Source organism: Cornus florida, unplaced genomic scaffold (assembly GCF_030987335.1).
Source record: "Cornus florida cultivar Cherokee Brave unplaced genomic scaffold, ASM3098733v1 CherokeeBrave_3.0.0_Hap2_Chr06, whole genome shotgun sequence".
Classification (NCBI taxonomy): Eukaryota; Viridiplantae; Streptophyta; class Magnoliopsida; order Cornales; family Cornaceae; genus Cornus; species Cornus florida.
Window position 1 is genome coordinate 68,458,640 of NW_026775576.1, and position 72,089 is coordinate 68,530,728.

Here is a 72,089-nt window from a genome sequence, read left to right on the forward strand (position 1 = left end):
TCTGTTTATTGGTTTTCAGAGGCTTGGTAGAGAGAACTTGCTCGTAGGGTTTAACCCGCGATTTATTTTTCAGGTTGTAGAAGGTCAAGTCTCAAGGTTGAGGATCCGCAGCTGGAGGACTTATCCATTCCTTCTATTTACGTAAAAGTAGGATATTAGTTTTGTTTCAGTTGATATTAGTACTTATTTGGTTGAAATTCTAAATAGTAACTTTTGGTTAAGGGGTCCTTGAGTTACGGGATTCCCGAGTTGTAACCATTTGGAAGTTATTAATGGATTTACTATTAATTGGATTTCTTCAGCGTTTTATTTTATTCTTTATTTCATTTTGTAATCCGTGCTTGTTTAAATACTTTAATTGGTAAAATATCCCCTGATTTTGTGCGCGGACTTGATCAACCCGTGTTCCGAAATTAGGGGGTATTACAGTTGGTATCAGAGCACTCCAGGTTCAAGTGTCCCTAGGGTGTCTTTCGTTATGTGAATTCCGCTTTGTGTACTCTTTTCTTTAGAGCTTAAGTTTAGGATACATTGTATTCCTTTACGGTCCGTTAAAATCGTACTGATGGCTGTCGTTCTATGTTAACAGCATGGTTAACACTGGAAGAGGACAGAATCTGAACCGTCGACAGAGGAGAGCTGCACGTAGGCAGCAAGAACACCTGCAACGTCAGCAAATGGAGGAAGAGCAGCAACGACTTGGGTTTCAGGATGAGAGTCAGCTTCAGGAGGAGCAAGAGGAAGTTCAGGCTCCGGCTCAGGGCAGGGATCCAGAGTATCCTCCTCACATCAATGACCTCATTGCTCGGGCTATAGAAGCTGGGGTAGCAGCTGTACTTTGGAATCAGCCTCAGGTATAGCCGGCACCGTTACCAGCACCGGTTGTTCAGACTGATACTTGGGAGAAGGCCAGGAGTTCTTTCACAAAAGGGAGTCCACCTGAGTTCACGGGCTCCACGGATGCGAGAGCAGCTCACCAGTGGAAACAGGACATTGAGCGACATCTTCGCTTGGTTCAGTGCACGGAGGTTCAGAAGCAGATGCTTGCTACCTTCAAGCTAGTTGGGGATGCACTGCAGTGGTGGGAGTCAGTTACCACCATAGAGGAGAGGATGGCATTGACTTATGATGAGTTCAGTGCACGCTTTGAAGAAAAGTATTTCCCTTATGCAGTTAGGGCAGCCATGAAGACTGAATTTCTTAATCTGCAGCAAGGGAACATGACAGTGGCGGAGTATGAATAGCAGTTCACACGCTTATCTCTCTTTGCACCGGAGGAGGTGGATACAGAGGAGAAGAAGCGCAACAGTTTTGTCAAGGGACTGATGTGGTCTATCAAGAGAGCTATTACTGGTAGTCCAGCCTACACTACTTATGCTCAAGTGGTGGACGCAGCTTTGCAGCTTTATCAGCTGAATGAGGATTTCAGACAGACTAGGGCTGAGAAGCGGGGTGGCAAAGATTTTGCTAACCAGCCAGCTGCGAAAGTGAATGATAATGGGAACCGACAGAATGACAAGGGCAGATTCCAGGGCCAACAGCCTTGGAAGAAGCACAAGGGTAATTCAGAAGTTCAGAGAGAGGGAGTTTCCACTCAGCAGACTGGAGCACCTCAGACTGGACTGGGACAGCTACAGGGTAATCACCAGGAGGGGCAGTCAAGTATATTTAGGGGTCATTGCTATAAGTGTGGGGATTATGGGCATTCAGCCAAACGGTGTCCTGGGTTGGCTCAGAAACAGCATGGGCAACAGGGACAGTGGCAACCATTACCTACTCCACAGATTCCACGTGTGCAGGCTCAGACATTGTCGGCCTTACCAGCACCACCGCCACCACAGGGACAGCCTATACAGCAGTTGCATCAGGGTATGGTGTACAATGCCACACCTTGCAATGCATGGGTACCTCAGAAGAATTGAGGTATGTTTTTTTTTTATTATTATTATTTTTATTATTTCAAGGTAGATGTAGAAATGACTTAGTAGATATAAGTGCATCATGTTCATTAGTATCTGGATGGTTTTGGCTTATGATGGTGATATATATTTATACATATATATACAAATCATTGACTGTTAGTATATTACACCACTAAGTGTTTAAGTAATTTACACAATTGTGAGCATTTTATTATAGATATTTACATATTAAATATCTTACATGGCAAACAGTGGAATAAGGGAAAATGAAAGTTTGGGACAAATAATCAAAATTTCATTTCATAGATTCGTGAATTCCGAGGACGAAATTCCTTTTATTAGGGAGGAAGAATGTAATACCCCGATATTGTAAAAAGGATTTATTAATTAAATTAATTTATATTATATTATTATTATTATTTTTAAGTGATTTGTTTTATTTAATTAGGTGCTTGATAGTTGTGATTTGTTTTATTTAATTAAGTGCGTAGGTAAATTGTATTGTTTTAATTAAATTATATATTTTGTAATTTTATTTGTTAAATTTATACGGTGTTTGATTTGTGGAATGCTAGTTAGTGAAGTGTTTATTTGATTTGCGTGATTTTATGTTGGTGTAACTTTATTGTTAATTATTGGTAGCTATTAAATTTAATTTCATTATTTTAGGTATTTAAGTTATTTGTATTGGGATTAAAGGAAGTTGGACCAACGGATGTGGTATTGGGCTTGAAGGAAGCCTTGTTGGGTTAATTGGTAAAGGCCCGTGGTTGTGAGGATATTTAATAATTATCTTTGCATAATTATACCTATATAATTACATGTGTATATTAATTCATTATTAAATCATGTGGAGGGGTATATATGTCAATATAATTATATATTGATATATATAGGTATATATAATTTATTTAACTAATGGTTATATATGGAAGGTAATATATATATGTTTATAGTAAAATATATGTATGTATATATATTATTTAAAAGATAAATATTATTTATTTTATATGATAATCCTAATGGGAAAAGGATTTAGTTTTTGTATGTATATAAATAGACACATAAGACTTTAGGGTTAGGAGTTTTTCCACGTTAGAAAAATAAGAGAATTAGAGAGAGAAGAAGAAGGGCTAACGAAGAGGAGGCCGGATCAAAGAACGTAAGAGGAGACCGGATTTGGAAAAGAAAAGGCGAGTTCCTCTCTACTTCTCCTCTTAGAACTCATAAACTTATCACCTTGATTATCGAAATTATAATTTTATTTTATTAAATTAAATTACTATTCAGATTGGAGGAGCATATTTATTCTTTACAAAATTATAGAATTAAACATGTGAATATATGTATGCATTGTTCTGATAATTTAGATCTTGTAGGTGAGGTTAGGTTAATTAAATTTTATTTTTCTAAAATTTTTATATTTTGCGTTAACCTTGTGTAGCACGATTAATTAAATTAAATGGATTTTAATCTAATTGTATATGTTCATTTATGCCCAAAATAATAAATAGAGCTTTTGGGATTTTTCTGAGATTTTCTGAACAATTTCTGAAATTAATTTATATTTTTAATGTTAATTTAGAAATTGTTATATATATATATATATATATATATATATATATATATATGTTAAATTGTTTAACAAACACACTGGAGGCGGCTAGTATTTGCGCATCAATAGGATTTTTATCCAGTGTGGTCGCGTACGTAGGAAAAGGGTGCACTCGTTGATCTAGGCCATAGGATTAATTTAATTTAGTTGGATTGATCTGGTGTGATGCGGTCCATTGTAAGTTGATACACATGCGGCGTCAATGGTTAGATGTAGTTGATTAAGGGAGAGGATCCAGTGCATCGCGGCTTACCAAGAGCACCAAACAACAACCAATTAGGAGCTGCCAACACGCGCCGAGAGTGGCTCAGGCGCGTGAGGGCGCGTGCAGGCGCGTGGACGCGCCTGCCGGTAAGGGGAAGCGCGTGGAGGCGCGTGGGAGTAGTCTAGGGGTATGTGGCGGCGCGTGAAGGCGCGTGGGGATGCGTGTGAGGTCCTGGAAAGTTGCTTGAGACTTCGGTGAAGTTCCAGTATTTATCTTAAGCTTGTTAGGGTTAAAATTAATCATTAGAGGGTGTGTTCTTGATATTTTGAGAGCCTCAGAGTGTTACTAAGATACCTAGTAGCATTTAGTGGTATAAATATAATTAATTAAATATTTTTGGAATGAAAGGAGGTGTATATATGTGTATATATATATGTAGATATGATTTTAAATAGTCAACGATTGGTATGGAATGTATGATACACACACATATATATATTATAAAATATATGTGTATATATATATTATTTAAGATTATTAAATATTATAAATCTTGTTTGGTATGACTTGATTCGTGTATGGTATGGTTGATTTAAAATCGTAATAAATACACGGTTATTAAATTAAGGACATGCTTATTATATGCATGTGAAGTCTATGTATAATTATACCTAGAGTTAAGTTTAAAGTTAATACATGGTTGAATTGTAGGCATGGATGAGTTGCCAAAGGCTTTGATATACTGCCTTATTGGTTATGAATAAATTTCATATATGGGAAGCATGGTTGAATTGCTAATTAATTGTAACAGTAAATATATTGAAGGAAGCATGGTTGAATTGCTAGTATATAAATAAATATATTTATAGATGGTATGGTTGATTTGCCGGTGCATATTTAAATTGCTATATGTGTAGATGACTAAATTACTGTTTAGGATGGAGTTAAGGTGAGTGGGGTTTACTTTATGAGAAAATTATAAAAGGGGGGGCTTGGTCTAGGTATGACTAATAATTAATTATTGGTAAGTGGTTTTGACAATTTAATGCCCTATTAACTGGTAGGATTCTTACACTATATATATAAGTATTTATATATATTTGTAGCATCGTATATTAAAGTTAAAGCTTAATTAGGGATGGTTTTGGTAAAGATGATCTGTTTATTGGTTTTCAGAGGCTTGGTAGAGAGAACTTGCTCGTAGGGTTTAACCCGCGATTTATTTTTCAGGTTGTAGAAGGTCAAGTCTCAAGGTTGAGGATCCGCAACTGGAGGACTTGTCCATTCCTTCTATTTACGTAAAAGTAGGATATTAGTTTTGTTTCAGTTGATATTAGTACTTATTTGGTTGAAATTCTAAATAGTAACTTTTGGTTAAGGGGTCCTTGAGTTACAGGATTCCCGAGTTGTAACCATTTGGAAGTTATTAATGGATTTACTATTAATTGGATTTCTTCAGCGTTTTATTTTATTCTTTATTTCATTTTGTAATCCGTGCTTGTTTAAATACTTTAATTGGTAAAATATCCCCTGATTTTGTGCGCGGACTTGATCAACCCGTGTTCCGAAATTAGGGGGTATTACACAAATTCACAGATTCAATAATGAATTTCACCAAATGCCCAACTTCAAATTGAAATAGAAAGAACTTTTGTTCAAACTTTAAATGAAATTTTCTTCAATTTCAATTCCAATTAATCAATACGATATTCCAAAATATAACATTACAGTATATTTATTGGTAAATTTACTTATACTAGAGAAGTATATTAATTTACTTATACAAAGAACAACAAGATGTTTCTTAGGAAAAGACTATAATATCATACTGTTGTTACAAAATTGAAAGATACATGTATTGTTTTTCTTTCAAAGAAATACCTAAATAAAAACAAATTTTTAGTAAAATATACAGGTATTAGTTTTTTTTTTCAAAGGTTTTTATTTTTATTTTGATAATTACTGTAGGTGGTAATTGTAAAATTAAATATAGAAACTAAAAATAGGGTAAGAGTGGTTTGTATTAAAAGGAAATGCTATAGATGGATTTGAAAAATGATCGTTAGATTTAATCTAACGGTCTATATAAAAAGTGTGGATTAATTTTCTTACTCCACGAGGAGTAAGAGATCAGAACTCATATATATATCCAAAACAATAGAATGAGAATGAAGATTATGGATTGTTTTTATTTTATTTTTAAATCCCAGCGAATAATGTATACTCAGTTTGTACAGTTTGTAGTAATGCATATTTCTTTGTCAAAACCAAGTTGTAGAAATGCATATTTCTTTGTCAAAACCAAGCTGCAACACAATCCCAAACAAAATTAGGACCGCAACTTCACAGTATCACGTTGTCAAAACATCTCACATATTAATGACATCACTTTTTGACGAATTAAAATGGTCCTAGCAATTATTTGCCAGAAACTTTACACGGAAAGCAGGACTCGAACAACTTGAGCAAAGAAATGGGAATTGTTTGGAGGCTCATACATTAATGTTGGTTTTGGGATTGTTATTTTACACTAAAACGATTTATATGTGTGTGTGTGTGTGTCAGTGTGTGTAAATTATTGGCATATTTTTGCCCAACCATATATGTTATATTTGTCCCTTGGTGCCCCAATATCTCGAGCATAATGGAGCAGAATTGGTACCTTTTCTTTCCATGGAAGATTTCATGGACAAAAAATTAGAATGCAATCCAATGAATAAAAAGGTTCATAATAAAAAAAAATTTTAAAAAGAAGGAGACAATAAATGCACTATACTGTGATGCCGGGTTAAGAATCCTTTAAGCTAGGATGCAATTTGGGTTGAGCAACTTGAGTCGAGCCCGATTTTTTTGTAAGTTTGAGCATTTATTTTTATAATTAGAGTTGGATCTGGTTAAAAAATCTCAATTCGAATTTAATTAGGATTGGCTTTGGGTTGAGGTGCTAGCAACCCAAGCCAATTCAAATTCTAATATTATTTTCATATATATTTTATATTTTAAATACATGATATATAATATTTGAACTATGATTAACTTTTTTCTTTTCAACTTCATTTGTTAAATCTTAACTTATTGTATGTTAACATTTAGGATAATTAATTTTTTAAGAATTTGTTTGTAATTTATTAAAAATTTATAAAATGTCTTTAAACATTTTTTTTTTATTTTTTAAAAAAGAGTAATTTAATCTAAAACTAATTTAAGATCATTTAAATTTTCGGTGTGAATATTAGTCATATGAGTAATCCGATTTAACCGAGATTTTTAACTCGGAATTTAAGCCCAAATTGTAAACTCGAATTTAAAAATAGAATGATGAGTTAGGCTCGAATTGAGTAGTTAATGTTGCAGATTAGATTAAAATTAGACTTGAATTTAGCATTTGATATGATGTGTTGGACTCAAGTTATAACTCAAACTTGTCCGAGTGCAACCCTTATAACTCATTCATTTGAATGCATATAACTAAATAAGTCAAGAGGCATCTTTATTGATCATTAAATTTAATCAAAAGATTTATTAAATGATTTATTTAACTTTTTACAAATAAGACATTGTTTCCGTTTATACAAATTTCTTCCACAAATACGTTACACTTCATTAATTGTCTGCTTATAACATCGCCAAAAAAAAAAAAAAAAGTTCATGCAATATCCTCCACTTAAAACATAAACCACTACTTTTTTGAGGCCTAATTCGTCGTAGTTTTAGGTAGTATCAATTTTGAGATATCAGCTTGTGACCATTATTAAATTTGTTATTATTTGTGGATATTTTATAAGTTAAACTCAAGTCTATATGTGAATGCATAGACGTCTATGTAAAATAAAAACTCAAAATCATTAGAGACAAGGGACGCGAGAACCAATCCGAGGTTGAACCCAGCTGCTTTTCTAGAAAAGAAGCTGCCTCCTCCAGCAAGATAGGGCGACGCCAAAAAGCCGCATAGCGCACGTGTAGTAGTCAAAGGATTCACCCCAATTAGAAAGACTGGAAGTGACTAGTGCCTAATCATAAATAAGAAGAAGGGGCCGGGTTCACTGGATAAAGTATATACTAAAACAGGGCAAGTCTTCAATAGATCAGAGAGATGTTTGACATCGAGGGGTGTTCGAGAGTTCATCTTATGATTTCACTCTCTTCTTTTCAACAGCTAATGCAAGAGCAGCTGGCGTCCACTTTCGCGGCAAGTGATCTTTGAGTCAAAATTTTTGTTCACCTTTTTCGACTATCGTATACCGCTCTGTGAATGGTTTTGCTGTGATGCAGAGACAATTGATTACATGGGTTCAATGAATCGTGGTCTCTTTCGCCGATTTCGCTCTCTATCTACACTCTCTGTACAATTTCAAGAGACCCAACGAACCAATCTTATCCAATGCAACAAGAGGATTCAAGAGTTCGCCAAAATTGGCCGCATTGACGACGCCCGACAACTGTTCGATGAAATGATTCAAAGAGACTCCGTCACTTGGAACTCTATGATTACTGGGTATTCTCAAAATGGTCGAGTGGGCGATGCTCGAGTGCTATTTGACGCTTTTGCAGGAAAAAATGTGAGGACTTGGACTACAATGTTAACCGGGTATGCGAAACACGGACGAATTGTGGAGGCTCGTGATGTGTTTGAGTCAATGCCGGAACGAAATATTGTTTCTTGGAACGCTATGATCAGTGGGTATGTTCAAAATGGTGACTTGCGGACTGCCCGGCAGTTGTTTGATGAGATGCTGGAGAGAAATGTTTCATCTTGGAATTCGATGATTACCGGGTATTGTCATTGTTGTAGGATAGGTGAAGCTCGGGAGCTTTTTGATCAGATGGTAGAGAGAAATTCTGTGTCTTGGATGGCTATGATATCTGGGTATGTTCAGGTTAACTATTATCGAGACGCATGGGAATTGTTTGTGAAAATGCATAGAAGTAAGGTGAGACCAGACCAGTCGATCTTTGTTGTTACCTTATCGGCCATTATGGGTTTGGATGATTTGAAACTGATTGATAGTTTAAGAACAATTGCGATTAAGACGAACTACGAAGGTGATGTGGTTGTGGGCGCGGCAATATTGAATGCTTATACCAGAAATGGGTGTTTGGATTTTGCAAGGCAGTATTTCGATGCAATGCCAGAACGGAACGAGTACTCTTGGACCACTATGATTTCGGCCTTTTCACAATGTGGGAAATTGGATGATGCAATTGCAGTGTATAAGTGTGTTCCTGAACAGAGTGTCAGTACACGGACAGCAATGATGAGTGCCTATGCTCAGAATGGAAGCATTAGAGAAGCTAGGCATGTATTCAATGAGATTCCGAACCCAAATGTTATTACGTGGAATGCCATGGTTGCTGGATATGCTCAAAATGGAATGGTTGAGGAAGCAAAAGATTTATTTTTGCAAATGCCTGTAAGGAATTCTGCTTCTTGGGCTGCCATGATTGCAGGGTTTGTGCAAAATGGACGAAGCAAAGAAGCTTTGGAACTGTTAGCAGAGCTTCATAGATCAGGATGTGTTCCTAGTCATTCTAGCTTCACAAGTGCTCTCTTTGCAAGTGCTAGCATTGGAGCTATTGAGATTGGTAGACAAATACACTCTCTCTCTATTAAAGCAGGGTGCCAATTTAATTCATATGTTGGAAACGCATTGATATCCATGTATGCTAAATGCAAGAACATAGAAGATGTTTCTCAGGTGTTTGGTACGATAGGAGTGAGAGATTCAGTATCTTGGAACTCGTTCATCACTGGGTTTTCCGAGAATCACATGTTAGATGAGGCCCGCAGCACCTTTGAAAGTATGCCTAAACGTGATCCTGTGTCGTGGACTGCCATTATATCAGCTTATGTCCATGCAGGACAGAGAGAAGCCGCCTTGCAATTGTTCCTTGACATGTTATCCTGTGGAATGAGACCAAATGAATTAACATTTACTATTATTCTGAGTGCTTGTGCAAGTCTAGGTGCAAACAAGCTTGGGGAACAGATACATGCTTCTGTTTATAAATTTGGATTTGACTTGTGTGTCTCTGTTGGTAATGCGCTGGTAACAATGTACTTCAAATTTGGGTATGAAGATGGCTTTTCAATTTTTGAGGAGATGGCTGAACGGGATAAAGTCACATGGAATGCAGTTTTAGCTGGTTGTGCACAAAATGGGTTAGGTGATGAAGCTGTCAAGATTTTTGAAAAAATGAAGGCTGAGGGTCTAGTTCCTGATCATATTAGTTTTCTTGGGCTTCTATGTGCTTGTAGCCATTCAGGATTGGTGCATGAAGGATGGGGCTATTTCAATTCCATGACCCACGATTATGGGATTATGCCGTTAATTCAGCACTATACTTGTATGGTTGATCTTCTCGGGCGGGCTGGGCGCCTTTCCGAAGCAGTCTCTCTTATCGAGAACATGCCTGTAGAGCCAGATTTTGTGATCTGGGAAGCTCTTCTTGCTGCTTGTAGAATCCATCATAATATGAAACTTGGGCAGAGAGTTGCAGAAAGGCTTTTTCAAATGGGTTCGCAGAAATCTGGGCCTTATGTTTTATTATCAAATATATATGCTTCTCGAGGCATGTGGGACAAAGTAGGTGAAATACGGAAACTGATGTTAGATCGACAAGTGACTAAAGAACCAGGAATTAGCTGGATACAGATCAAGAGTAAACTGCACTATTTTCTCACGGAGGATAAGAATCATGATCAGGTTGAGGAGATTTATTCAGAATTAAAGAAGTTCTATGGATGGTTTAAAGAAAGAGGTTATATGCCAGACACAAACTTTGTTTTCTTTGATGTGGAGGAAGAGCAAAAGGAGAATGAGATACTCTACCACAGTGAGAAGCTTGCTGTTGTTTTTGGGACCCTGAGCACACCAAATGGATCACCAATCCGGATTATGAAGAACCTTCGGATTTGTGGTGACTGTCACACATTCATGAAATTCATGTCCAAGGTTACACAGCGTAAGATTATTATTCGTGATGGGCATAGATTCCACCATTTTCGAGATGGTTCATGTTCTTGTAGAGACTACTGGTGAAATACCTATTGGTTAGCTTGAAGAGATGAGCGGGAACCTTCCATTTTAACTGAATGGATCAGGAAACTATGTTTCCAAATTAAAAAGGCAAGAGCATGTTTCCAAGGCCAACTTGGGCTGCCCTTTTGAATTGGATATTGATGGTCATGCTTTCAGTGTTCTTGATTGATGAGACCAGCAACAGTTGCAGACCTTACGCAGCATGCCTCTAACTCTGATAGTGACAGGAAAAGATAAAATGTAGCAGATCTAGACATTTGGAGGAAAGTTTTTCTTATTCCAAAATTGAATATTCTATATATCAGGTAATGGTCAGAAGAGGCCGCAATTCTTGAATGCCACAAGGCAAGAATGGCATTTCAAATATAAGGCCTGCCACTGAGTTTTGGTAATCACCTTGCTTCTTAGCTTTTTCATCTCTGATTTCTTTGGAAACAAGTTCCTTTGCAAACCTACTGGATGAAAAGGCAGATGGCAACAAACTACTGTGTGCAAGCAAATATACTACACCCATGAGACAATCCTGAAAAAAATTTCTTGATTTGGAGGAGTAGTAGAGATGAGAACCTGATCGTTCTGCATTAAACTTCTGCAAGTATGAAGGATGTTGTAATAGGTAATCTGCCACCTCAATCAGCTTTTGGTGGCTGTGATGAGGCATTATATAGTCATTAAGGTGTTCCTTTTAGCTGGAGGCATGTCTTAAAGAGGTTGAGTATAACTTTTTGTTAGAAACATACTTAAAAAATTAGTTATTGATAAAGCAAATATGCATTTCTGTTCTTTATTGATATAGAAAGATATACTGTAAAAAAAATAGGCGTTACTTTGTAATCCCTTTCTGCTGTTCTAGCAAAATTAGTAAACATTGGATATCCTTGTATGTGTATGGTGATTGTAATCCCAATGCACTAGTACCTCAATAATAGGCCTTTTGGATTACGTGATGTAAACATAAAACATTACATTCCAGAATATTATATATTCTTGTTCATTCCTCTTTAATCTCCACAAGACGGAGTACATAAATATTAATTTGAAACCTAATATAATAGTTAGTCTTCAGGAATTGATAACTTTTTTCCTTTGTCGCAGAGTTACGTGCCACCCTAATGTGCAATATATGTCTTCAGTGTTTTCAGTTATGCTGGAAATTTCCTTGAATGCATCAGCATTTTGTTAAAAGATTAATGTGCAGGTCTTCCATGTATTTTTCGTGTCAATGCATCACTGTAAATTTATTCATAGCTTCTATAAGTCTTGCACCATTTCTTTTTTTTTTTCTTTCTTTTTTAAATAAAAAGATCTTTTCATGCATTTGGCTTCATTCATTCACTCTTCTCTTTAAATTTAGTGAAACTGCATATTAAATAATTTAAACTAATTTGTTTATGTGATGTTGTGGCCAGAATTTTGTTTCAGCCCGGGCTGGTTTCGACCTGTTTTTTGCTTGCTGGTCTTCGGCCCTGTTTAGGGCTCTCCTGTAGCCCAGTATATAAGGGCATTTAGGATTTGGAGTTGAAGAATGAGAGAAACTTGAAAACTGCAAGAAAGAGAGTGAGACAGAGTGGGGGCTGAAACTTGTGATCTCCTGATTTTCGCATAGTGAATTCTTTCGCCATGGACTTAGGCTTGCTTTAAGCCGAACCACAGAAATCTTTGTGTCTTGTGTGGTGCTTGTTTTTTTTGTGTTTCGTGATTGCTTTTTTGTTTGCGGCAGTTTCTTGTTACAGTTTCTTTTCTTCTTGACTTCTTTATGGCACAGGGGACATAAGCAGCATTTTGGGGGGAAAAAGAACTAACATGTTCGCATCCAGAAATAAATTTCTCGTGCAATTTTAACGAGGGCAATCCTTGTAGAGTTCAGGTTGAGATGTTATTCAGGTATTATATTTAATGTCCATAAGGAGATATTATCATACATTCTTGCTCTTATATTGTGGAAAATGCCTCTTGCTCTGTGTAACTGCTCCTGGATTATAAACCAAGGTTTATAAGAGTTTTGACAATTTGAGAATTTGTGGCTATTGATGTCTTTTAAGGTGGTTTAAGTTTTCAATCCTCTCTCGCTAAAAGAATAAAATAAAATAAAAATTACTTCAATTCATTTGGAGATCCTCTATGATTCCATTCATGCAATGTTTGTTAACAAAGGTCTGTGTTTTCCTTTTATTTAAGTTTTCTTTCCTTTAAATTTACACTTAAAAAGCACAACTCAAAACAACACAACTGTGTCCCAACTAGATTTTTCATATAGCAGAAGTGATAATTTTCATGAAGAGAATTTTTAATAATGTGGAAAAACCTTATGGTGTGTCGTACCAACAAAGAAGAGGCATTTGACATGCTAGCCCATTAATTCTGGACATGAGTATGAGTACAAATGTGTGTTTTTGCATTAACGAATTTTTATGTCATTAATGCATCTGTTTACGTTAAAAAAACATTGAGTATTGCCGTTGACAGTCTAGTGAAAAGATATGCTGACCATAGTATAAAGTGTTGCCGTTGACAATCAAGTGAAAAGATATGCTGACCATAGTACAAAAAAATGGCATGTATCTTTAAGCATCATCATTATCATCATTTTAGCCTTTATTTCAAACGAATGGGGTCGGCTGTTTCTCTTAACATGAGCAAATCATTAATTGTCATGGCTTGTGAAAATCATGACCTGCTATAGGTTCCTTAGCAAAATGGTAAAACATCTACTTTTCTGCACAATTTTTGTTCAAGTTGGACTTGTTTATAAGTGCCAATGATGATATACACATATTGAGTATGGATATTGTTGTAGACTTGTCGTCAACAATATTTCACAAGCTAATGGTGCATATTTGCATATTTTGGAACAACCATTCTAAACATCTACCTTAAAAAGTTCCCTGTTGATTTTAGTCCCTTTTTTTTTCCTTGCTTATTCTTTTCAATGTCAAATACAAAGAAAAGTAAACAAAAACAAAAACAAATCAGGACGAGCACACAATCCATGTTGACTTATCATTGATGTTTTCCTCCAGATCCCCTTTTTAAGATCAGATACATTACCTTCTCTCTCTCCCCTTCAGATCCCGTACATTGTAAAAGTTGAGGCACATTGTGTAATATAAACCCTAATTTCTTTATAAAATCTTTCTTATTATCATACATTGTAAGATTTGAGCTTACCGTAACTCATTTTGTTTTTTTCTTGTTGATTTTTTACGAGTGAACTAAATCTCGAGTCAGAGCTTCAGCTCTAGGCTTCCAACTTTCTTCAGCATGCAAGAAACAAGAAAATCTACTGAATACTATATATGAATCATTTCCAGTATGCAAATAGTTCCATTGTGTGTATAAATCATAATTTTTTCTTTAAATAAATAAGATATGATTCCTGTATTATTTTATTTATATTTTTGATTGGCAGTGGTGATTTTTGAATGGCAATATCTGAATATATTTTTGGCTTCCCATGGATAAGTCAACAATTGATGTAGAACAGAAACCCCAGTATGAAATGGAATTTGATTCAGTTGAAGATGCTTATAAATTTTATAGTGAGCATGGGCACTGCAAGAAAAACGGTTATTAACAACCTAATACTTACAAGGCACATACTTATATGTTGTTAAATACTTACTTTTTACAACAAATTATTTTTATTTTAATCTACAACATTTTCAAAACCTTGTTAATTTTACATTTTGTTATAAAAATAAAAAACACTGAGCATTTAACAAAAAGATACGGTAAAAAAAGTAGGAAAAAATAATGTTTTATACACGGTTATTTATTATTTGTTAATATTCACTAAATTTTAGCGCCCAAAATTCCCACTCTTTATATTTTGGTCTCCAATTTCCTGCGCACGAACTCACGATCCTCTCTCTCTCTCTCCTCGCTGCTGGGCATTTATTTTCCCTTGAAACCCTAATCATTGCAAACTCATAGAACCGATTTTCCCTTCAAACCCAAATCATTGCAAACTCATAGATCCATCCTCTCTATTAACCCATCGATTTTCCCTTCGCATCCATGGCCTGAACAATCCTCTATCATCTCTCTGTTAACCCTTTGGAATGATATTCGACGGTCACTGGAGTTGCAGTGAAATGGAATCAGCAAATTGAACCTCAAATAAGATCCAGATCATTTAGGTTGTAAAGGTCAGTGTTGGTGTTTAATGGAGATTGTGGCTTTTGTTGTGTTTCTGTGGTTTTTCTCTTATGTGCCTTGTGTGGGCTGTTTGAGCTGAGTTGCTTGTTATGGTTGTCTTTATGTATTGCTTTGTCTTGGGAACCTATTTGTTGGTTTATCCCTTTGTCTACATTATGCTTCTTGAGAGGGCATGCCCTCGGTTTCCGCTGTATCATATTGATTTAAATTATAAAAATTTCCTCCATTTAGGAATTTTTTTTTTTTTTTTTTCATAATTATTTAGGAAAAAAAAAAATTACTAAACAAAAAATTAGAAGACATGTATAAGTTTTGTATATGTAGGAATACACTTACACATATGTATATTATGATATTTATTTTGATAAATTTGTGATTCTTTCTTCCAGGTACCAATTCCAAATACGAGATTAGGACTACTGTCAACAAGTGGGAATTAGGGTAATCGTTGTATTCAGCAAGTTCTCCAAGAAAGTTAAAGGCAAAGCTAACAGGTAATAATTAATCTCCAATTAAATTTTCACTATATCTCCTTGAAAGATTTACATTTTAAATATTTAACTATTTTTTCAGCTTTGTTGATTTAATTTTGTTACTTGTGAAGTTTGAGTTTGGTTGGGTGCTATGCATTACTTTTTTTAACCATCTTTTTCTTGGTGACATATGTTCTATTCCTATTTATTTATTTATTATTATTTGCCTTAATATTGGTAAGATTATAATTTTTTAGATGGAATACTATGTTGCGTGCGTATATCTGAAAATTACAGTAGCTATGTATTTTTTTTTTTTTTTTTTGGTTAATCAATGTGACTATTCTATGTCAATACATCAGGGAGAATAGTTTCAACTAGATACACGCACGGGCACTTTTGAATCATTTTTGCAATGAAGGGCTGAACATACATGTACATGCTCTATTCAGTTAGATTTGATATAATAAGTTTAAACATTAGAAAGAATATGACTATTTTTTTTTCTACTCCGGTCAATATCTCTAGAATTTTACTTTATTTTTCAATTCATAATATGCATATATTGCTTTCAGTTTCTTAAACTTCCTTTATTTTAGCCACTAGCACTTGATGTTTTCAGTATCTTGAAGGTTCCTAATTTTTTGTTTCATTTTGTTTCCTTTTGTAATTCCTTCAATTGTTAGAATGTCCTTATCCAAATTTAAGTTTAATGATTCCTTTGATATTATATATATTTATATGCAGTAGCTTTTTATATTGGTCTGTTTTGGCTAAGAAAATGTGTTGTGTGTATCTTCGGTTTTGTTTTATAAATGTTGCACATTCAAATTTCAATACACTCTATATCTCTCTCTCTCCCAATATATGTGTGTTTGGTTATATATATATAAAACAAGTAACTTGAAATTTTAGGATCAAACTGAAAAACAAGTCAAAATTAAGATGATGGATAAAGAATGGGTGCACATTACCGGCAGGTTTTTTTTTTCCCCCTTTTAATTTAGGCATTGATAAATAAATATTAAATGTATTGGGTACCTACTTTTTTGTATGTATGAAACTTTGTGCTTTCATTTGTAGAGTTTCAATTGAATATAGAAATAGAGCAAGAAACTTTGCAAATATGGCTCAAGCTAATGCGGGTAATCCAGAAAAGATCATATGCCCATGCAGACTTTGTGGAAACCTACGTCGTCAACATTTTGATATAGTATTTGCGCATTTGGTGATTGAGGGAATGGATCCTACATACACTACATGGGTTTTTCATGGGGAAAATCCTGCTACATTTATACATAGTGAAGGTGATGAAAATGATATGGATCCACCAGAGGCATATGAAATGTATAGAGATGCGTATTTTGATAGTGATAATGATGATGTTGCGGATCCTATGTATGAAAGAAGAGAGGTAGAGTTCAAAAAGTCATTGATGGAAGCTGAAACTCCTTTGTTTCCTGGTTGCACAAAACACTTGATTTCTGCCATTATTATATTATACAAGCACAAAGCCGCTCATAATCTATTGTACACCGGTTTTGATGAGCTTCTTAAAATTGTTCGGGACTTTCTCCCTGATAATAGTACGCTTCCCAATGGCACCTATGAAACAAAAAAGCTATTGAAAACTTTCAATTTGGGGTACGAAAAGATAGATGCATGTATTAATGACTGTGGTTTATTCAGAAAAGATTTTGAAAACTTGGATAGGTGTCCAAAATGTGGTGCTTCGCGTTGGAAAGTTAGTGATCGCAGTAAAAAAATTCGAATTGGTATTCCAGCCAAGGTTTTACGATACTTTCCAATAATACCTAGACTAAGGAGAATGTTTAGGTTAACTGAAAAGGCTAAACAATTACTGTGGCATTCTACTCACAAAAGCAGGGATGGCAAGATGCGGCACCCAGTAGATTCCCTTGCATGGGATAAAATAAATAAAAATTGGCCCGATTTTGCGTCAGAACCTCGCAATTTAAGACTTGGGCTTTCTACAGATGGCTTTAATCCATTTGGTGATCTGAGCAGTAGGTATAGTTGTTGGCCAGTGGACTTGGTCATATAACCTTCCCCCTTTGCTATGTACGACAAAAGAAAATATGATGTTGACATTATTAATTCCAGGGCCAAAGCAACCAGGGAATGACATAGATGTTTTCTTAGAGCCACTTATAGAAAACTTGAAAGAGTTATGGGAAAAAGGAGTGGAGATATATGTTGCATCTAATAAGTCCAATTTCATTTTAAAGGCAATTTTAATGTGGACAATTCATGATTTTCCAGCTTATGGAAATATATCTGGTCATACAGTTAAGGGTAAAGTAGGTTGCCAGGTTTGTAGTGTTGACACGACTTCATTGCGTTTAAAGCATTGTAAAAAGCATGTATACCCTGGCCATCGTCGATTTCTTGCACATGGTCACCCATTTCGAAAGAAAAAAGCTTGGTTTAATGGAAAAGAAGACTGGAGTAGGAAACCTAAAATTTTATCCGGTTTGAAAAGTTTACATGCAGTTAAAAATTATGAAAACAGTTGGGGAAAGGATGAGAAGAATAAAAAGGCGACTGATACAACTTCTATTAAACCATGGAAGAAGAAGTCGATATTTTTTTAGTTACCATATTGGGAGGTCAGTAATTGTTAATAAACTAATTTCATATGTATAGATATATATTCATTCTTTACTTATAAAGTTATTACACATAAATTTTATTATTCATATAATTGTTATTTTAGGTATTACCTGTGCGTCATAATCTTGACGTAATGCACATTGAGAAAAATGTTTGTGAGAGCATTATTGGCACTTTGTTGAACATAAAGGGAAAATCAAAGGATGGACTTAACTCTCGCATGGATTTGGAAAAAATGGGCATTAGAGATGAGTTGCATCCAAAGAAGATTGGAGAAAAATATTACTTACCGGCAGCACCACATACATTATCGAATGTAGAAAAGTAACGTTTTTGTAAGAGGTTGCATGACTTAAAATTACCTGATGGTTACAGCTCTAACATTGGGAAGTGTGTATCATTAGCTGAATGGAAGATTATAGGCCTGAAGTCCCACGATTGCCACATTTTAATGCAACAATTGCTACCAGTAGCACTACGGGGTCTTTTACCAAAGGGGCCAAGGAATGCAGTATTTCGACTATGCGCATACTTTAATGAAATTTGTCAAAAGGTTATTGATAAAAACACTTTAGAAAGATGTGAAAATGATATTGCAGAGACTTTATGTTTGCTTGAAAGGTTCTTTCCTCCATCTTTCTTTGACATTATGGTTCACTTGACTATTCATCTCACGCGGGAAGCTCGCATATGTGGACCAGTACAATATCGTTGGATGTATTCATTCGAGAGGTAGTCACTAATCAGATTTTTATTTCTAGTTAATTGATTAGATATATATATTTGCTATGAAACATTTAATGTATTTATCTATATTCCATTTCTCTTTATAAAATAGGAATCGTTAATGATTTTATTCTTCTATTTTAGAAATATGAAGGTTTTGAAAGGATACGTTAAGTATCGATCAAAACCTGAAGGATGTATAGCAGAACGTTATATGGCAGAAGAATGTGTTCAGTTTTGCAGTGAGTACATGCAAAAAGCAGCTGAAATAGGCGTTCATCATTCTTGTAATGAGGACCTTGAAAGTGAAACAACAATAGAAGGGCGTCCAATTTCAAAAGGAAATCTAAAAACCATGCATACTGGCATGTTAGAAATCGCTCATCGATATATATTATTCAATGACAGTGAAGTGGAACCATATATAGAGTAAGTACACCTCATATAAAAAATTATTAATGTGTAAATTATGTTGTGTAACAGTACTTTTGCATTTTGCTTTTGTACAGAAAGCATTTGGAGGAGCTTATGGCTTCAGATAGGCGTTTTTCAAGGAATGGAAACTTGTTGCAGAGAAGACATATGGAAACTTTTATTGTATGGTTTGCAAACGAAATCAATGGAAGTAGTAGCAGGTCAGAAAGACTAAAGTTTCTTGCAAAAGGTCCAAGAAAAGATTTCCTGTCTTATTCTGGTTATGTTATAAATGGACAGTGGTTTCGCACCATAGATGTTGTAAGAACTACACAAAATAGTGGTGTAGCCGTTGAAGCTGAAACCATGTGCCGATCTAGTGCAAAAGACACAAGTCAAGTTGTTGGAAAAATATCGTACTATGGGGTTCTAAGAGATATAGTTTTGTTAGACTTCTACACATTTAAAGTACCATTGTTTTATTGTGATTGGGCAAACATTAGGAATGGTGTCAAAGTCGAAGATGGACATACATTGGTTAAGCTCCCTGAGGGACAAAGCCAATTTGAAAAAGATCCTTTTATTCTTGCATCACAGGCTAAACAAGTGTTTTATTCAAGGGATACTGAAACATCAATTTGGTATGTTGTACTTAAAGCACCACCAAGAGGTTTTCTTGAGTTCGAAAATTTGGAAGAGGATGCTTATGTGTCGTATGAACCATCGGATGTATCAAGACTTGATTCAGTTGTGAACGATGAGGATGAACATTATGAATGGTTGGATTGTGAGGGCATGGTAGTGTGATGGAATGATACCTGTCTGCTGTAATAATTTGGGTTACATCATTTTTAGTCTAGTCTGTTCATGTATATATAATATTTCTTCAATTTTATAAGTTTTTGTAAGTTCAAATCACTATGCCCTGTTCACTAAACTTCTTTAATCTGGTTGGTATTCATTCTCCTCTTCTTTAATATTTTATTGTTTTCTTCTTTTTCTCCTTTTTCTATGTGAATATGTGATCATCCTTTGAAATATTTGTTTGGGTTGTTCAATATTTCCCTTTTATTTCTTCTTCTTCTACATCTTCTTCTTTTACCTTTTTTCCTTTCTTTTCTTTCTTTTGGGTTATTTGATTGTTTTTCAGATAGTTTTATCTGATCAGATCTACATTTTGGTTTTTCTTTTACCCATTGTGGCCTTGCATTTGAAGATTAATGGGTCCTACTGAAGTAAGTATTTTTTATTTTGCCTTTTAGTGTTTACTGTTGTGTTATATTAATTTTCAGTGAGCTAAAATTAGAGGAATATTTAATAATTAATTCCTGTTTCTTCTTGTTTTGCATGTACTACATCTAGTCATCTAAACAAGGTGATAAAAGAGGAAAGAAACAGCAACAAGCTATAATAGCTTCTATGATGCGCCAAGGGAAGGAAAGGCTAAACATATAAGAAGGGGGGTCCAATTCGCCACCCACACGACCTATTGAGGGAGTTGGTAGTGCTTCACTCGTAGATAGAGGTAGCCCTTCACCTAATGAAAACACAATGAATCCTCGTAAGCGAAAGGGGAGAGTCAAGGCAAAGTTGGAAAATTTTACCAATGATAAACTTCTAGTTACATTTAACGACATTGGACAACCACTTGGGAATAATGGAACTAGGCTTAGTTCTTATCTTGGAGCTCTAGTGAGGGAGATGGTTCCAGCTACATTACCAGGTTGGAAAAAGCTATCAGATAATGACATTCAGATGTTATGGGCTGCTATAAAGGTACTGAAAAAATAGAGTTACTGCATATTTAGATAATGTTAATTATTCTTCATAATTTAATATTTGTTTCTTCATGATGATAATGCAGCAAAAATTTGTTATAGAAGATTCTCGTATGAAAGATACATTTCAGTCAATGGGAAATATGCGGCGTGTTTATAGAACAAAAGTAATAAACGATGTAAGAGATGTGGCTCGAAATGGTAACTCTGCACGTGCCATCCCCCTCTTAAAGCCTGACAATGTTAAGTCAATGGAAGAGAGGGATCAATTTGTTACAAAACAATGTTCTCTACAATCTATTGTAACTTCGCATTAGAATAACTTTTGAAATTTATATTTTATGCTAGATTAAACTTCTTGTTTTACAGGAAAGAAGCAAAGAATTCAAAGACATGAGAGCTAAGCAAACGATGCCACACACAACAAGCCGCAAGGGATTTGCTCGCATGAAAGATGAAATGGTAATAAATACATAAAATCTCCTATATCTAATATATACGAACAAGTATGTTTGTGACTTTAAATTTCTACTCAGATTTTCTTTTATTGATGATAATAATTTTAATATGATATATAGACTGCATTTTTATGAATCAGAAAGTAGGAAGTTGGGCTGACTCAAACAGCAAAGAAAAAAGGTCGGAAGTGTTTATAGATCCTACTAGATTCTACATAATCAGAATTACAATTTGTTTTGGCATTTAGTATAGCTCTGAAGGTTTACAACAACCTTGTTGTCTCCAAAACCCTAGAATTAGCCTCTCAAGGGTAGAACAGCAATGTAGCTTCAAATGGGTCTCTACCTTCACTTTCACAACTTTGTCTTGACAGAATACACTTGCTTGGAGGATAATATCAGTGAGATAAGCAAGGTATAATACTGTAAGTTCACAACAGCCTTTTTTTCTTCAATACCCTAAATTCAGCCTTGAAAGGATAATACTGGGATTTCTCTTGAACTAGTGGCCAAACTTGCTTCTCACAGTCTTGAAACAACTATATAATCTTGCTCAATAGAGGATATACACTCGTATAGCAAGATATAAACATTTCATGTGTAGTTCAGCAATTTACAAGCTAAACCTTAGTTTTTCAAGATGAAGATATCCCAGACTTGAATGCTTCAATTTCTTCCTCAACCAATGACTCCCGTAGCTTTAATTCACTTTATAAAACGTGCTCATTTATATAAACAAGTTATAGAAGCAAGGATATAAACAATGAAGCTTGAATGCAGCAGCAAACACAGCTCACTGTAGACTCAGTTTTGCTGCTGCTGTGATACTTCAAATCAGAGGGTATAAATGACAATTTGCAATGTCTCAGGGCTGAAAAAATTCTCACATACTTGGTTCATCTCTGTGTAGAGGCTTAGATGTCTAACTCATCAAAATGTATATCAAAATCAGCCCCAAAAAATGCTTACAGCAAGTTTCTGCCGAAACCTGCTAGCTAGGGATAATTCTGTAATTCCATGAGTGAGCCTCCTTGATTTCAGTTCTCAAAACTTTCATTCATCATATAAAACATGCTCCAATTACCACTTCACAGTTTTTAGCAAGTATATAGCAAATCACAGTTCAAAATAGGCTTCAAGACAACTTTCTTCAATAATTCTGTTCTCAGGGACAGATTTGAACAGAATTGGGATTTCACTGCAATATGGTCCTGAACTCACTATCCTCAGTCATTTTTCAGCTATATATAGATGCTAAGAGGATTATCACAGTAGTGCTAGCTTGATCAACTTCAGTTCACAGGTTTTACAAATTTCAGCTGACAAGCCTTGAATACAAGGGTTTGGCACTTCAAAACCCTTGAGGTCACTTTTCTGACATGAAACTTAGATTGTCCAGTCTTGATTTAACAATATAAGTATGATCAAGTGATAAATAGCCATGTAACATCAAATTATATCACTACAAAGCACACGCACAGCAGCTAGGCCTTAGATAATGAAAAGTACAGCAGGTTTGAGGTATGAGAATTGATACCAGCTGTATTTTGGTTGTGTAGGTGCCTTCTGCAGATGTAAGCCACCAAGTTACACTAGTTCAGCCCTTGTTCCAGCCCCTGAGGTGACCACAGCTAATTTACACCTTCAAAACCCCCTTCTTGCACCAGAAAACTCATATCTGTCTTCATGAATGAGTTCACACCTTTTACTTGCTGATTACAGAGATCAAATAAAGCTCACAACCTCACTGAATCTCTCTGAAATCATATATATTCTTTAGCTCTCGAGTGCCTTGTTCATAGAAGCTATAATGAAGCTCATAAGGTTCTTAACAAAGGAACACCCTGCTGCTGCTGGCTATAACAGCATACACATACTGTCATTGTGCTGCCCTAGTGTGGATAAGAGTGAGACATCATCCACCAATCATTGGATAGGAAATATTCAGATAATATATTCAGTGAATGGACCAAAATACCCCCCGTACAGCCCTCATCATGACAACAATCACTTTTTCTGCAGCCTACATCAGTCATTGTACAATGCTGATATATACACCTAAGAATACACATTTCTGTCATTATCCTCTCCCTCTAGGACCACTGTGCACGTGGCACAATGTAGAGGGTCCTTCATTGCACAAAGGAAATACCATAATTGCCCTCACTTCAGATTTGTATTTGCTGCCACTTCAGAATTGTCCTCACTTCAAAATAATAACCTTGCAATTGTATTACAGCACCTTTAGGAATATTAATTCATTGTCACACATAGGTGTAATGACTGAAATACCCTTGTGACAAATACCAATATGTAAATGTATAGCCATGAACACTTTTGACTTGCACTTGACATTTTTTTTTTTTTTTTTTGATAAGTAAGATTTTTTAAAAAACGCTCTAAAAAGGGGAGCGAAGCCCAACGGAACAAATGGAACAAAAGGGCCAAAGGGCTCCTTAGACCTTCAGAGAGGCCAAAAAAATAATAATTTCCTCCAAAGATCTATAATCTCTCCCTGAAACCCAACAAAAAAGAGTAGAAATAATAGAGAACTTAAGCATAGAAACAGGCTTCTTTTTCCCGTCAAAATATCTCCTCTTTCTCTCAAGCCAAATACACCACCAGATACAAAGCGGCGTAGCCCTCCAAGCATCCCTAATGCCAGCCCCAACAAAGACGCCTCTCCAAGCCTCAATCAACCCTCTAGAGGAAAAAGGCATGGCCCAGTGAACCCCAAATAAACGAAGCATCAGATCCCAACAATCTCTAGCCATGCTGCAATGTAAAAGGAGGTGATCAACAGTCTCCTCATTTCACAAACACATGTAACAGTGATTAACCACCACCTGATTCCTCCTCCTCAGATTATCCTGGGTTAAAATCTTACCCAGAACAGAGGTCCAAGCAAAAAAGGCGACCTTACGGGGATCCTTGGACCGCCAAATAAACTTCCAAGGGAAGGGATCTCCATGACCAACCGAAAGGCATCTGAAAAAGGACCTAACCTCAAAACGGCCATGCGAGGTAGGAATCCAGAACCACCAATCCGATCCCCTAAAAGAAATCACCTGACTATACAACAGCTCCTGAAAACGAGTAACATCCTCGATCTCCCAATCCTGAAAATGCCTCCTGAACTGAACGTCCCAAGACAGTCTCCCATTATCAAGATGATAACAGTCAACAACCATGGCTTGTCGATGAGAAGCAATCCTATAAAGCCGAGGGAACGCGAGAGCAAGAGGGAGATCCCCACACCAGAGATCCCTCCAAAAACTGATCCTCCTTCCATCTTTAATACGAAAACGGACATGCTTGCAGAAATCATCCCAACCCCTCCGAATGAAATGCCAAAGTCCCACCTCCCTTGGACCACACAACTCCAGGGAGCACCACCCACCACGACTTTCCCCAAATTTGCTAGCAATAACTTTCCTCCATAACCAATGCCTCTCGATCCCAAACCTCCAGAGCCATTTACCAAGAAAAGCCTTATTAAACGGCAACAACCTCCAAAACCCTAAGCCTCCAAATTGAATTGGACGGCACACTTGATCCCACCGAACCAAGTGAAATTTGAACTTCCCTTCCCCCCCCCCCCCCTCCAAAGGAAGTTGCACTGCAATCTTTCAATTCTCTCAGCCACTGAAGAAGGAATCTGAAACAGAGACATGAAGTATGTAGGAAGGCTAGAAAGGGTGCTCTTAATCAGGGTAACCCGACCCCCCTTAGACAGGTACTGCTTTTTCCAACCCGCCAACCTCCTCTCGACTCTGTCCACAACTGGATCCCAGCTCCGGGGGCACCCAAAGGCAAACCTAAATAAGAAATGGGAAATGAGCCAGTGCAACAACCAAGGATGTGAGCAAACAACTCAATCTGCGGAACATCCCCAACAGGAACAAGAATACTCTTACCAACATTAACCTTAAGGCCAAAAACAACTTGAAACCAAATCAAAATGCATCTCAAATACCTCAGCTGGGACGCATCCACATCACAAAACACGATAGTGTCATCTGCAAACATCAAATGAGAAACCTCCAATTGACAAGCACCATCCCTGCCCACCCTAAAGCCTCTCAAAAAACCCAGCTCCACAGCCCTCTTTAGCAGTCTACTAAGAGCCTCCATCACAAAAAGGAACAGGAAAGGGGAAAGCGGATCCCCTTGTCTCAAACCCCTCGAGCTAGAGAAGAAACCCGTCGGCGCTCCATTCACAAGGACAGAGAAACGAGCACTAGAGATGCAAAAAAGAATCCATCTCCTCCACTGCCCACCGAATCCCATCCTCTCTAACAAGTAGAGAAGGAAACTCCAGCTCACATGATTGTAAGCCTTTTCAATATTTAGCTTACAAAGAACACCCGGAACAAAAGGTGGAACTCCTCATAAGAAGCTAAATCAGCACTTGGTGTACACTACCTTAATATATCAAAATACACTTGCTCATAAGATACAATCAATGTTTCCAGCAAGGTATATCTATTTTAGCTCAGTTCAATGCCAGGCTTCAAAGCATAATGCAACTCAGTACTCAAGTCTTAACTGTTTTACAGCAATGAGGGTTTAATAGACAAATCTAATCCAGCTTTGATTTTCATTCAAACATGGTTTTTACAGCTTTATCTCATCAAGATACACAAGCTCAGATGATGGATTCATTGGTTTGCTCTCTTATTAAAATAAATATGCACAAAATTTTGAGTCCCATGAAGTGTGTATATAATATGAAATTAACTAGCACACTTATGTCTTATTTAAACCAGATTGTGTTATTAATTTACTTCTTATATATATAGTTTCTGATAATTTGGTAAGAACATTTTAACATATAATTCAGGAAAGAGAAAGTGAAGCACCTAACACAATATCACGAGTAGATGTTTGGATTAGAGGTCATTCTAGGAAGAATGGTAAGACCCCAAATGAAGCAGTTCAAGAAACAATGGTAAAATTGTAACTACTGATTTGAGATTTATAATTTATACTTGTTCCATTTTTTCAGATTCTGACATCTATTTATTTTTAGACAAAAATATGAGACATTTCAGAAACGACTACATTTCAACATCCCGTCTCTATACACAATGATGCAGTTTCAAAAGTTTTAGGCCCAGAACGTAGAGGACGTATCCGAGGCAGTGACGGACCCAGAAAATTTGGTGAGGGGGGGCGAATTTTTAATTTGTGGGTACAAAATTATATGATGGGTTCATTTTTGTAATTTTAATAGGGTTTTTTTCATAAATTTTAAAAAAATTAAGTATAAAATGAAAAAAAAAAAAAAATTAGGGGGGCAAATTATAATTATAGTGGGGGCATCTTCATAAATTATCAAAATTTGAAGTATAAAATGCTAAAAAAAAAAGAATCCAGTGGGGGCGAATTCTAATTTTAGGGGGGGCATTTTCATAAATTTTAAAAACATTAGGGTATAAAATGAAAATATTAAAAATTCAGGGGGGGCATCTGCCCCCCCTAGTCCCCTGCTGGGTCCGTCCCTGATCCGAGGTATGGGGTTTGGGGCGACTCTTTCAAAAGTAGATAGAAAAGCACAACAACGTGATCAAGCAAAAGTATATGATGCTAAGTTCAAAGTTGTGACTCAAGAAATGAGTGACGTTCGAGCTCAAGTCTCTCAATTAGTTTCCCCATTTGGTAAATGTTCATGATAAACATGATATTACATATTATAATAAATATGTTCTTGTGCATATTTTTTCCAATTTAGTAAGACCATTCTAAATATCTAACTGTATTTATCATAATAGTCACAGCGTGGTATTGCAACGGCTCCAACTAATGCCACCTCTAGTGTTCCGCATACGGAAAATATTGATAGACCAGAATGTGAATTGCTACATTGGTGTGGGACTGGAGAAGTAGTTGCTGACGGAGAAATTGCATCAAAGGATCCTGGTGAAACCGTAGATAATATACCCCTTGGACCAGATTGTTGGAAGGTTTGGGTCAACCATATGCGTATTCATGAGGTACCCCTATACAGGCCAACGCACAACTACTTTGACCTTGAAGATGCTTATGGAAAAGCGATTGCATGGCCTATTAAATTTATAAAGACAAATTAGTCGCTTTTGAGGTAACTTTTTGGTTTTTATTGTCATGTCTTTGAATTTGGTATTTTTTAGACTACCTGAAATCACTACAAGCTGCCTTAGATATATCGTTGGATATATATATATATATATAGTTTCAGAGGGTCTCAACATGTTGGTTGTTGATTAGTTTCATTCACAAAATACTTTGAAACTCAATAAAAATTAGAAGTAATTGTCAAAAACTACTTTGAAACTACTCAATAAAAAAAACAACAACCAGTAAGGTGCAACTTCTTTCCTATACCAAAAACCAAGTAAAGGCATGTCTAACCAACCAGATATCAACTATATATACCAAAACCAGATACGTTCCATTCTTAAGCTAAAACAGCCTACTAGTAATCCGAAAAGAAAAAAAAAAAAAAAAAAAAGAAAAGAAAAGTATGTCTATACAATTCTTTTTGTTGAAAGGCTGTCTTCATCGAGAGATTGTGCACCATTAGAGGAAAAGGCCTGCATCCTTGCCATTAGAGAGGAAAAGGCCCGCGTCCTCTCCTCCATGTACATCCAAAGTTCCTTCAAATCCTTTACTCTTTGTAATGCCTCTGAAGCTATATGTATTTTCAGGAGCCTACTCTTCGGCGTCATCAGCTATTTTATCACCCTCCATTCTGCACGATAACAGAGATTTGATTGAGTGTGCTTTGTACCATACCCCCAACCAACGTTCATGTCCAATCCTTGTTGCCATGTATGTGGCGAAAAATAGCAATTCCATTAAAACCTCGCCAGCACCCTCGAAAGCAGCTATTTGAGACAGAGCAATCATCTCTTCCTAAAAACATGTGTTACAAAGTCAGGTTGTTGCAAGAGGCAGAAGGAAACTAGAAATTAATTGGCAGGTCTAAAAACATGGGTTACAAAGTCGGGTTTTGTTAGTGTTTTTTCCTCTTCTTAGTTTTGGCTTCATTAACAAAATTAACTACGTCCTATTCAAGCCCAAACACTTCTCTTTGGTTAGACGGTTGATGAAATTGCACTAAAGAAAATGTTGTACCTTTTTGGCAGCGAAAGCCGGTGTTGAGACCAGAGAGAGAAGAATTATGAGTGCAAGGAATTTTTGTCTCTGATTCACATAACTCACTGTTTTTCATTGTTGGGCAATTCTTTTTTGGTCAAATGTGTGTATTATTTATATATGTATTGTTTTGGTCCATCTGGATTGAAATTTGAAAATTGTGGGTGTGTTTGTAATTGTATGGGAAAAAAAAAATTCAACTTTTGCTTTGTGGGTTTGTGATTCAGAGACTGCATGTGTTTCTGTTTAATAATTATACCAACATCAATAAACATTCACCTTATGGCTTTGTGATCTTAATTCTAAAATCATCTATGTTGTGGGAGCACCAAACAAGCAATTTAGTTTGGATGGAAAAAGGAAAAAAAGTGGAATTGGACGATGAAAGAAATTAAGTCCACAATCTCCCATAACAGAAGGGTGGTTCAACATTTTCCATTTTCTCTATTTAATCTAACATTCATTAAGGCAGGATAAAAATATATATATTTGAGCAGATGCAAAATTGATAATGTATAATCGATTTGGTTATGTTGTGACTTTTGATAGAACTTGCAAACTAGTGACTCAGGAAGTGTACTTTGAATAAAAGCAAGAGCATGGATTTCACAGCTTTTTGCAAAAGCGAAGCCCTAAATTTGGTTATTGAGATTTTGCTTGACCTAGAGGGCACCACAGTTTTGTTCTGGTAATCACCGGTAAGATTGAACCAGAGTCATATGATGCAGACAGCCCCCAAATTTGTCCAGGTTACAGACAAATCCTATTCTTATTTCATCTTGCATTTGCCAAGTTTTCTTGAATGATCTTGCTGTGACACTCGAAACCCTAGAAAGGGGCCAAGTTGGTTAATGCGATACTATAATTGTTAACCATCATAGAATAGAGAATGCAGTTTAGTATCCATATCAGTGAGATATATTTCTTCTATCTCTGTGTTTTATAATAACTTCTGAAATTTCAACTTGTTTTAGAAACCTAATAAAATTTAGTTGCCATTCTCCACTTTTAGTGGATATTACTAACTTTAAAAACTAGCAATTTACTCGTCTGGGGCATGTGCAGGTAAAAACAGCAATGGCTTGTATAATTAAGGGTGCATGAAAGCAGTGTAACCGGAAATGGAGCATTAACACACATACCATTTCCGTAAATTTGTGCAACTGTTTATCTGTCAATCCCAGTTCTGCACATGCTTCGGTTTGTTTTACCTTGATCTGTTATGATTAATTCCTGATAATGATTTAACAGATTCGTTTCTGGCAATGTATGTTGAAGCTTATATTAAATAGAACTCTTAATTCAAGCAGATGATGTAGGACTTACATTGCTTTGAAATTGTAATTTTTGCAGGTGCACTGTTTCTGGACCATTCAATGCTTGGATCGATATGAATTTGCTTTCCATTGCTCGTAAATTGGTATATTTTCGATTTAAAGGTGTTGCATTTACGGAGAAGCTCTCTAAAGGATAAACCATTCAAGTTTTCATTTTCAACACTCGATGATGTTATCAACCAATCCTTTTACGACTTTATAACATTTTTCTTGTAAATTCTTAGTCCCCCGAGTTTACAGACCAAGTGGACAAGATGACAATGACGAAGTTAACGTGAAAGAAATGTCTGGGAACGTATGGAAACATTTCATTGTCATTTGATGAGCTCTTGATTGATTATGTTGATTTTTACAACACAAAATGTTTATATGATCAATTACAGGATGTTGTTGGGGGTGTTTTTCGACTTTGATAAATAAATTCAAGTACTAAATAAGTATGTTATCTACGTTTTGCACACTTTTCGTACTTCCAATGAAAGAAATGATGTGAGGATAGTGGAGATGAAGATTTGAATTCTAGCTTGCTTCTAGAGCTCTACTTATTTAGACATTTTAGGTGTTGTCCGGTAAAATTTAAATTTAAGTATTGAATATTTTAAGTGCTAAGTTTTCATTGGTGATTATAAATTGAAAATTATTTTAATATTATAAATTGAAAATTATTTTCATATATATTTTTAAAATTTAATCGTTCAGCATTAAAATATAAAATAAAAATAAAAAATTTATTTAATTTTAAGTGACAATTATTTTCCTAAGTGAAATTCAAATAACTTTTAAAAAATATTACTTAATTTGTGGTTTCTTATCATACAAAGACTAAGATTGTCTATTTGGTTGTTACCTCAGGTGTTCGAGTGTTGGGCTTTTTCTTTTCGTCTTTGAATTTCATATAGAAAAGTGTGTGTTTTGATCCTATTTATATAAATATAAAAATTATAAATTATAAAGAACTAAGTTGAAGGTTTTATACTTTTTAAAATTGAGTCCCTCCGCCCCATCCACTTCAATTGCAAACCCCTCAATTCTTCAAAGAAATGCTTTTAAAACACAAAAGGAAACAATATTTATTATTATTATTATTATTATTTTTGAATTGCACCTCTACTCAATTCTTCAAATAGATGTTTTAAAATCACAAAAATAAAAATAATTATTGGTAAGAAACTCACAAACTCATTTGTTAGAGACTTAAAATTCTCACCTTTTACGTTGGAGGTAGAATAGAAGAGAAATTACTAAGTTACAATCTTTAATAATAAACAATCGATAGACTATTAATGAAAGCATTGATGGGATAGCGTATATTTCTTATTTATGAATAACTAATTTTTTTTATAATTTAAAAAAAAAATTTAAACATTATTTTGAAAATCAATTTAAAGTATAAAACCTTCAACTTATTATATCTTGAAAACCAGATTGGTCACCCGTTTGGTTACTCTTATGCATTCAATAAATAAGATAAAATAAATTTGGATGTATATCTATCTATATCTATTAAAGTCTATGGGTTTTTTTTAAAAATATATATATAAATAAAAATATAAATAAATAAATATTTTTTCATATTTTTAAAAAATACAAAAAAGAGTTTTTCAATCATTTCTTTTTTCATATTTTTAAAAATACAAAAAGAGTTTTTCAATCATTTCTCTTAATTGGTATTGATCAATCATCATTAAAAGTGTATTAATTTTTTTTTCTAATACAGTTATTATTTCTTTAGCTATCAATTGCAATTCAATAGTTATATAGTCATATCTTTTGAGATCTATTCCTAATTGATTTTTATGAATCATCCTTTAGTTGGCAACCAATTGCAATTCAATCCCCCTGACTTTTGTTTATCCTAATACAACCGTTTTATATGTGAACGGATAGATACAACTTGTCATTTGTTTTCACTAATTTAACACAAATATTGATAATAAATGATTTTCTTTTTTCTTATTTTTGTTCATATCTAGAACAAGGTCTTTTTATTATTCCAAACAAAGTTAACAAATATTCCATTTAAATATGCTTAATTCAAGATATTTTTCTCTATTATTTTGAATATTTGGTTTCCTTGCACATTCATTTTTATAATTTTCTTAAATATATTCGGCTGACTATATAGTAGTATAGGTATATTTATATTCATAATTTTATTGTCTCTTTTGTTTTACAGAATTGTATTCACTTTTTGTTCATGAAATTCAAATATTTCTCGTGAATCAAAGGTAGTTTTAGGAATTCAAGCTGCTTGATTCGAATATTTGGTAATATTTTCTAATAAAGGAAAATATGACGACAATTCAAATTTAAATAAAAGATGATCAACGAGTTGAAATTCAAAAAGAATAACCGATCATTTTAAATTCAAATGATGATGACGAGATGATGAGATTCCCAAAAAAATCTCTCCCGAATCACGAGAAGCTCGGATCATCAACTGGTTATAAATGTGACATTGGTCAACCAATCAAGTATGAAAAGTTAAACGCATATTTTATTTCTTCAATATACGAATCCCGAAAACTGACTTGATTGTCAAAAGGTACCACCGGTGGCCGTTTTCAGTCACCATTCTCTTCTTTTGTAGTAACAGCGTTTTATTTCTGGTCATACAATTTTATTAATCAACAATTGGGGTCGTATATAACATTTCTTGAAGAAATTACGATTCGAGCACGATCCAGTCTTTTACTCCATCTTTGAAACCCTTAAGTTGTATATGCATGAGAAAAGAGAGGTCTGATAGTCGATGTACGGTGATAGACTTTCACACAAACACGAGAATAGGGCACGCATCGAACAATGCACAATGGTGTGGGAGCAAAACATGATCCTTGAATAACTAGATATGGTGATCTAGTTTGGGTGGTGCCAGAGTTATCGTTTTATTCATCACATTATCTACCTTTTCCAACTCTGATAGTCCCAATTATCTAATTGAGAATACGATGAGGCCAAAAGGGAGTTCCAAAAGATTCGTCTATTCAACTAGCTGTTGAGTTTAGCATCCCAATTGGCATACTGATAGCCAGTGTGATTAACTTTTTCACTGCAACGTATAGCCAAAGATGGTACTCTAGTGGTGCCGGATTCATCGTTGTGTTCCAACTTCGAGAGTCCTAATTCTCTAATAGAGAATACGATGAGGGGCGAGAAGGAATCCAAAAAATCATTAACGTCATGATCTATTCAACTAGTTGTTCCAGTTTAGCATCACAATCGGCATAGTGATAGTCAATGCAGTTACCATTTTCACTACAAAATATAACTAAAAAAGGTGTTCCAATGGTGCTACCGTTATCGTTTCGTTTCTTCAACTCTCTACATCTTCTAGCCCCGAAAGTCTCAATTCTTTGATAAAGAATACAATGAGGCCAAGAAGGAGATCCATAAGATCCCAAAACTCAAAGGAGTCTAAGGATATTCTTTAAAATAAATGTATTGTGTGGTTTAATCATCAATTAGGTACAATGGCTAAATTTTCCTATTTAATTATTGAAGTACTATTAATTTCTGCATGTGCATTATTGAATAAAAACCTAACAAATAGTATCAGAGCTTGACCCAATCGGAAGTATGGCCAACGATAACGTTGGAGCACTAAGGGGAGTGATTGTGGCGACCTTGTGGGCGGGTATGCGTGGGCGAGTGCGATGCACTGGCAAGCTTCCATGCTAGCAGGCTACGGGTGCACAATCTCACATCGTCTGGGTATGGAAAAGGGAAGTGTTGTATATGTAGGATTGCTACATTCCAAATGGTAAGAGACCTTTTGGGGGTAAAACCCAAAGCGGACAACAAAGATAACATTCCAATGGTGCAGTTCTCTTATAGAGAATATAATAAAGCCAAGATAGAGTTCTAAAAGATTCGTGTTGTTCCAGTTTAGCATTAGAATCACATACCGATAGCAAATGTGGTTAACTTTTTCAATGCAAAGTGTTTTTAACTCCAAACGTCCCAATTCGAGTCCCAATTCTGTGACAGAGAGTATGATGGCATTCGAGTTTGGGTGGCGGCGAATTGTTCATCCTATTTTTCAACTCCAAGAATCCTAATTCTCTGTTAAAGAGTAAGACGAGGTTGTTCTATGGCAAAAAAAATGGTTACCCAAAAAGAGGACATTCTTTTAAGAACTAAACATATGGCAACACATGTCATCACTGTTTGTGAGTTCGTAAATACAAAACATAAGAGGTTAGCAAGAGGTGGCCTAAAAGACGAGTTCGTTGATCGGCCCCAAAAGGTCAGCTAGAAAGCGATCGACCAAGAGGTCGATTAAAAAATGGTCTCCCAAAATAAGGTCTCCTAAAAAAAAATGAGGTTGTTGATTGGTGTCACCCAAAAAAATGAGGTTGGTATGTCTAATAAAAATTAAAAATATGGCACTAAGTGTTTTTTAAGTTCGTAAATATGCGAAAATGAGGTTGCCTAACAATAGGTTAGTGAAAAAGAGGTTACCCAAAGATCGCCAAAAAAATAGAAAAGAAAAAAAGAGCCCACAATACTTATGAAGCTAAGGGCAAAATTCGCCCCCTCATTAAAAGTGAGCTCATGAAGCACAACATGACCTATTCCCTTATGAAAGGGTGAGCTCACAAAGCTCGGGCAAACCACTTACTTATTAAAGGATGAGCTGAGTGAAGCTCGAAAAATATATCTGCCTTGTTGTGGCAACCTTGTAGGCTACCACATTAGGCGAGTTACAGGTGCACAATCCCACATCGCCTGGGTGTGGATGGAGCAAGTGATATATGTAGATTCAATACCCCTCTATGATACAACGCGTTTTAAAGCCGTGATGGCTGTGAACCTACTAGAACTTCGAAATTAAGTGTGCTTAACCTGGAGTAATACCAAGATGGGTGACTCCCTGGGAAGTCTCTGGTCTCGGAGAGCTAAAAGTAGAAAATATTGTGTTTGCATAGGGTGAGGGTTGTTGCAAATGGTATCAAAGTCTGACCCAGCCGGAAGTGTGGCCAACGAGGACGTTGGGCCCCAAAGGGGAGGTGATTGTGGTAACCTTGTGGACGGGTGCGTGTGAGCGTGTACAGGTGGCACCATTAGGCTACCACACTAGGCGAGCTACAAGTGCAGAATCTCACATCACCTGGGTGTGGATGGGGCAAGTGCTATATGTAAATTCAATACCCTTCTATAATATAACGCGTTTTAAAGTCGTGATAGCCATAAACCCACCAGAATTCTGAAGTTAAGCGTGCTTAACCTAGCGTAGTACCAGGATGGGTGACCCCTTGGGAAGTCTCTGGTCTCGGGGAGTTAAAAGTGGACAATATCCTGTCTGGATAGGGTGAAGGTTGTTACACTTTATTAAATGGCTAAATGAGTGAAATACGAAAAAATCTATTTCCCTTGTTAAATGGCGAGCTAAGTGAAACTCGTAAAATCTACTTTCTTTCTTAGGACGAGCTTATGAAGTAATAAATAATCAACCTTCTTTTGTCAAAGGTTGAGCTCACAAAGCTCATGAAAATCAACTTTCCCTGTCAAAGGGTGAGCTCATAAAGCTTAGGAAATCAATGTTAAAGGGACGAGCTCGCGAAGCTCAAGAAAACCTAATCACTTATTAAAGGGTAAACTCTTTGGATAAATGGTGAGCTAATAAAGATCAAAAAATTCACTTCCTTTAAAGGGCAAGGTCATGAAGATCGGAAAAACTTCTACTTGGAGGAAAAAAAATAAGAATGAGAAAGGTTTACCAAACATTCTTGATGCTCGACAAGAAAGAGATTGGGAAAGGGGGGCAACTGATAAGGCAAAAGATGACGACAATTCAAATTAAAATAAAAATTGATCGACTAGTTGAAATTCAAATAGGGTAACAAATCAATTTAAATTCAAATGAGGCTGGCAAGTTTGATGAGATTCCCAAAAAAAAATCTCTCCTGAATTCACGAGAAACTCGGATCTTCAAATGGTTATAAATGTGAGATTAGTCAACCAATCATGTATGGAAAAATTAGTGCATAATTTATTTATTCAATACACAAACCTTTAAAAATTGACTTGATTGTCGGATGATACCGTGCTGGCACCCCACTGGTGCCTGGTTTCGGTTATCATTACTCCTTTTTTTTTTGCAGAAACGATGTTCTATTCCGGGTGATGCATATTTATGCATCAATATTTTCTCCAGTGATATGGGCGTGTCTTCTTGAGAATTAATACATCTAAAATTAATATGATGGTTGAAATATTAATTTATTCCATATCTAATCAATTTATGCAAAAAAATACCACTGATTATATTTTTCCCTCTCATAACCCTATAAGTGTCCCAACAATTAGTTTAATTGTTTTTTTTCCCCACATGCGTACCATTTTATTTATCTAATATGATTAATCCATCGTGTAATCTTCTAAATATTTTAGGAAACTGTATAATTTATTAGATTTTGTTTCTAGGAGTTCTACATTGATGAATCGACTTTAATAAATGTAGCTGAGGAGCATTCTTTCGTTCTTCTGGTCATATATTTTATTAACATGACACTCTTCCAAATCTAACAACATTAATTTGGGGAAAAAAAAGGCATTTTCCATTTCTATTTTATTCTAACCTTATCAATAACCTTTCAATAGTTCTTTGAAAGTTGTAATGGTTGGAAACTAGTTTTAAAAACTAGTGTTTCAAGTGTGAATGAAACTTACTTCCAACATTTCCCGTTAGAACTGCAACATCATGAATATGGCTTTGGTTGTCTATGTATCATTAGATGTGAATGTCAATTGTGCAGGTCACTACATACAGAGGCATTGATATGCTGGTGCGATATCTTGGTGTGAAAGGTTGTAGCATTTTATAGCCTACCAGGCCTTTAACATATCATCTGTTGTTTTACGTATTTTGGGAAATACAATCATTTCAATAACACATTTTCTCTCGAGCTGGAGATGTCAGTGTACAGGGAATGTTTGTTTAAGGAATGGAGATATTCAGAGAATAACCAAAGAGGCATAACAATCTAAATCAGTGCAACCATTGGATCCACTGTGTTCGATTATTCACGCCAAGGTTGTGTTTGATGATGAACAAACACATACAACTCTATAAATACCCTTGGCTGCCATTTGTAAAATCGTTCAATTCATTATTCTCTCCCTCTCTCATTATGAACCTAACCCAAGTGGGTGTTGATTCAAGCCATATGGTCTGGTGGTTTGAACCACATGGACCAAAAATTATGACTTATTAAACATACATTATTAAACATAAATTATTTTATACAAGTGACACTTAAATTATCCTAAAATTAACTTACATCTGTGTTGTCTTATTTTATTATATAAATGTCAATAAAATTTAAATTTTCATATAACTTTTTCTGCATTTGTAATGTGAGAAGTATCCATGAAATTCTTTATTTCTTTCTTTTTCTGCTTCCCTTTTAAGTTAAATTATTTTATCTGTTATTTGTTTTTACTTACATAGAGTTTCCATTACGTGCAACTGCACCTACATTAATACAAGTATATAAAAATATGTAAATATTATTCTAAGGAAATTCATTTTTCAAAACTTAATATAACAATAAATTAAGTTTTAAAGAAAAATGGCTGACCAACATGTAATATGCTTAAAATTATAAATATATGTAAAAACAGTAACCTAATTAGTATGTGAAAAATCAGTGACTTTTGTTGTGTTTTAATTGACCTATCCAAATTGTACACGTAGAATTGTGGCTAGTTGGTTACCATAATTGAATTGTCCAAATTGTACACCAAGAATTGTGGCTAGTTGGTTACCATAATTGAATTGTCCAAATTGTACACCAAGAATTGTGGCTAGTTGGTTACTGTAACGGTAGGCGCTTTCTCATTTACCTAAAAACTCAAATTATTGGGTAGTGCTGCATACCCACCTATTTATACCCAATCACTTGCCTATCCGATTCCGATGTGGAACAAATGACCCTTATTACATTCTCTCTCACCTAAACTCGTAACATCCTCGTTGCGGTTCGAGTCACCCTGCCTACCCGGGGTGTTAACCCAGACGCCTTCCGGATAGGGCGCTTGGCGTGACACCGGATCAAGGATTGGGTCTGACTCTGATACCAACGGTAACGGGTAGACGTTTACCCATTTATCCAAAAGCTCAAACTATTGGGTAATGCTGCATATCTACCCATTTATATCCAATCACTTTCCCATCCGATTCCGACGTGGAACAAATGACCCTAGTTACAGATATCATAATTGAATTTGTCATTTTTAACACGTGTACGCGCCAGGCGTTGGCCTCACAAAAACTCGGTGAAATCAATAGTCAACATAGTATTTCCAAATAAAGAGGAGGGAAGAAGAAAAGGCGGCAAACTAAACAAAATATTTAAGTCAACAAAAAAGTTGAATTGAAATTATTTGAACGCAAAATCGTTCTCTCATCAAATACCACTCTCTCTCTCTCTCTCTCTCTCACTCTCACAGTGGATTCAATCTCTCAATGAAAATCGGGTATGTTTCTTTCACTCTGCTCCTATTATACATAACAGATCTTATTGTTTTGTTTGGATACTGAGAAAGTTTTTATAAAAAAAAGAAGATTTTTTTTTTTTTTATATTTTCTTTATTTTTATTTTGATTTCATTTATAAAAGAAATAGATTTCTGAAAAAAATCAATTTAATCTCTTTACACTTGATAATGGAAAATATAAGATTTATGATGTTAGTTCATTTTATATTATTGGTGATTTATTTGTATTGTAGCAGAACATTCTGTAATCTGAATAATTGCTGATTGATCGATATTTTAAGAAAAGATATTTAATTTTATTTTGGAGTAAATATTACATTTGCTATGTGTTTTTACAATATAAACTATAAACATATGTTATATTTGAATGAATAATTTTATCATCTCCCACATTTTGAATTATAATATTTTTTTTCCACATTAATTCGTAACAATGAATGTTAGAGTCAGGTATGTCACAGAAAGATCGTGTTTTATGACTGAGAGTGAAACTCTTTAGTGAGGGAATGACTTTCTTTAGGCTATTTATTTCTTAATAGATTGCTAAAATCAAAATATATTAGCAGTATATTTTACATATAAGTTGAACTATTATAGAATTTTTTGCTTAACTCATTGAACTCCTAATAATATTTTTTTAAAAATTATTATTTGCTGATATAATTTAGGGTTTTTGAAGTCTCACTTGAAACAGATAGTGCAAAACCCCTTTATGAATATAAAGTATAAACTATAAACATGTGTTATATTTGAATGAATAATTTTATCATCTCCAACATTTTGAATTATAATATTTTTTTCCACATTAATTCGTAACAATGAATGTTAGAGTCGGATATGTCACAGAAAGATCACTAATATAGAGTGTTTTATAACTGAGAGTAAAACTCTTACGTGAGGGAATGACTTTCTTTAGGCTTTTTATTTCTTAATGGATTGCTAAAATTAAATATATTAGCAGAATATTTTACATATAAGTTGAACTATTATAGAATTTTTTGTATAACTCATTTAACTTCTAATGAATTTTTTTTTTTTTTTTTTAAAAATTATTATTTGCTGACACAATTTAGGGTTTTCTGAACTCTCACTTGAAACAGATATAGCTCATAGTTTGTCTGATTATTATTTTTTATATCAGGGATAGTTATAGTTGTAGGAGTTTGTGCTGGCATTTGTACATAGATGCATTGTCATCACTAGAGAAGGGGACAGGAGACAGAATTGTTTTTTTTTTTTTTTTCCATCATTAATGTTGCATTTGGTAAGTTTTTAGGCCTGTTTTTTCCCAAAATGTTGCATTTGGGAAGTTTTTAGGCCTATTTTTTTCCAAGCATATAAGAATGATATATTGTAGATAGGCTTTCTGTTGTATTCATTAGTGTCATTATTATCTAGTAATCATTGTTAATTTTGTGAGTAACAACTTGATTATAGATCTATATTTTTTCAGTCTGTGGGAAAAGAAAATTTAAATTTAAAGTACAATCAATACAATGTTGTTTTAGATCCTCCAGGTTCTGCGAAGTCCAATCATAGCTGAGGAAAACATCTTTACATGTGTAAGTCTTGTTGTCTCATTGTTGTTGTTGTTTTATTATTTTTATTATTATTTTCTTGCTCTCTTTCTCTTCCAAAACCTCTAATGTGGAATCCAAGATGAATTTGCAAGATAATACTGAAATTTTGAACATTAAAATCTTGTGAACATTGATAATCAGATTAATGGAGCCAAAGATAACTTGATCGTTTAATTGAATCTATAGATATGCTCTTTGCTGTATATGTTTGGGAGTCGTAGATCATTTGTTGTGAGTAACAACTTCATATTCATTAGAGAAGGTGTCCTTTCCCTTGTGTGTACTACGTGTTCTTGAGTTAGTAACAGTTGGTTCGTTGTATTTGATTTCAGGTTTTAACTTCTCTGTCTACGAGTGTACGGTGTATAGTACATTTGCATAATATTCATGTAGTCCTCAGTGGTTTACATATCAGTGTATCACCTGGTTTAGGCATGTGTTTTGGGGGCTGGGTTTGATATGATTGATTTCTTGAACATTGAGATATAATATCAATGTTTCACCTTGATTAGGCATGTGTTGATCATGGTCACAACTTTGTGAGTCCTCACCTGTAGCATAGTCCCTAGAGTTGACATGTAGAACTTGTTTATGTTATTCATGCTTAGACGAAAACATTTTATCACGGTGCGAACGTTGGATGGTGCCTGCAACATATGCCTTTTATAGCTTAATGCAAATTTCACTGTTTGCACATACATAAATGTATACGGAACGAGTATCATCTACTTCTCTTCTCTGCTATGTTGGCCAACCTTTGAACAATGGGCTCTCTTTTGAGCATGAATGGGAATAATTATGATGTGAATCATGTACAGACTAAGGCCCAGTTATCTGGGGATTTCATGAACTAACTTGAAAATTTCTTTCTGCCGCCTGAATTACATGTGAATGCTTCTCATGTTAGAGGAGGTACAATTGGATGTACAACAATATGTTAGTCGTTGATCTGTATTCATTTCTGCAACCCCTTTCTAATTCTCTCGGTGCTGACAGATCTTGGTCAGTGCCTTAAACCAGCAGTAATCCTCACTGTGCATGGCCTACTTTTTACCTTCGTTTCTTGCCTTGGCAAGCTTACTTGCTGGAAAATGCAATCTGGCCATGAGCGGTCTAGGTGCCCTAGATTTCTGGTCAAATCCCCTCACGCAAACAAATCCTGCAAAATGTTTTTCAAATACCATTAGTAAGTAAAGTGTGGTTCAATAATTATTCCCTCCTGATGAGGTAAAAAGAAACTGAGGCACGTCTCTGATTGTGGATGCATATTTATAAGAAAATGTCTATTGGCTCTATTGGCTGTAACTTTTGCATACCAAAGGATGGACATTTTGCTATTTAGGCTCGATTATTCACATCAATGGAGAAATAGAGTTGGATAAGTTTGGAGAGAGAGAGAGAGAGGTATATGAAGAGAATAGATATAGGTAATTTTTTGCATTCCCCATTTTAAAAGTAATAAAATAAGACAAGGGTGAAATTGCCAATTCATATGAGTCATTGGACAATCTCTAGGAGGAGGGTGTCAATGTATTAAGTGAGTTTTTATCTCATTTAGCATCATCAAACTTCAAGGTCGGAGTAATCTACCCTTCTCCATTTTGTTTATTTCAGTTAGGCAGCGCTTACTCAGCATTTCTATTGCAACCTAAATGGGAAGGAGAATGCTGTTCCATATAAGTTAAAACTGAAAGCTTCCATCTAGACAGGCTTGAGAGGATATTTTAATATGAGCTGGGTCTGTGGGTCAAACTAGGGGGTCACGTGTGTGGATTTGTACTTCTTTTCACTTTGCTTATCCAATTTTGTAATATCAGCTGTTAGTTTCTCATCGCTATCGACCAAATTGGATAAACTAATATACTTTATCTATATAGGATTTCATACCTCTCCAGAAGCAGTATTGAATTCCCTCAGTTGACAGGCCTGGCAAACATAGGAATTTGTCTTGTAAGCCATTTTTTTAAAAAAGATTTGATATGCTAGTTGGAAAGCAATGCATTAAGCTTCTGTTGTCTGATTCCTGTACCTTTAAAAATTGTTGAAACAGATGTTCCGAAGTACACCATCCGTCTTGGCAAGTTCCATATCCACGACCTTGGGACATTAATTGGATTAAGACTAGATTCATGATCGGCAAACACCTGCATCATAACAGCACACATGTTTTAATACCACTTGATCTGAAAATGAATGGAGGAATGGAATTACATATTATCTTTTAAATGTTTGGGTAAGGTATGTGGTGGGTTGTGTTCATGGATTGCTTGTACAACCCATCCAAGCTGCAACTGGTAATGACAGTAATTAGATTTACCTCATTCACTTGGAAGTATGTGCCATTGAGTGGAAAACTCCCTCTCATTGCTGTTCTACATGGTATCTGTACATGAGTTAGGTTTCAGTTGATGACTCATAGCCTATAATTTCACTTTTAGAGGCAGTGGTTGTAATTATATATCCTCGGTATGGATTAACTCACCAGTATTGTCCCTCTGACTGTCTGTGAATTTGTTTCTCTTATACTATTGCATGAAAAACACGTTTCCTCGTTGCACAGATTCCCTGACTCTTGCGATCCACACCTTTCAGGTGGTTGGGTTGAATCTGCAGTTTCACCTGCCAAATGGTGTCAAATTGTGTAAATAGTCAGAGCAGATCATGATATTCTAGTAACTAGAAACAAAACACTAAATAGCATTGGACTAATTTGAACATCAGTGTCAGTTATGTTCTGACTGTGATAGATCATACCCCAATACCCAGCAATATGCTGTTGAAGATATAATTCACTTATTGAGCTCCTTTCACCTTGATGGTGTAAGGTACCTTCTAGTGTATTTTTGAGACTTTAGGTTGTAGTCAGAATTACATTTCAGGTGTGATATGTTCTGTGCTTACCTGGAGTCCATATAGCGAGAAGGTACGGGCTTGGATCATCAGGTTCGCGACTGTCCACCTGAAGTTTTTAGAAAGTGACAGTTAGTTGAGCATAAATTAGGCTGTATATAGGCAAGTGCAAAATTCTAGCTATAAGAGGAATCACTAACCCCTTTCAGGAGAGGGTGTGAATCTGGAAGTTCATACCTGCAGCAGAGTGGGAGGAGTTAGCCTGTTTCACAGGACATTACCTATTTTTATAATTTAGAATGCAGGAAAAAAAAGGAAAAAATTAATAATTTAGAATGCCTAGTATTTTTCTTGTTTCTGACCAAAGCTTTAAAGTTATTAACAGTTCGCAACTGCTATGGTTTGAACAGTTGTACATTAAAGACAGCCTGAATTAAGTGCAGGGAACATGTTCAACATGTTCTGATATGAATCCAATTTAATCTGACTTGATTCATTGTGCTGAGTTTCTATTGTCATGCTCAAATTCAGTTAAGCTTTCATGGGAAGTGTTCACTTACACTTGGTGCTCCGTCCGTAAACGACTCACATTCTTCAGTTTTGGTGTAGGGATAGAAGCAGCTTCTGGATTCAAAGCAACTAAAGCTTTGGACATATCACCTTCTTGAAGTTCCATGTTGTTTTCTTGCATATAGTTGTGTAGATTCAGTGTAAACTCTTCGAGGTTAAGTCTAATAGTGGGAATTTCATCAGGATCCTCGTAAAATGCATCCTCAATGTCACTTTCTGATACTTCTCTGGATTCTGGTTCTGGTGTTGTTGGTTCCTCAACAATTGGTTCACACTTGTTGGTGATGAATCCTGCTGCTTTGGATGCATTGTTCTCGGCTGGAGGTAGAGGCATGGGCTTGACTGTCACAGCAGGGTATTTTTCAGCTGGCATGGGAATATTCGAACTAACTATATTTTTCTCTTCCGGCCCTGGGAGGGCAAGCCTTGCACTGCACCAAACAGCAGATATCATATTTGTATGTACATCTGTAAGTGTGTGTATGCACTCGTGTATTTTACGCTTGGAAATAGTGAGATGCCAGTGACTTACTTAAGATAAGGGATTCTATTCTTTCCTCATAATTTAAACTATAACATTTTGATTGGATATCATTTATTTAACCTATTGATTCCTTTTATTGTACTTTTAGGTTTCCAGCATTTTCAATAAAAAAAATTCTCCTCCGTTTTTCTCCTGATATAATAATAACATTGATAAATTATGCAAAAATATTTTGCTGAGAGTTTTTATTGGACCAATATGGTTACTTTGCATGAACATCACCAGTTTTTAAACCTTGTTATCACTGATTTATGTACTTCTGTCAGCATCCCATAAGTTGCAGGCAGTAAATGTCTTGCTTATGATCTAGACTAGGTGCATCTACAACAACAGTAAGCTCTAAGGAATTGACCCTTGAAGATATGCATCACTCCCTTTTACCCTCTAGTGCCTTTTTAAGAACTGGTGGGCACGGTGGAGCACTAAGAAACGTGTAGGATCAGTTGAAATCTTTCATGTTGTGAGTGCAAAGCTGAACTACATATTGTTTTTCTCCCCAACTTAACAAAACACAGCAAAATGTGATCTGATCTGAAATGCGCTCAGATAATGTTTTTTGCATCATTGAAATTTTAGTAAAAAATAATGTTCAACTCTTATTTATAATGTAAGTAGAACTTTTAATGCTCTTTGGTTCCATATGTCTCGTTAAACATGTTCGTATGATGATGGGTTTAGAGCCATTAGCTTGTATTTTGATTTCTTGGTGACTTAGTGGCAGTATTTATTCTAACATCTTCCCTTCTCTTGTGATGAACAGACAACGTTTATATTATTTCTTAGATATGCAGTTTGACATTTGTATATTAATACTATGACTATTTTGTACAATTTTTTGACTGCATAAGCTTGGGGTCATACCTTGCAAAAGCACTCGCGAAGTGTCTACACTCTCCTCTCATTGGACATGCATTGCAATTTGGTTTATTTTTTGTGCAGAAAACCTGCATAAAAACAAATAATGGGGCACATGGAAAATTTTGTATAGTTAGTCACAGAATGTTTCAACGAGGCAACATTGCAGTTCAAGTGAATGTGATAGCATACCTTTCCAAATGTAATCATCTGGTAGTGTAGTTCGTACCTGTATTTCACAGTGCAGTAATCATTGAATTGTCATGGGGAATGTAAAGATTAATTCTTTAACTACTATTGTGATGATAAGTAGAAACTGATCTCAATTGATATGAATGGTCCTAGGGGAGAGTTCTGAAAATTACAATGTTCGCTGATCTAGCTTGCACAGTCTGGGCCAAAGATATTTCTGAATTGACTCAAGCACTGGGTACCTGTTTGGAAAGTGATTAGCATCTCTGTATAATGGAAAAGGTTGAGTGCCGATCAGTTAGCATGTATTACTTACAGTTCCAAGAGATGCAATTGAAGTGATTCAGGCAGTGGTTGGAGAGGGACCCATCCCAATCTTACAGCAATTCGTCCAACATTTGTGTCGACCTAACAAAACGAAATATTAAGTTTTATTTCATCTCTGTTACGGATGTAAATGGCCAGTAATTTTCACAAGAACCTTACTGGGAAAGCTAGATGATGAAGTGTTAGTAGGCGTACACACTCCACGCTTTTTAACCCCAATCCTCGTATGCTTAAAAGAAAATCCCTGCAGCATAAAATATTCACAGAAATCTGAAAAATATGAGTTTTGTGTATTTAGTTCATTGTGATATACCACGGGCATTAAATATCATATATAAGTGTTTTTTTTTTTTTTTTTTTCCTTCATAATGGTGGCAGTAGGTGCATGCATGATTACAAATTGGTTTGAGGGGACTTACTTTGCTTTGTCTGGGGGAACATCCCTCAACCATTCAAGGTCAATGCTTCCATGTTCGCTAACCAGTCGATCAAGAAAATCCTGTAGCATCTTACAATCCTTAGTCACTTGTTTTAAGGCTTTCTACATTTATTCATCAGTGGAGCTGTTTGAAGCTAGTCTCGAAAAGTATTAAAACTTCAGAAAACAAATTTAACATATTCATACCTTGATTCGCTCTGCTAGCATGTTGTTCATTCCTCGTTCCTTGATAGCATTAGAAATCTCACTAACGTCAGCACGTCGTACTGCTTCATAGTCCAGCGAGTCCATTGAGTCCTTGCTTCTCTCTTTTCTTCTACCATTAGGTTGCACATCTTTTCTCAAGCTATCCCAGTCAAATAGTTTCCTCTTGTCACCCTCAGCCTTACCCTTTTTCATGTTCGAGATATTGGTACTTGTCCCACTAAATGCCTCACTAGAAGAATCAACTTGCTCTCTTGTGTCTGCCTCAACTGCTTTATTCTCCAAGTGTTTCTGCTTATTTGCTATAGACATCCTCTCTTCCAAACCAAAGGTTTGTGCTGTGAACCTAGGATCAGAAACTTGTTGCCTGATACCAGTTTGCTTTTCAGAAAGTGCTTCTGCTGGCTTTATAGGTTCTTTAACCGATGTGCTTTCCAGTTGAAAATCTCTGAATCTCTCTTGCTGCTGAGTGTTGATGGCAGTGTGAGGTGCCTGTTCTGAGTATCTCTCTTGGTGCATGGGGTATTTGTTTTGAAATGCAGCTGTTGCAGCTGCTTGAATCCTCGGTTCTCCATTCTGTTGGACAGTATATGTACTTTCTGCCATATGTCCAATCCTTTTGCTCATATAGTCTCCACCTTTTGCCTTAATAATTCCAGAAGCAGTGGAAGGAAAAGAAGACGTGCCTTGTTCATCCAGAACTCTAAAATAATCTACATCAAATACTCTTGAATCTGGCATCATGTGCAACTGAAAATTACTGGACGGAACAAATGGTCCTTTCATATTGGGAATGCCAGATTTGGTCGGGTGAGTAAAGACAGAAGAGCCTCTCAGGTCATTAACTTTGTACAATCTTGGAATTTGCTTGTTATATTCTGTATCCCCTGATTGTTCATTCCACTGCTTGGAGCTACCATTTAAAAAAGAGCTCCCAACTCCATCGCTGTAGTAGTGCTCGAATCTGGCGGAGTTCTTGATATGTAGAGGATTTACCGGGGTAGAACCACGAGCATTGCTGGATTTGAACCCCGTAGTTTGATCTTCTACTTCTGAGTTGGAACCCAAATTGAATCTGATTTCTCTATTGGCTTGAAGAAGAGAGACAAAAGAATGCTGTGATGAAATGAATTCAGCTCTCCCGTTCAGCTCATTTGCTAAACTTGTTCCTGTGGTAAGATTGTCTGTTCTGTACTGTGATGATTCACAGGATGTCACGGAGCTTTGGTTGTGATATGGTTGCCCTGCTATCTTTTCAGGATAACTAATGGTGCCTCTGGTGTCTCGCATTCCACCCTTTGCTACATCAGCCAAAATGCTTGTCCCACTTTCATAGCTTGTTTCGTTGGTTGTTGTCACCTGAGGGGGGAATTTTGCTGCTAGAGACATGAAAGCAGAGCTACATACAATGGAAAGGAAATCATCATAGATTATCGATTTGTATTGATTTCTCATTTTACTTTTAAAGGCATTTCGAGCAGAGAAATACGTTAGTCTTGGTGTTACCTTGAAAGATGGTCTGAAACATTCTGAGTGAGGAAGACTCCTATTACTGAATCGACGACTGATCCTTTCCACTGTGAGAAGCGCCTATCTCCTGTGAAGAGTAACGTTATGATTTTGGTTGAATACATGCAAGTAAAAAGGCTATTACTTGGTGTTGGTCCCACAATTTGGGATTTTGTTAGGGGTAGATTTGACACAGGCCAAACTGTTGGGCATTGTTTGCATAAAGTGGCTACTTAAAAATACTTGAACAGCACTTTCTCATGCATGAAACCCGAGGATTTACCATTGCACCAAGGAATGGTCACTTGTATAGTACATGTAGATCTCTAACTTTAAAAGCACTTGACAATTCTAGAGAATTGGTTTGTATGTCTATTCTTGGTTCAATTTGAGTAATACTTTCTATTTTTGAAGAGATTTTGGAAAGAATCCTAAAAAAATAGTTTGGCACTTTTGCTTCTTTTATCAGATTTTATAATATAAGACAAAGAATAGCATAATTTGTTATGTCTTGCCTTTTCTGAATTGCTTTTTGTGCACCTTCAGATTTTGCTTACATGCTTTAGTGTCTTTCTAGCTTTGTGATACAGTGAGGATATTTCATTTGATTTTAAGTTTATTGACAAACTTCATTCTCTGGTAGCTTAGCATGATATTTGTATGACATAATGATATATTTGGGCCTGAAAGAAGGTACTTCATAAAATACAATGGAAAAGTAAACATGTCGCACCCTAGGCTGTAAAGTATGAAATCTAATGACTTTTGGAATGATCTACAATTTTGAGGACAAAGATATAGGGCACTTATTCTGGTATGAGTGGTACCTTGAACAAGATGCATGCGCGCAATGAATGAGTCCGCTCGTCCACGGAACACTTCCCTTTCTTCTTCCCACCACTTTTCCTTGTTTTCTGCTTCAACTCCTTCACTTCCTTCCTTCCCCATCAAGAGTTTCCAGATTCTATTTGTCTCCGGGTCAAGGTCCACTTTAGGCCGTGGCTTTCGTTTTTTGATAGGATCCAATCCTTCATATGGAACAATTGTGCCATCACTTTTGTATGGAACAAGTGCCTTTTGCTCTTGACCAACTAATATGTTGCTCCTTCCGTTGATACATAGACCTTCCAGTTGGTATATGATTTCATCAATTGTAATTAGGCGGTATTTTCGCTTTTCTTGTGGGCCTGAACAAAACACTCAGAGAAACAGCTGTTATTATTTAAAATTGAAATTTTAAGTGTCATTGATGCTAAAGCTTTAATCTTCCAGAACAAATAGGTACGTACCTCTTGTTGTCATGGTGAATTGACAATTACCATGAAAGCAATCCTTGTTCTCTTGCAGAAGCAGTTCATGTGCAGTGGAAGACTCTAATTTGGATGAAGTTGCTCCCACAACGTGCTTCTTTGCTGACATATTAGCATGTAAAGCTCCACTTACCCGCATATGATCAGATGCAGGGGCTTTTTTGGAAGGATTTGAAGACAGCAGGTTCCAGTTAGTCACTGCAGTCTGGGAGGTGAGGTCATGGTCCCGAGTGGAACTGTAGGATCTTTTCTCTGCCGTCCCTTCTGTGTGTGAATGTAGTTCAGATGAAAGTTGCTTCTGGAAATTATCCTCAGCGGTCATGGAGCTAGTGTACCAGTCACAAGCAGTACCGTTGACCCAATTGTTCAGCTTCTTAGTGGTTTTCGTTTTTTCAATGTAAGAATCCAATATTCTACTGTTTTTTGATGTCAAACTGTTGGTGCATGTGCCATTTCTGCTTGCAGCCACTTGCCTTGAACAATCTTCAACTGCTGTAATACAAGGTGTGCTGGATCTAGTTGCATGATACCCATTCTCACTCCTCTTTTTCTTGTTAGTCTCTGGGAAACCTGTGCCAAAATTGCTGCCGTTGCTGTTATTATTATCAATCAGGTAAGGCTCCTTGCAAAACAATGGAAAACCTGTCAAAATTTTAGTATAGGAATGTGTCTGCTCAGCAGTATGACAATATTCTCTCTTGGATCCCCTTTTTTCATCAGCATTTGCCACATCGAGCGCTGCCATTTGAGGGCTATTCCGCCACATAAGCTGTCTGTTTCTCTCAAGGTCTTTGCAAGTAGTATTTGCTTGAATGACACCCTCGCTCAATTCCTTTCCATGGATGTGATGCACCTGACTGTAACCATTTTTGCCACCGTTTTGGTACACAGTAAAATTTTTCATGCTTAAACTTCTTGCAAGAACATTTAAAGCATGTTCTGGAGTTGCAGCAGATGGGGCTGCAGGGGCACAACTTGCTTGCAATGATATAGATCCAGCCGGCATTTGATTCATGGAATGGTTAAGGTTACATGCAATTCCTGCTTGCTGGTTCTCCATTACATATCCATTCTGCTGCTGCATCTGCATGGTTAATTTTGTTTGGGATCTGCTGTTCATTAAGTCAGTGGCTTGAGAATCCAAATTCAGATCGAAAGCAGCCCTATTCTCTTGTTGCATTCCTGCCTGGTGGCTAGTTTCCTGAACTTCAAAATTCGAAACTTTCTTGCATGATTTTCCTTCCGACAAAACATTAGGAACTGTCATTTCAGTAGTAACATCTGGCGACTGAGTTGCTGGGGCCTTGAGGCTATTCTTGCGCACATACTTCCTCTTTCCTGACGGGTTCTCCTTGGAATTATTATTCACTTGTTGCATTTCTGCCTGGTGACTAGTTGCTTTTTCCTGCCCTTCGTCCCTTGTTCCGATTTCCTCGTCAAAATTCAAAGCTCTCCTGCATGATTTTCCTTCAGACCCAACATTAGGAACTGTCACTTCATTAGTAACATCTGGCAACTGAGTTGCTGGGACCTTGGGGCCATTCTTGCGCACATACTTCCTCTTTCCCGACGGATTCTCCTTGGAATTATTATTCACTTGTTGCATTTCTGCCTGGTGACTAGTTCCTTTTTCCTGCCCTTCATCCCTTGTTCCGTTTTCCTCGTCAAAATTCAAAGCTCTCCTGCATGATTTTCCTTCAGACCCAACATTAGGAACTGTCACTTCATTAGTAACATCTGGCAACTGAGTTGCTGGGGCATTGGGGCCATTCTTGCGCACATACTTCCTCTTTCCTGACGGATTCTCCTTGGAATTATTATTCCTTGGAGTTGTCATCTTAGGAGTCCTTTTGGGTTTTCCTTCCACAACTACCTTCGGTCTGTGCTTTCTTCTCTTTGGTGCTTTCTGCTGGGGTGTCTCATTCAGGTCAATGCCCTGGTCACCTCCTTGGTCAGAACTGTTCTTTTCCTTCAATGGTGTAGAAATAGCAGCAGATGATGAGTCCACAATGATTTGTAAGAGATTGTCAGAGTGGTTCTCAATGGCTTCACTTCCGATAGATGTGAATATATTCTCCTGTTTATCTTTTTCTTGACTTGAGCTTTCATCGACTGAGAAATTCAGTCTCTCAGAAAGACGGTAGCTTTCAAACTGCTTCACCTGATCTGGTGTTTCTGGAGCAAATTGGAAGGAATTGGTTACGCTCGACGCTGCATCAGCTTCTGATCTAGGTGGTGAATTTAAATTATAGTTGCGTTGGCAAGGGACATCAAATCCTTCTGTAAGAAAACAGTTCTCCATTAGTCATCAGTAGTTAGCCAAGAAGTTGTTACAAGAGGAGGAAAACTCAATTTGATTAGCGAGAAAATGTGTCGGAATTTCATGGTAGTTATTTTATCTCCTTAATAGTACAGGAGTCTCTTGTTTATTCCCCATTACTAGGTGTAGCAAACTTGTTTACAGATCACTAGAGTTCCATTTATCAGCTATGTTGGGAAATTCAAGTGGAAAACACTTCACATGATTGAAAATTTCAAGGAAGTGTGACAATCCCAAAAATGAAAATCTTCTTTCATAGTTTCATGTAAAATGGAACATGGAATTTGTAAACGGTATGTCACAATGATTCACTTTTCTGGTGTTAGATGCCAAATGGGAAACGTCCATTTAGTTTTTGCAGCATTTGAAAAATCATTTAACGTAATGGGGGTCACTATGGAAATAAACCTCTTGCTGTAAACTATAAGTATAAAGATTAATAAAATATTGAGGGATGAAATCTAAAAGATATTTGTAATTAATCATTTATGACTTACGGGAGGAATTATTGCTATGAGATAAAGAAGCATGGACATGGATACAGACACGGACATGATACGACATAATATGTCAACATGATAAATCCTAAAAAAGTATGACATGGACACGATGTGGACACAACTAATATAAATATAAATTTTCATTTATATGTATACTGAATAAGACAATTATAGAACTTTAATTACTTTATAATTTCTATACTAAAGTTACAAAAGTTAGAAGGGGAATCAATTTGAATATAAAAAAGAATATGTTATATCTATATGATATTACTATTATATTGTGTCATTGTAATTATGTTTTTGTTCATATTACATACTATGAAATGTGTTTAATGTCAAATTTATGAAGAAAAACAAGTTGAACAGTTTGATATACATTCATAATGTTATTTCTAGGACTGCCATAATTTTTTTTATATAAGACAGTGTGTGATATTTTGTCGAGAGTTCGGAATGTGTCGGCCAAGTTTTTAAAATAATAAAAATATTTTTCAAAATACGGACACGGTCATGAAGTGCCGGAAACATGTTCAGGAGTGTTCATGAAGTGTCAGTGTCTGACACAGACACGACACCTCATAGAAGTGTCCGTGCTTGTTAGGCCACAAGTATGTATTATTATAAAGAATAAAACATTTTTATATTTTCACAAATGTTGGAATAAAACATCTTTTTTTGGTTCTATGTTGCACTAACATCTAACACAATTTTAGATTGAACCATGGTAAATGTTGTTTGCACACAATGGAATGAGCTTAAAAATACATATGTGTTGCCATTTGGTTTCAACTTTCAAAGGCCTCCAAAAGTTCTTTTCATCATTTTTTCTCTCATCTTTTTCATTTTTGTTTGTTCTTAGTACTGAGAAATAAGATCAGAAGTTGAATCTGAATAAAAGAAAACAGTTTAAATCACTTACCACCCATAAGCAGCTGCATTAAGCTGTTAGACTCGGTACTGGTCCACTGGTTTGGACCACAGGCTTGAACTTGATTTGTACGCAACGAACTAGTAGAGGAGGACTCGGTCCAATTGCTGTCAACTTGAGAACATGAATTCCAAAACGAAGGTCCGTTTGCAACATGGACACTGCTGTTTGGACTTCTATTTGTAGAAGCCACGGATGCTATATTGTTGGTTGCCAGTAGTTCTGCCGAAGGATCATTATTCCAAGCTGCACTGTCATTTCTAAAGTTCTGAGTGTAGGAACCAACATTGTGATTGAAGCTTCCCCTCTCGGACGCAGGAGCAGCAACTCGATTACAATAATTTCCATTCGCACCCATTTGTTCTATGGATTTGAAATTTGGAACTCCCTCATTGTAATTCGTCTTCTCCTGTAAAACCCCTTCATACATTCCAACCAATTCCTGCCAATCTCCTCTTTCAACCCGATTCCCTTGCCTCTCAACCGGGATCGAATTTGATCTCTGAAGAATGGGCTTATCTGGTGTCACAGGCATCCAAGAACCCCTAATCTGGATATCATTTTCAGGTGGAATTGGAAACCCCCTCCCAAAATTCATCCTTTATTCGATCCAACCAACGAAACCCCCCCTAAAAAAAAACCCCACTTCGTTTTCTCCTACTTATAATCTTCTGTAAAACCAAGTCTAACCCTCAGGACCAAAATTCTGCGGCGAATCGCCGAATTCCCGGTTTCTCAGTAAACCCTTGTTCACTCCAATCCCCATCCATTGTCTGAACCTACCCTACCAAAACCCCCAAACACATTTCTCACCTAAACAATCTCCACCTAGCATGAGGAGCATGTAATACAAAGGTTGTTGTAATCAGAACAGAGCGTTTTTCCTGGGAAAAAAAAAAAAAAGAACAAAACAAAACAGAATAGTATCCATGCAATCAATGCCATCAAAATTTAATTCCAAGAAACATTTCTGAAAAAAATAAATATATTTCTCAACAACTACACACCCAGCTATCTTTACTAATTAGCAAACACCCAAAAACAAAGAACATAAACACAAAATGCAAAGCAATGGAAACAAATCAAAACAACAAATCACAAGTAGTACAATTTGCTGAATCTGGGAAAATTTGGTGGATTTAATTCCTATTATAAATGGGTAATGATTGAAATTAACAATTAAATTAAACCCCATAATCTTCATAGAATCTCAGGTGTGATTTTCCGGGAAAATGCAAATCATCTACTTTAAATGGATATGAAAAACAAATTAAAATTGGGAAATTTACTAAGTGTAGCTCAGCTCACCGATCTGTGAGTGTGCATGCGTCCGGAGTAGGGTGCTTTGAAGGCCAGTCAATGCCGGAAACCAACTCAGTCTTCGGTAAACCAGGAAATATAGAGAGGAGAGGAGAGAGAGAGAGAGGGAAGAGAGAGAAAGTATAGAGAGAGAAAAAAAAAGGTAGGAAAAACAACAAATAGATAGAGTGTACTTTTTATACCGAAAAATACATACGGTTTGGCAGGCCATATTTTTATAATTTAGGCACCCTTAAATACGGTGGGCAGACCGTATTTTTTATAATCAGGGCACACCACCCTTGGTCAATAAACACATTAAAAGACCATATTTACCACTTAACCAGTTCACTTGAATTTAATATTTAGGTTATGAATTACCATTTTTATTGGCAATTCTTTTCGGTTTTACTAGTTGGATTGATGGAATGAACAATTTTAGTTTCCAATTTCAATGTTTAATATAATTTTTATATTCAACTAAAAAATACTAAATTATAAAATAATTATGGGTATGACCGTCATATAATATTGTTTCATCGATAATTATTGCATATTTGTTTACCTAAATAATTTAAAATTATAAAATAATAATGGGTATGACCGTCATATAATATTGTTTCATGGATAATTATTGTATATTCGTTTACCTAAAGAATTTAAAATTTAAAATTATAAAATAATAATGGGTACATTTCACAAATAATTATTGTGGATTCTCTTGGGGAAAGAACTTGAGAATTTTAAATTATAAAATAATTATGGGTACGACTTTCATGTAATATTGTTTCACATATAATTATTGCGGATTCGATTGCCTAAAAAGCTTAAGAAGTTTAAATTATAAAATAAATATGGGTACGACCTCATGTAATATTGTTTCATGGATAATAATTGCGGATTCGCTTGCCTAAAAAAATTAAGAATTTTAAATTATAAAATAATTATGGGTACGATAGTCATATAATATTATTTCATGAATAATTATTGCGAATTTGCTTGCCAAATGAACTTAAAAAATTTAAATTATAAAATAATTATGGGTACGACTGTCATGTAATATTGTTTCACCGATAATTATTGTAGATTCGCTTGTCAAGAGAATTTAAGAATTTAAATGATATAATAATTATAAGAACGACCATCATGTAATATTGTTTGATGGATAATTGAAGCATATTCGTTTGTCAAAAGAATTTAAGAATTTTTTATTTAATAATAATTATGGGTACAACCGTCATATAATATTATTTTACAGATAATTACTCTGAATTCACTTGTCAAAAGAACTTAAGAATTTTAATTATAAAATAATTATGGGTACGACTGTCATACTATTTTATAGATAATTAAGAATTTTAAATTATAAAATAATTATTTTTAAAAAAATAATTATAGGTACGACCATTATATAATATTATTTCACAAATAATTATTGCAGATTCGCGTGCCAAAAAAATTTAATTAAAAAGTTAAATTATAAAATAATCTATGTGTCATATAATATTGTTTCACGGATAATTATTGCAGATTCGCTTGCCAAAAAGAATTTAAGAGTTTAAATTAAGGATCAAATTAAAGATAGAAAAGAAAAAGAAAAAGAAATAATAATAGAAAAAGAAAAAGAAAAAGAAATAGTAATAAGGCAGTTTGGATGTATTGAATTTTTATGAGTAAATTGTATACCATTTTATTTATTTTACCTTGCCAAGAAACAAATTTTATAACTCTTTAGTAAATGATAATCTTATAGTACAATTATGACTGTTGTTAGTTTTATTAACTTGTTTGGTAAAAGAAAGCAAGAAAAGGGAAAGGGTTTTACCAAAAAGAAAATAAAGATAAGAAAAGGGAAAGGAATTGGTACTCTTTTCTACTTTTTTTTTTTTTTTTAAAAAAAAAATTAACTATTTCGGTATACCTACCAATGTAGTACTCGGATCAATAAAAACTCTTTCACTTCCATAACAAAAAATACATTAACCAAGATTTTGTTGGAACAACTATTTCTCACTTCATATTTTGAAATTTACCATAAATGTTACATTTATCTCACAGATACTAAAATCACAAGGCATTTTGTTCAATTTTAACAGTTGTATCAATATTTATGGATGAGTCCACTCACCAAAAAAAAAAAAGAGTGAAAAACTAGTGAGGATATGATTCTTCTATTATTTGCAAAAAAGGATGCAAAACAAAAAACAATGAGTTATATAGAGCCATTGTAGTTGGGAGAGTGCTTCACAAATAAAGATTTGAAGTGCCCCAATCACTTGTCCCCACACACACACACACACACACTTACACATAGTATAAAAATGCCAAACTAACAAGTAACATCTTTAGTCCTTGTCCTCAACATTAATATGGAGGGTTGTGAGTGTCGTCAGAGTAAATTTTTCTATACAAATTAAAGTCTAAAAAGTACCATTTTTAGTGTTTGTTCTCAAATTTAACTGGGAGGGTTTTGAGTGTTGTGACAATAAATTACCCTTTAAAGATTTAAGTTAAATGTGAGATTAAAAACGGCAGATAGTGAAAGATTTTGCATGTTTCAAGTGATTAGTACAAGATATAGACAGTAGTAAATGACAAAAGGTGAATTAGTCATTTTATTCATGTTGTTAGTAAATTGCAAGATATAGTAAATGACGAAGGGTGAATTAGTCATTTTGTCAAATTAAACTTAGATGGGTCTTACACGTGCGAAGCGTGCATGAACCTAACCACGTGATTTATCCCAAATTCCGAAGCAATGCACGCTTTCCGCGGTCTGGTTTGAAAAGAAAGGTGCGTTATATGTGTTTTTCATGCAAGGCTACCATAACACGTGACTTCTACTGTCAGTCTCAAAATAACTATCCCCCTTACGTGTATAATCAACATTGAAACTTGAAACAAACATTATATACGGTCAGTTCTCAATCATTAAAATTCACATCATTTAACGATTAACAATAATAATCAAGACCAATCATTGTCGATCTTTGACTTCAAAAGAACCTAAAATATTATTTTAATAGTAAAAAATGATGTCTTATGATTGAAATTGGAGAATAAGAGTAATTATAAGATTGAAATTTGACTATACGGACGGATAAAAATAAATTTGTTTGATACATTCATGTATGATCAACACTAAGTGTTGTCTTTTTTTTTTTTTTTTTTGGTTAGATCTTGTCACATAAAATATCATTTTACTTACTAGAGGCACAAAACAATTATTGAAATCGTGAAACCGGTAAGAATTATATTGTCATTTTGGTTTGGCTCTTTTACGGTTCCAAAATAAGGAACTGTTAGTTTATACATTAAAACTGAACTGAACTGAATCGTAAACTAATATATATATATATATATATATATATATATATATATATATTACAATATTAATAAATAATAATATAATATATGTCACAAATATAAAATTACACGCAAATACACCATAATATGTTTAGATTACACATATAAGGCTACTGTAATTTTCATTTTTATTTCACAAAAATAAGATAATAGCTCATTTGCTTTTAAATTACAAATATATTTTATTCCTTGGTTAAGGTGTTTATTATTGTCCATTTGTTGTATAAATTTGTATTTGTTTTGATAAGCCGAATCCATGTCATTGGTAGTAAGTTATTGGGCTTTTTTAGAGATAAAAATAAAAAAGAAAAAGAGAAAAGAACTGTGGTCCGAAACCGAATCGAACCGGACTTTCACGGCTCGGTTCCGAGCATCAACTGTTCCAATTGTCATTCTTATTTTTTAGGAACTATTAGAATCAATTTGATTCCAATTTAATCGAAAATCGCACTAAACCAGATGGGTGTGCAACCCTACCTACCTGGAATACATGTCTAATACATTTTTTTTTATTATTTTTAAATTGGTACTCACACACATTTATCTCTTTTGAAACTTGAATCCTTAACCTTCCTTTAAGAGGTAAGAAACTGATATCGTTAAGCCACTAGCCCTTTGGTCATCTAATACATTTTCTTCTTTTATCATTTGAAGACTATTAGCCTCTAAAATGTAAAAATTTACATTGTTAATTAGAAGAAAAAAATATATTACATTGACCTATACCTAAAAGTGACATTTTTTTTTTTTTTTTTTTGGAGACATCTCAAGAAATATGGAATTATTTTGAGATAAGAGGGAGATATTTGTACAATGATGAGTGCTTTGAATTTGTCATGTGAACATCTTTCTTGATGGTACACAGTACACAGTACCATTTGTGAGACTCATAGTATTTGTGTCTTGTCTAATTAATGTTGGACCCCTAACTTGAGATAAAAAGGATCCAAAGTTCTGATATTTCTCATTTAAATGAAACTTTTAATCCAATTGTAAATTAATTTCAAATAATAGAATGATTCATTAATCAATATGATATATATTTTTTCTTAGTAAGAAACTAACACGCCAATTTAATCCTACAAAAATTTAAACATGACTTTTAAATTATACATATTATTTAAATTTAAGTATTTTTTTTTTACTGACCACACATATATTTAAATACGGGTGTTTTTGCGTTTGAACTTAGAATTAAATTCAGAATGTCTAAATTTACTGTTCACCCAAAGAGCCTCACCGAGCCACATTTACGAGTTTAATTATTATTATTATTATTATTATATACCCGGCCATCGAATGTTGAATTTTAATTTTTACTTGGATGTAGAAGGTAGCATAGCCGACAATGAGTTGATCGCATACTTTTCAATATACGGAATAAAAAGAGTGGAAATCTATTTTAGATTATTCAAACATTGATATTATTAAAATATACAAGCTTCTAGTATTTTAAAATAAGACAATAATTAATGTCTTAATCAAAGATAGCACATGGATCACATAAAAGTAGGAGCTCCTTGTACGCAAAAGAGGAAGGGCAAACCTCGTTTTCATGTTTGTGAAGACTATTCAATCACTTTTGTTTTTTTATATATTTATTATAATAGTATATTATCTCCCTTCCTATTTAATTAAATAATTGTTTTGGGAAAGATTAATTTTTCAAAAAAAAAAGGAAAAGAATGATACTTTATGTGACTTTATAAACTGAATTAACCGACTACATACGATGATAGAAAATGATGACATCACGTGAATTTCATGTAAATACCATACTTATTTAGTGGATTTATGTACCGTTACTCCTTTCTTCTTCTTTTTTTTTTTAAAATTCAAATGGTGACTTGGTGTAAAGGTAAGGTTGCTCCATTGTAACATGGAGATTACCCTTTCGAATCACATGTACAACTAATTGACCCTCCCTAGACTCCACATTGTCCGTTTTAAAATTACAATTTTTTTTTTTTTTTTTTTTCCTCAAGAAATTATGTTGTGTGATATGGTAAGTAAAATATTGGTAGGAATAAACATTTCCCAATCAACAAATGAAAGAATAAATAAATGTTTTCAATTTATGCATGCAAATATAATAATGTTATACAACTTAAAACAATCTAAATTGACTCTCCCGTAAAAGGATAGGGCTAAGCGTAATTCAAATGAAATAAAGATAAGAATGATGATGATGATAATAAATGATAAGCCAGTAACACATAGTATTATAGGGAAATTCACGGCGTACTTCTAAACTAGTTAGCTTATGTCAACTCAACTTGAAATTCATTTTTCATTGAAATAACATGAACAAAAATCTTGAGATATTTGGATTCTCAAATTCAAATGCATTCAATTTCTTGCTTTCATGTGTGTGTGTGTGTGTAGGACATTCAGGCATATGTTATGTCCTTTTGGGAGATTCTAATTTAGAGACATATAATGCATTCACATTGTATAAAGAAAAATTGAAAGGATATTGGCACTTCATTATTGTATATTTGGCATTTTTCTTACCTTCAATTAAAGTTTGTTTATACTTTACATTTGAAAGATACATGAATTATTCGGTTATTAAGGAAATAAAATAGTGAAATAATACATAAATAAAATACAAATATTATATCATTTTGGAAAAGAAAAAAAAGAGTACTAACGACCTATATATACACACACACACATATATATATATATATTCATAAGTGCACCCATTTTACTTGTAGGGGACTTCAACTATCCTCAACTAATTTAAAAAATAGACGAGATACTATTAGATTACATGCAGAAAGACTTTAAAAAATAGTATTTATATAAGGTGGACCATTTAATATGAAATGCGGGGGACAGGAAATGATTGAGCATTCTGCAAACATGAGGGCATTCTATTGGTGATGTCATCTTACACTTGATACGATGGAAGAAAGTGTAAGTTCACCTGAGGATTGGTTTACATGGAACCTTCTATTTTGTCTTTGTGTGGGTATAAATATTGAGACGCTCATCTAACCATGTAAATGAATATAATATAAAAACTATATTATCAAAGTTTCATATTAAAACTTATTTACATGTAGTAGGCTAAATGAAACAGTCAAATCTTTATATATTTTTTATTTTTAATATCATTTGATCAAATTAAAAAAAAAAATCTTTATTATATTTTGGGTTTTTTTTGTTATTTATTTTTACACTGAGATCATTTTAATAATGATCGTGTAATTATGTAATATACATCTTATTATTTTTGTTAAAGATATTTAAATAAAAAATCTTAATATAGCACTCGAAAATCAAACATATTTGACTATATTTATATTAGTAGAGAATGACGACAACTAATGATGTCACTCTCACTAATATAAAATAGTCAATTATATTCATTATTTGGATGCTATATTATTTTTTTTTCGCTCATAACAACTAGTGACGCCATTTCCTTAGTATAAAACTATATTTATTATTTGAATACTATATTATTTTTCTCATAATTACTATTTTTTTTTTCTAAATTAAATGTCATTTTTGAAAATCGTGAATTACAATTCTAAAAGATGATACTTAATTTTTTTAAAAAATATATTATATTATAAGTTGACCTCACGATAACATGACTCGAATGAATGTCAACGAGTACATTATGTTGCATAACGGTTGTCCGTTGAAAGACGTCAACTGCATGCCCCACATTGGAGGGGATCCCAAAACTTTCTCTAATCCACTTGGTGCTGCTTCCTTTTGCACAATTTTCTAGGACATAGAGAGCTTCACATTTTGAAATATTCTATTTCCATTCAGAATCTTTTCACACTGAAACTCATTTAAATATATATATATATATATTATAACCATGTCAAGAAACATATCTCAATCATTAGATAATGATAGAAAATAAAGGTTTAAAAGATGATTGCGAATGGACGGTGTTATGGATTCATATATATTATATTTTTTAAAAAATAATATTAATTAAAATATTGACATAAATATAAAAAATATTATTCATTTATCCTAACTATTTTTATTATTTTTATATATTATTTTTATTTGGATATAAATACATCACTTTTATCCACATAGATATCACCTTTTATGCACGCAGATATTATATTTTTACGAGGTCCATGTTATGAAGTATCACTTTTTATGTTGTACAAAAAATGATATATGCGTGCACAAAAAGTGATATTTATGTGCACAAAGTAATACCTAATAATAATGATTTTCTATGTTTACGTTAACATTTTAGTCAACTTTTTTTTTTTTTTTGAAACATTGTGCCTTTGATTCTTATCAAATACTAGTAGTAAATATAGGTTTATAAGTCCATGTATCTGTAATAATTCCAAAATTTAATGAGAATTCCCTTATGTTAAATTTTTTTATTTATTTAAATTATTACTGTAATGTTAGCTTCGTCTTGCTGATTGAAAAAAAAAAAAAAATTTTAAAAAAATAACTAATCAGATTCATTGTTGAATTTTTGATATTTTTATAATAAATTTTTAAGCAATTATTTGAATGATTGTGGTTGAATAATTGAATAATTGTAACTAACGGTCGTGACTAACATTACTCAAATTATTATGATTAAAAAAAAATTATTAACAGGTCAGAGACATATTTGTGTAAATACCAATTAAAAAAATATATATATGATTAAAATTTAAAAACTAAAATCATTACATAACAAGAAAAATAGCATTTAAAAGTAAAACTATTATGTTTTAAAACTTCGTAAACTAGTTGTTGATGTGTCTTTATCTTTTTTTATTTGACTTCCCCAATTGGTCGAAATCAGCAGCCTACACCGACAACAAATCAAGTTTTGTTAACCAAAAATGTTATTGCATTGGACTAAATTTACACTAAACCTATATTTTATATTATTCACACTTATAGCATCTATTTTTACACTATAATCTTTCTCTTTTTCTTTTTTTCTTTTTTCGTTTTAGCTCATTTTGAATCGTAATTGTGAATGACAGACCACCAACTTACAAAGTAGTGCGGCGGCTGTTGGCTGACCTGCAATATTGATGCTTTTACTAAGACTTTAAGGTGAAAACGACTTGATGTTAGGTTTGGATGGAAAAATGAAAGGAGAAATAAGAGGGAGCGAGGTTATTGAGGTATAAAGAAGGTGCCTTTCTGACTTATCGTCAAAGAAAGGGTAACACATGGTTAGACGAAGAAAATGAGTTTTTATGATTTTTACCAATATACCCTTATTATATTCGAGAGAATTTTGGTAGGGTTTAACAAGTTTTTATTTTATTATATTATATATATATATATATTATCGACGACGATGGTGTCGGGCCTCTTAAAGTACCCTATAATCCACCGACACATACAATCTCCCTATTTCACATGCACCAAATAATTACCGAAAAAATTTCTTGTGATGGCCTCGGGATATTAACTAAAGATTAAAATTGGTATCAACTTTTTTCGGATTAGTTATTCTTTTTTCCCCTCCTCTCTTCAGTCTAATTTTGGACCGACAAAAAAAATCAGGTATGGACTTGGGAGGATGCTTCATCCTTTTTTACTCCCTCCTTTTCTTTCAACTAAACACTTGAAATATCATTTATCCTTCCTAAACATCCTTCCTTCCCATCAAACATTTTATGAATGTGATTATTATGTTGAGCATGATAATCTCATTTTAGTGGTAATTTGAGGTTCTTGTGTAGTTATGAAGGAAAGGAAATTTCAAAATACTTATTATGGCCCTTCAAAACAATGACTTTGTAGATAAACCTAACTTATGGTCTCTGAAAGTCACTGAAAATTTCAATTGGCCTCCCAAAAATTTTCAAAAAATTTATCTATTGGCCTTCCTAAATAGTGAGGTTAAAGTTAAACATAACTTGTGTCCTTTTGAAACAAATAAAAAAATTCAAATTAATACCGTGTCGTGCATGGTGGTAGTTTTCTATTTAAAAACGCTATGTACACAATAATTTATTTATTTTTATTTTTTAACTCTCACATATTACGTAATATGAATATTCATTTATTTCTTAATTTAATTTCATCTTATTCGTTAATTTCGCAAAAAGTATTACTACCAAGTTATACTAAGCCTTTTTAATAACGAGGACTTCTAATTTATTTGTAGGTCATTTGTGTTAAATAATCTTCAATAATTCAATAAAAATATATATAATTAATTATTTTTACGGAATTATTTTGTGCTGATTTTGTTTTATCTTATTTTTAACTAAATAAAACTCATAATTAATATGTGAAATTGACCTCATATTAATATTATATTTTTTATAAGAAGAGGGGTGCTAATCACAATAGCTCTCGCAACTTTGGAATCTCAGTTGTTAGTTTAGTAGTTGACGCGTGTATTTTCTTTCCCAATAATTAATTACTATTTTTATGCTAACTTCCTTTTGGGTCTCTCATTATATATAATTACTATACTAGCCTCCTAACTGAGAAACCAGTGAAAAAGTATTATAATCTGGTTCTCTCTCTAAAATTATCTGATTTTTTCAAATCCCTATTCTCTGTTTCGAAGTATTTGGTTGTTTTTCAAATAAAAAAAATAAAATCAGATGGAAAAAAAGTATAATCTGAAAAAAAATTTATAATACTTTTTTCTTTTTATTTTATAATAAATTTTTTTTTTTAATCTGAAAAATCAAAGTAATACTTCGAATACAAAGAAATTAGATTGCTCTGATTTTTTAGATTTATAGTACTTTTTATTCGAAGTATTGCTCTGATTTTTCAGATTAAAAAAATAAAAATAAAAATTTATCATAAAATAAAAAGAAAAAAGTACTATAATTTTTTTTTTTTTTTTTTTTCAGATTATACTTTGTTTTCATCTGATTTTATTTTTTTTATTTAAAAAACAACCAAATACTTCGAAACAAAGAATAAGGATTTGAAAAAATCGGAGAATTTTAGAGAGAATCAGATTATAGAACTTTTTCATTAGTTTCTCAGTTAAGAGGCTAATATAGTAATTATATATAATGAGAGACCCAAAAGGAAGTTAGCATAAAAATAGTAATTAATTATTAAAAAAAAAATACACGCGACAACTATTAAACTAACTACTGAGATTCAATAGTCGCGAGAACGACTGTGATCTTATAATTATATACAAGATAAAATAGTCTAGTCAAAGTATGATGAATGCAACTGGACAAACACTTTTCTAAGTATCACAATTCTTCTCTTAATGAAACTGACACATTTGATTTTGCCGAAGTTGTCAACCTATGCCCCACATGGGAAAGGATCCCAAAGCTTTCTCTAATCACTTGTGCTGCTTCCTTTTGCCGAATTTTTTTTTAGGCCACATAGAACTTGACATTTAAAAGATTCTATTTCCACTAAGAACCTTTTTGATTGTGTTATCTTATTTTTCATTAAAAAAAAAAAATTACAACCATGTCACGAAACATACCTTATCATATGATATAAGAATTTCTTTACTCCTAATCATTTGATAATGATAGAAAGTGAAAGCTCTACTGACAGCGCTCTCATATTATAACTAAAATTGATCTATTTTAAACGTTAAATTATTTAGAGTTCTCTCGTCACAAGAGTCATATTTTTTTATATTTTAAATATTTTTAAAACTATTTTATTGATTTTAAGGTCCCACAAGGGAGTACTAAATTGGGCTCCAAATTTTCTTTTTTATAATACTTCATCAATACTACTAGATCTATGAAGTAATCCGATTAAATAAATACTGGAGTACATAAGAGGAAACGTGTGTAATAAATATACAGTATATATTTAGGTGCGTTCGGATTATGTCGGTTTATAAATATATATATATATATAATATTCTAATCTCTCTTATTTATTCACCCACCAACTCAATATTTAGGCAAAATGTTTATGTCGGTTTATATATGTATAATCTCTCTTATTTATTCACTCACCAACTCAATATTTAGGCCTCCACCGACTGCTACACAAGTTTTGTTACTAAAAATTGTTATAATAGTGGACTAAATTTACACTTAACATATATATTATTTATTCATACTATAGGTTATTTTATTTTGTTTATTATTATTAATTTTTTTGGGTTCTTGCATATGATTGTTTGAAATTTTATAACTGCAACTTAATTTTTATTTATTTATTAACAAACTGAAAAAATACATATTTAGAGACCATTTCAAATAGTAATTATGAATTTGAATCAGATTTGAATGGTAAAAGTTAAGTTACATAAAACGGGTGTGAGAGCGAAAAAATTATGTCATAAATAGTGAGAAATTAAGCGAGAGCGGGAGCGGGAGCGCCCTTAGAACGTGAGAGCGACACCTATCGAGAAGGATTATATGACTTATGGTAAAAGTGCATGTCAAATTGAGATGAAATTATTCGACAGCATTCAAGACTGTTTCTACATCTTTCAAGAATAGTTTATTTTATTTTTTTATTTTTCTAAAACTAACTTTTACATATATCCGTAGTTACGAAAATGCTGTATAATGCATCCAATTCATTATTTATTGACATAATATTGAGATTAATAGCTAATGAGACTCATTTTCAAGTAAATTGCGTCTTTTTTTTTTTTTTTTTTTTACCTTCCTTTAATTGTGTGCAAAGATGAAATTTTATTTTCACCACTAAGAGTATAGTCCAAAGAGAATTTCTTCTTTTACTAAATATAAGATCGAGGGTTCGAGTTATACTGAACACGAATTCAAGTTTCAAATTGTACTACTTTCTCCCGCATTTATCACATAAAGCTTTCTTACACTTTACATAATCTTACATCATTTTGGGGAAAAAAAGTACCTGCGAGTGAAACTTGATTTGAAAGACGAAAGTGCAAGCTCAAACTTTTTCTATTGCCCAAAAATTTATCCATTCATACAAGTCTATTACATTTTCCATTTAAATCTGATGAGTGATAAGAATTTTTAACATTTTCATCTATGTGAACTCTCTAGTTGTTGTTGGACTATTTTACCTTCCTCCTTCTGGACCCAAACTCCAATCAAACGAACACTTTGCATGACAACAGATCAACGGTGTTGCGGTCAGATCACTCTGTCTACCTCTGTTGGGACTATACTCCATTTGGAGTATGCATTTAGCGTGATATCGAATCATGAACTGAGTTTGACTATGATATTACGCTTGTCTTCAAATCTAAAAGTTTAAAGCGTTATAGTGCTGCATACCTATCCACATATGCTCTCTTATATTTTTCTTGTGATCATGTGTTCAAATATTGAAACATGTATTCAACCATTTGGAAGAAAATTATATAGAGATTATATCATCAAATTTTCATATCAAAATTAATTTACAACAGATCAAATGAAAGATTTAAACTTTTTCATTCTTAATTTTGATTTTATTTGATGAAATTAAAAAATCATTTTTTATGGTATTTTAAAATGATTTTTCAAATTAAAAAAAAAAACCTCAACTATGCAAATTTGTTGCACCCCATCCGGCGACATGCAAGTTGATTCTTGCAAGTTGATTCTTGCCGTTAAAATGATCACATACGATCACGTGACACACAATATATATTTAATGACTATAATGCCCTTACGAGCATGAAAATACTCTATTACCCCCTTCTTGTGACCATTATACCAAACAATTAACCATTTAACTTATTGGTACACTCAAACACAACCTTATCTTATTTTTACACCCAAACACACCCTTATCCCTCATATAAACACACACACACACATATTTACAAATACTATTCATCTTCTTCTTCGTGTCATTCTGGAAACTTTTAAAAAAAAAATAAAAAATCTTGCCGACATAACGTTTCTCTCTTCCTCCTTCTATATGTGTATGTATATATATATACTATCTCCCTCTATCTATCTATCACACACACACACACACACACACACACACATATATATTGTGTGCTTTTGTAAAAATTACAGATTGTTCAGAGATTCCAAGAATTTTTAGAGGAAGCATTTGCCGGAAAAGAAACAATTGATTTAGTGATGTAAGCGGAAGGTATAAAGTTGTTCACAAGGAACAGTTTACTTTGAATCCACAAAATAGGTATTTTGAATCCACAAAACGAAGAAATAATTCAGAGAAATTTGATATATTATTTATAATTGAATGAATAATTCTGATTTCTGTATTACACATATTTATAATGAAAGAAAACCCTAATTCATAAGGAAACTAATTGCAACTTGAATCTTTATAAATTATAACATAAGAAAACCTAATTTCGAAAGGATATTAATACCCGAAAATAATCCTAAAAATAAAGTTTCTCTAAATTTTTTGAAAAAATAAAGAAAGAAACCTAATAAAAAAAAACTACTAAATATAAAATATGAATGCAATATGAGTTCGTTTAGACAACGAACAAAAATCCCGAAATATTCGACAAGCTTCTTTCGAACCGAAAAACCCCGTTTTGAGGCTCTAAATGATGATATTTCGCTGAAAAACACGTTACATTACAGCATAGCGGTGAGTCTTATTCGTTGGGCCGTTTCCAGTCAAAAAATTCTCATGTCGGGTAAAAAACGCATACTTCGGGATCAACCCAGAAAATCTATTAGCATGCCCATTTGGCCCCTGACGATCCAAATGGGCACAAAGGCTTTAGCAATCAGTTCTACATCATTTAGCAACAGTAATCGGTTATGAATCAATGACTATTATAGGAATTCAGAAGCAGGATTGAATGGAATAGAGGGTTTGAAACCCAAATTCAAGAGTGTGAAATCCAAATAGAACCTCTCCGCCAACGTTCTCACACTCCTCATCGGAACCCTAACGACCGATGACACACCTTCTTTTCGTCTTCACATTCGTCGCCGACCGAATTTGATGGTTTAAATAGAAACTCAATTGCTTGTTTCGGAAATCCAAAATTGAGACACATGGTTCGGTCTTACGTTTTTGATGCAAAATCTTGCGTTAGCGGCATGTTCAGTATATCGCCAGTGTGCTCCCAGAGCATGGTCGACGTGAATCTGGCATCCTCTTTCTTTTCTTTGTGTGTGTATACACACACACATATATGTCTCATATCCCAGCATATCCTATATATCTGCATCCCCGTATCCTCTCTGTGCATAATTGTCTACATATTTCTCTCTTTGTATATGTGGTTATTTTTCTTCTGCCATGGATGCCATTTTTTTTTCTTTTTTTTCCTTCTCTGGTCTCTTTTCTCTCTTTATTTTATTTAGTTGATTCGTGTGGTTTGGTGAACATCATATATTAAGTTGAAAGACATAATTGTACAAGTCTAAAACAACGTAAATTGGTCTTTCATCTTTTTTTGGGCATTTGAAACTAACCTAGTAGGGTTAAATGCAACAAAAACATAATTCAGAGGGTTCTTGCAAAGCCCTTTTTATTTATTTATTTTTTTTTATGTAATGATGTAACTTGCTTTCTATTTTTTATATTTAAATATATTAATTTAATAAAAACTAATAACAACTATTTTTATCCATACATATTAAGTTGATCTCATAATAACATTACTTTTATAGAAAATGATATGAGAACTAAACCAAACAATCGAATAAAAGGTTGAACCTAACATGGCTCGGCTACGTCAGATTATTTCCTAAAAATATAAACGATGCTCTCTCTCTTCGCTTTCTCTAATTCTCGATTTTTCTTCTATATTCAATCTTATCTCAATTGATTCAGGTTTTGTCTTTTTCTTTTTGATTTTGTAAAATTGAAGATAAAAAAAAAATTTAAAATTTTTATGTTTTGACAATACAGAAAGGTACAAAATAAAAAAATAAAAAAAAACTACAGCTATTATTTCAGTCTTTCAAATTTTATATCTATAAAAATTAAACAAAAACTTTAATATGTGTATACGTTCCATCTAAGACCATTCTTAAACTAGAATCAATCCGGAGAGAGAAACGAAAAAGAAGGGAAAAGAAAAAGGAGTTAGTTACGTCAAATTTAGTGTTCTTTTTTTATAGGTAGTTTCGATTTCTCTATTACTGCTCTACCCTTATTTGGTATGTAGTTTCGTACTATGTACATACCTAACCGACATAACTGATGTCTTTTTCAGAAAATATCAACAGTAATGCCCACATTGGAGAGGATCCCAATGCTCTCTCTTATCAGTTGGTGCTGTGCAGCACATTTTTTAATGACAAATAGAACTTGACATTTGAAGATTCTATTGCCATAAAGAATCTTCTGACAGTGAATCTCATTTTCTAATATAAAATAAAATTATAACCATGTACTCATCATGTGATAAAAGTGTGACCTTTTCTGCTGATCATTTGATAATAATGGTGATAGTTACAGTGAGAACTGACGACCCTCTCATATTATAATATTATAATGAGTAATGCTTTTAACAGAGTTGTTCCGAGCCCTTCTTATTATATTTAATAATTAAATTGAAACAGTTTTTTTTAAAAACATTTAATAATTTAAATTAATTATTTAATATAAATTTTAATTAATTAAAATATAGAGTTTCTTTTGGAGAAGAGTCACAAACTCTCCTTATGTAATTACTGAATTGAGTTCATTTTTTTTTTTTCTTAATTACTAATCATACACCTCCCCCTTAAGAAATTATTTACTCCCACCAAAATTTGAATCCTAAACCAGATGCTTCTTAAGACATCAAAGTAAATTAAGACAGATTTTTAAAACGCGTAAAAATTTAAATAAATTATTTAATACATTTTTTATATTTATTGATTTTAAACACAGAGCTCCATCACCGTAAACTTTCTTAAGAGCATTACTCTACTATAATTAATATTTTTAAACTAACGAGAGTTCTCATAATAAAATTTATGGGTCTTATTGTAAAAAATTGTTTAAAACTATTTTGATTGATGTAGTAATCGAATTAAATAATAATGAGACGGAACATGTTTGGTTTATACACACTATAGAAAGAACAAAAAATAATATTTAGAGTGATTTTTTGATTTTTTTTGCGAAAGGTATTAGAGGTTATTGTGAGTGACAGTCACCAACTTACAAAGTGGTGACCTACAGATGCGACAGGCAAATCATACTAGGGTGCCATTACTTGACTTTCACTTGGAAAAGATTTGAATATAATGGTAGTGTTGAGTGACTGTTGACCAAGAGAATCCTAGTCTACTAGGATATTTTTATAATTTTGTAAGAGTATGCATACAATTATTTGTGTAAATATGTTTGTTCCTCCTTTTTCTCTTTTATTTGTGTTGAATTTCAAGACAATCATATTTTTATAATTTTATAGGAGCATTTATATAATTATTAAAGGATAGAAATACAAAACTAAAATGACATACAATGAAGTATTATACATAATTTAGTGGAGGCCTCAATGCATTTCATCATCTTATTTCATATTCTTATATTTATTTATTTCATAATCGAGTTTAATTTCGCACACTACTCATACATTCACTATTCACTTTGAAATTCGAACCTTCACTGTCAACTTTAGAATTCAAACTTCTAAATAAAACAAGGTTTGGATAATGAAAATGACAGTCTCAAGAGAGAAAAACTAAAGTACCATAACTTTAAAAAGAGCATTTAATTTTAATAATAAAAAAATACAATGGAGTAACTAATTATTATTATTATGATTATTATATATTTTTTAAAAATAAAAATATTACTCCTTCTATCTCGTAACAAGTGTCATATTTTAAAAGTTATAATTTATAAAATATAACATTTATTATGGGACAAAATAAATATAAATTAATAATTAAAAATATATATATATATATATATATATAGAATTTAAACACGAACTTCCAAACACGAAAATCGTTGGCGGCCGCCTATATTCAAAAAGCGTGCAAGCTCAATCATTGTATCACGTGAATAAGTCAGCATATTTGATTGCTTTGGGAAAGAGGAAGGTTTGAAGCATTTGAGGAGAAGCTCTCTAGCCCACTTTTTCATAGGAACACTTAGCATGTGACACATGGAAGATTCTATTTCCCACTATGAATCTTTTTATTATTTATTTTTATTTTTAGTTAAAAAAAAGTACAACGTTAACTTTTGTTGTCATGCCAACAAATATTTTTTTGTTGTATTTTTATAAAAGTTCGTGTCTTTCATGTCACATCAAAAAAAATCTTAATAATTAAAAATAGAAGTTCACAGTAAGAACACTCTCGTTTTATAATCATATTATTATTAATTATAACTTATGATTGCTTAAGTATGATTAAATCGACAAATTAAAATAAGCATATGGTACAATTAGTACTTGCTTTGGCAATAACAACAATGACAATGTTAATGATGTCACAAGTCACTCAAATTGAGACCCAAATCACAATTTTTTTTTGTACCTTTTACTAGGGAATTACAAAAGTGAACTCCAATCTTAAATAAGACAAATTGTGTCTTTTTAATAGATGTGTATTTTTGTGGGCTCACATGATGTCCCTTCATTCACCTCTTTTGTTTTGTTTTTTTTTTTTTTTTTTTCCGTAATTATAACATAATTATTTTAGTAAAAAAACTATTAAAAAAATTTCATGCTCTCGTTACCGTTGGATCATGTGATTGACGTCATTAGCTACTAATTTCAACGGTGATGGGAGGCTGCTCTTAGTCAAATTCTTCAAGCTCTTAGTCAAATTCTTCAATATTTTGTTAACAAGTTGTCTATGTTGTTTTTATCTTTGTTTATTTGCTTTATTTTATTTTATTCTTCTTCAATGGGTCAACTGCAATTATTCCGCCACAATTGAAGTAGCAGCCATCAGTGGATTGGATACAAACTTTATGATATTATTTATATTATAATAATAATAACTTTATAAACTTTAAATTGGTTTTATTAAATTTTTATCACTGATTTGTGAATAACAAAAGAGGTATGGTCATTTGGGTCCACTTTGTAGTAATAAA

At 33.8% G+C, this 72,089-nt stretch overlaps 3 protein-coding genes across 3 annotated transcripts; 2 read left to right on the forward strand and 1 right to left on the reverse strand.

The window, feature by feature from the left end:
• Positions 1 to 7,196: 7,196 nt before the first annotated feature.
• On the forward strand, positions 7,197 to 30,291 carry LOC132311868 (pentatricopeptide repeat-containing protein At4g02750-like). The gene is made up of 9 exons (XM_059810004.1): positions 7,197 to 11,492; positions 12,548 to 12,666; positions 15,330 to 19,202; positions 19,283 to 20,422; positions 20,550 to 20,963; positions 21,052 to 21,427; positions 27,198 to 27,526; positions 29,629 to 29,763; positions 29,917 to 30,291. The coding sequence occupies exon 1, from the start codon at positions 8,029 to 8,031 to the stop codon at positions 10,780 to 10,782; it is 2,754 nt and encodes a 917-aa protein (XP_059665987.1). The 5' UTR covers positions 7,197 to 8,028; the 3' UTR covers positions 10,783 to 11,492; positions 12,548 to 12,666; positions 15,330 to 19,202; positions 19,283 to 20,422; positions 20,550 to 20,963; positions 21,052 to 21,427; positions 27,198 to 27,526; positions 29,629 to 29,763; positions 29,917 to 30,291.
• On the forward strand, positions 16,540 to 20,421 carry LOC132314273 (uncharacterized). Its single transcript, XM_059813151.1, has 7 exons — positions 16,540 to 17,440; positions 17,538 to 17,746; positions 18,151 to 18,371; positions 18,423 to 18,779; positions 18,918 to 19,142; positions 19,283 to 19,985; positions 20,338 to 20,421. Exons 1-7 carry the CDS (start codon positions 16,540 to 16,542, stop codon positions 20,419 to 20,421), a joined length of 2,700 nt encoding a protein of 899 aa, XP_059669134.1.
• Positions 30,292 to 40,758: 10,467 nt separating the features above from the next.
• LOC132311869 (protein ROS1A-like) lies at positions 40,759 to 53,998 on the reverse strand. The gene is made up of 20 exons (XM_059810005.1): positions 53,844 to 53,998; positions 52,527 to 53,419; positions 48,764 to 51,064; positions 48,302 to 48,661; positions 47,472 to 47,562; positions 45,948 to 47,364; positions 45,742 to 45,821; positions 45,482 to 45,566; positions 45,312 to 45,403; positions 45,169 to 45,237; positions 44,996 to 45,032; positions 44,810 to 44,892; positions 43,395 to 43,835; positions 43,035 to 43,071; positions 42,886 to 42,943; positions 42,467 to 42,603; positions 42,302 to 42,367; positions 42,014 to 42,128; positions 41,872 to 41,910; positions 40,759 to 41,143 (listed from the first exon to the last, which is right to left on the reverse strand). The coding sequence occupies exons 2-20, from the start codon at positions 53,131 to 53,133 to the stop codon at positions 41,028 to 41,030; spliced, it is 6,231 nt and encodes a 2,076-aa protein (XP_059665988.1). The 5' UTR covers positions 53,134 to 53,419; positions 53,844 to 53,998; the 3' UTR covers positions 40,759 to 41,027.
• Positions 53,999 to 72,089: the final 18,091 nt, after the last annotated feature.

Excerpts from the sequence above, each read along its gene's own strand:
- LOC132311869 (XM_059810005.1), bottom strand. The coding sequence starts at position 53,133 with ATGAATTTTGGGAGGGGGTTTCCAATTCCACCTGAAAATGATATCCAG. Across the intron at positions 45,238-45,311 it reads CAATTGCATCTCTTGGAACT|GTACCCAGTGCTTGAGTCAA; the intron begins GTAAGTAATACA and ends CTTTCCAAACAG. Across the intron at positions 41,144-41,871 it reads TCAATACTGCTTCTGGAGAG|GATTTGTTTGCGTGAGGGGA; the intron begins GTATGAAATCCT and ends AACATTTTGCAG.
- LOC132311868 (XM_059810004.1), top strand. The coding sequence starts at position 8,029 with ATGGGTTCAATGAATCGTGGTCTCTTTCGCCGATTTCGCTCTCTATCT.
- LOC132314273 (XM_059813151.1), top strand. The coding sequence starts at position 16,540 with ATGGCTCAAGCTAATGCGGGTAATCCAGAAAAGATCATATGCCCATGC. Across the intron at positions 17,747-18,150 it reads AGGGTAAAGTAGGTTGCCAG|GTATTACCTGTGCGTCATAA; the intron begins GTTTGTAGTGTT and ends TTGTTATTTTAG. Across the intron at positions 18,780-18,917 it reads TGGATGTATTCATTCGAGAG|AAATATGAAGGTTTTGAAAG; the intron begins GTAGTCACTAAT and ends CTTCTATTTTAG.